General features: G+C 34.0%; 1 protein-coding gene across 1 annotated transcript; it reads left to right on the plus strand.

Annotated features, from left to right (window-relative positions):
• Positions 1–1717: 1717 nt before the first annotated feature.
• Positions 1718–55735, plus strand: LOC129220525 (uncharacterized). Its single transcript, XM_054854953.1, has 9 exons — positions 1718–1930; positions 7085–7242; positions 10961–11126; positions 13858–13977; positions 30212–30422; positions 34769–35016; positions 36229–36413; positions 48715–48898; positions 55530–55735. The coding sequence occupies exons 1-9, from the start codon at positions 1876–1878 to the stop codon at positions 55598–55600; spliced, it is 1398 nt and encodes a 465-aa protein (XP_054710928.1). The 5' UTR covers positions 1718–1875; the 3' UTR covers positions 55601–55735.
• The last annotated feature ends 7542 nt before the right edge of the window (positions 55736–63277 follow it).

A 63277-nucleotide genomic window follows, 5' to 3' on the forward strand; every position in this document is an offset into this window, starting at 1 on the left:
CTATCCCAGACAATGTTCCATGTAGCATGGATCACTCTGAGTCTTGGAAAAGGCTCCCTTGAGTAGTTGCTCATTCATAATAGTTATGTTTTTAATATCCTTAAGGTGTCCATTTAATTTTCCTCTTAAGACGGGGCAATTAACAATTTCAGGCAACTAAATGTATATTATGGGGGCGGGGATTAAGACGTTTGTAGGTTTTTTTTTATAGTTTATGCTACTTCTGAAATGATCATACATGAACTCTCAAAAAAGAGGAATTGATATAGCATAATCTTATGTAATTAAAAGCTGAGTGTATGTACCTATGTATGTATGTCAAAGTTTCTTCTCCCGAACGACAGTGAACTGACCATCGAACCAGGTATCGATGGATTCGTTATCGTCCCCTCTTTATGTTTGGCTATTTAACATAATCCTCCGATTATAATTAGCGGAGACATAAATTAAAAACTATTAATTGGGACACTTAGATTTCGACATAAAATCTCGATTTTTCGAAGGGTTTCCTCCATTCAAATTATTATTCAGTGCTTCATCTCAACTTTCCGTAACAATGCTTTTATTATAATCTATAGCGGTGGAGAAAACCATTCAGACGAAAGATCTGTTGCCTTTTTTTTTTTCTCGAATATGACCAAGTAAAATTCTTGCGTTTGTTATTAAGGCTTTTCCTGTAATCGGGGGAATTAAAATGTTTACTTTTTGGTTATTTTTCCACAATCTGCCGCAAAAATTTACTGATTTTTTTTTGTTCAAGCCTGAGTGTTGAACACGCGTCACTTTTATTTTCGAGGTAGACCGAGCAAAGCCGGGAGACGCAGCTAGTATTTTTTAATAAACGACCTTGGTTCAGTACATTTGATGCCATTTTAAAAACAAATATGAAGTTCTGAGAGAGTGGAATTTCTCGCAACATACTTTTACAATGAACATTTCTTCAAAAACTCTGATTCGCAACTCTGTGCTATTCCTCAAATTATTCATAAGCGAAAATTCCCTATTGCCTCTGCATCAATACCGGGTGAACATAAAATATAATCCATAACACCATAACCATGCGATTGCTTCTATGATGAAAATTGTTGGTACAAAAGCATATTAAAAAATCCACTAAAGAACGTGCGGTCGGAACATTTCCATGGCACCATTCGTTTTCTCACTTTAAAAAAAGGAGAATTTCAATATCCTGCAACTATATGATTAAAACGGGACATGATGCCTGAGAAAACCGGACTTTTCCGTTTAAAAAGATACCTACGGTCAAGTCACAGATATTCTGCTTGCTCTCTGGACTCTGATTTACAACGGAAACTTTAAATCAACATTTTTAAGTAACTTTCAAAACATAAATCAACATTGACAGTTAATCAGGAAACCCATTTTATAGATGAAACAATAGAACTGCTACTACTAAAATGATTTTGAAAAAATGTGTTCTTGAAAGGTCTTGAAAGTTTTGTTATTCACAAAAAGTTTCTTTTGACAAGTGTATTTCAACAAAAGAAAAAAAAACACGATAGGAGATCTGACACTTCCATTTACCTTTTGCTGATCTGAAGGTTTAAGCACTTCAAAACGGCATCATCCTTTCAATTTCAATAAAAAAAACGTTTTATCTGACACTCTTTTAAAATAGTTCCTGATAATTTTTGAGGCTATCAAAGTTTACGACATATGTAAGTTGATCAGTGACAAATCTTAAAGGCAACCGGGCTAAAAGTGGTACATACTACACATTATCTCCCCCAGAAGAGCCTATATTGTAGTCGTTGAAGGTCAGGTAAATCTTATCTTGTTTTTAGTAAAGCTGAGATCAGTTGGGGAAATGAACAGTTCTTAACGTGTTCCCACCGGCGAACCACCTGTCAGAAAATGCATTTTTTCAAGTTTGTGATATTTATATTGGGAATATTGAGCATAGAAAATAGTAAGTATTATATTTTAATCTAACTAATACAAGCTTTACAGAATACTATTAAATAGTTAAAGCATAGCTCTCATTCGAGTTTCTACAGAAATGATTTTTCAAGATATTTGAAGAAGCGCGTTTTAATTTTCAAACTGCTCCGTTTTAAGCGTGAAGATAACATAATGATATGCAGAAAATCTACTAACACAAAAATGCATTAAAAATATAAAATATTTAGAATATAACTTAGCGATTAGAAAACAGATCAGATAAAAAAAGATAAATGCATTGAAGTATGTTCTGGATAAGCAATATTAATATTACTTAAAAGATAGTATTTAAAAACAAATTTAAGTAGTATTTACATAAAGCATATGAAAAAAAAAGGGATGAAGTATCTCTTTCATTACTCCTTCATTATCTTTACTAATAATAAAGCTGAAAGTCTCTCTGTCTGGATGTCAGGAGGATGTCTGGTTGTCAGGAGGATGTCTGGATGTCAGAAGGATGTTTGGATGTCCGGAGGATGTCTGGATGTCTGGATCTCTGTGACGCGCATAGCGCCTAGACCGTTCGGCCGATTTTCATAAAATTTGGCACAAAGTTAGTTTGTAGCATGGGGGTGTGCACCTCGAAGCGAGTTTTCGAAAATTCGATGTGGTTCTTTTTCTATTCCAATTTTAAGAACAAAAATATCAAAAGATGGACGAGTAAATTACGAAATTATCATAAAGTGGAACCGTAACATGGGCACAAGCCAATTGGCGAGAAACGATATTATCATAACGTGGAACCGTAATGTGGGTGCAAGCCAATTGGCGAGAAAATTCACCATACATAATTTGTAAATATACAGGCGAACCAAAAGACATTTAAATTTTTCTATTACGGGCAAAGCCATGATATATTCCTAATTTGCGTTGAAACAAAATAAAATAAATAGATGTATTTCTTGATGGAAGATGCTTATCAATATTTTAAAAAACCAAACATGTCGAAGATATTAGTCAAAAAAAAAAAAAAAAAAAAAAAAAACGCATTTTAAATCATTTTACAGGCAAAATGACCGTCCTGGCCGTTCTAGTGCTTTATGTGGCTTTTTGTCATTTTTTCCCCCATTGCTTGTTATGAGTGGATAACAATGAGTTCTCTCCAACAATTCAGATATACATGGATTCAGATATACAACGATATCCAACAATTGATAGATAAGCATAGATATAGATGGATATCGAGATATACATGGATATAGAGAGAGAGATAGGGTAGGTAGATGCAGAGATAAATCGAAACGATTTGTAGAAATAGATCTACAATGATACAGATATTAAGTGAAATAATTTTATTCGTCTTTAAAATTTCCCTACGCAACCGCCGAAGGCGGCAATATTGGAGTAAAGTACTGAATGGCATAAAAAGTGAGTTGCGTAAAAGGTGAATCATGTAGCCGTCGAAAGTGGCAAATTAGTGGATAAAAATGGTCAAATAGAGTTGATAATGGACGCTAAACCTCTTTGAATTCAGTGGGAAGTTGTTCTCCACTCTGTTATGAAGAAATTACAAACACACTAGTTTTTGGTATTATTAAATTCTAAAGTTCTTGTGATTAACATTTGAAGTATTAATTGAGACTTTCTAATATTAGGTGTAACATTTATTCGGTTAATATTAAGCACATTTGCATTTTAATTATTTTTTGCATTTAGACAAGTACATGCGGGGCAGACTGGAAGGGGCAAAGTGAAATACTTATTTCGTTTAATTATTCAATCATTTATTAAATCTCTTGCGCATTTTTTATTAATTACTTTATAAACACCTTTATTTAGTAATTCACTTATATTAATTCATTCATTCACTTATATTTTCTTATTCGTTCACTCTTATTCTCACTAGTATGTTTGTCCTCATATATTAATTAGTTTATTCATTTCATTATTCGTTTACGGTTTCATTATCTTTTCATTTATTCATTTAACCACTTAATTTACTGATTCATTTCATCAAAAATATTTTTTATAATCAAATATAAATTTATTTTCCGAAAATATTTCATTTTTCACTTTGCCCAATACAAAAATAAAGTGAAAATTTTCCCCCTTTTTTTAAAGCAAAAATTTACCGCCAAAAATAAAAAATACTATCGCAATGAAAGTTTTACTGAAAAATATTATGTTCTTTCTTTGTGTACTGTAATTTTCAAAACAAATATTCTAACTTGTTTATTTTGGAAAAGCTCAGTCATCTATCTCAGTTAACGGGAAGTATGTGTTGCTAACATATTATGTGATTCCTATGGAAGATAGCGTGATGCAGCACCTGGATGTGCAGTTTATGACGTTATCCCATTATGCGAAAAACGATTTGAAGTTAAAATAGATTGGCGACAAAAAACTCGTAAAGAGATTGCAACCAAAAGAGGTGCCAAGCAGTAGAACTAGATGTTGTATAGAGCTTGTCTACCGAATTTCAACTTATAGGAAGGTAAAAGTTTTTGAGTTTTGCAAGATAGGTATTGAGTTATTCAAACAAGTATTCATATAGACGCCACAGAAAAACTCGGTAAAACAGACTCAGGGATTGTCAAAACGAATCAGTTGCTAATACGCGACAGTAAGATATCCTACGGTTGCTTTGAGGCGACGATGCACAGAGAGGTATTTCAGCCAAAAAGCTGGCCAAAAGTCGAAATGTCAACTTTGCTCATTGGTATTGGCCTTAAGTCTCAAAACAGGTGGATAAACCTACCATTATGTGGAAGTGTTCTTTTTTCATTGAAACTATTCATAAAAAGTTGCCAGCTGTCGGAGCTTAGCATTTTGATGATTCTGTTGTCTTTGTTTGCGACATTCGAGTTTTTCAATAAACCTTCAACGTCTTATTTTTCGCGTTAAAATTATATTAGAAGAAAAATTTATTATGGATGGGCTAAGGGAAGGTTTGTGTTCTGTTATTTATCAGTTTTTACTTTTTCAGACTGTAAGTATTTTTTTAACTGCAATTCTTGGAGTCCCACAAAAATATCATCATTTTTTTGAATTTTTTCGTGTAAATGAATGTTTTTAAACACTGTATACTCATTTGTACTACTTCTAAATTATACCCTATGTTATTTTAGAATGTCTACTTTGATAATCTGCAGCAAAAGCTTGCCCGAGTTTGCCCGAAAAGTAATAAAGCTATAAATAGAGCACATTATTATTTTCATAATTTTGAGCTTTTCCAATTATTTTTAGATTCTATGATTTCAGTCATGAGTACGACTCAAAATACTATAAAAGTACATAAAGGCTATTTGATGTAAAGTTCAGGCAAATAGAAATGGAACTAGCTGAAGTTAGGGATTTCTCTTGAAAATATCGAAATTGAAAAATATCACACTGTTTTATATCTGGGTCTGACTTTGAAGTCAGTCAGTAGCATCAAATTGTCATTCTATAGTCTAATTTATAATATCATGTACTTGTTTTCAACTTATGCGCCAAACTGAAACTTGTAAACCAAAAAATTTCCAAAAAAAAAAAAAAAATGAAATTAATAGTTTATTCTATTAATAGCTTTATTATTTTTCTGTGCAAACTTTTGGTACAGATTGTCAAAATAGACAGTATTATAGGAAAACTTGGTAGTACAAATGAGGGCAGAATATTTAAAAACATTGTCTTACAAGAAAAAAAAAAGAGTGGAATGTGTTTTTTTGAGTCTTGAAGAAAGGCATTAAAAGAAAAAATAAAAATACATGCATATAAGTTGATGAATAATAGAGTACAAACCTTACTCGAGCCCTTCCATAATAAATGTTTCGTCTAATATCTCTTTAACATGAAAAATAAAACAATGAAGGTTTGTTGAAAAACTTGAATGTCCCAAACAAAAGAAAAGGACAACTGAATCATAAAAAAGAAAAGTTCAGACTGCTGGTAAATTTTTATGGTTTGTTTCAATGAAACGAGCTGATGTGTGCATCACATGACTTCCTTTTACTCCAATTTAATGTCATTTCCCCATTATTCGCTATTTTAATGTGATTCAATATTTATTCTCTAAATATCACCAACAATGGCCAAATTGAAACCAAAAAAAAAAAAACTCCGCCAAATTTGTCGCCAAGTTGGCGACAAAACTTGGCGACCAAACGACTGGCGATATATCGCCAAGTGTCCGACAAATTATAACGCCACTTGAGTTTACATCGAAATTAACAATGATTTCCCCAAAAAAAGGTGCAAAAGACCCCCTTAGGAACATCCGAAAGCAACCAAAAGGGGAGGTGCACAACTAGACCCCACTACGAGTCTATGTACCAAATTTCAACTTTCTAGGACATACCATTTTTGAGTTATGCGAGATACATACGCACATACGCACATACGCACATACGCACATACACACATACGCACATACATACAGACGTCACGAGAAAAGTCGTTGTAATTACCTCGGTGATGGTCAAAATGGATATTTCGCGTGTCTATACATTCTTAGGCACTTTTCCGCATGTGGTCGAATCGAAAAAAAAACTCAACATTCATTTGGGGGTGAGCAAAATGGAAATTAAGGGCGATTTTTGAGTGAAAATTTTTTCGCGAATACAATACTTCCTTTTTTGTAAAAGGAAGTAAAAAGAACGCTTTCACATACTGCCATGTTTATTTACCTGTTTTGATACTCAGGACCGACAATAACCAGTAAAGTTGACTATTTCGATTTTTGACCAGCTTTTTGGCTAAAATACCCGTCTGTGCGATGTGTGTACAAATGTACGTATGGACGTGACGAAATAAGTTCCAATAGTCAGTAAATTTAGGCCCAAAAATAATTGGATAAAAGTGAAGCCAGCTTGGCAATATCTCGTCAATTTCTCAGGAATTCACAATTGAAAATTTCAATACTTCAAAATAATAATAATTATAATATGCGGATCGCAAAATGTGAAATAACAAAAGCCTAGCAGGGATTGAATGGGGGGCATCATGTGACTTCATTCCTTGAAACGCTTCCGCCTGCAACAGTTACAGTTAACAATTTTTTAATATTAAGTTCCCACAGTGATATATTTGTAAGATTTTTATGTTCATTATCTATTAGAAAATCTTTAAGTTCAACTAACTTCATTTTGTTCATGGAATTTCAGCATGCGTTGTGATTCGCTCTTTCTCTTTTTATTTTCAGCTTTTGCCCAATCATGCGAGCCAAGGTACGATGTTGGTCGTATTAATGATACACAGTCACTTCGTCGATTGAATGCCTATACCAGGTGTTGGGAAATAAAAGTGCCAGCAGAGAGAAATGCCATCGTTGAAGTTACAAAATTCACACTTAACAAAGCGGTAAATGCATTATTATTTCAACGACAAAAAAAAAAAAAAAAAAAAAAAAAAAAAAAAGAGAGAGAGAGAGAGAGAGAGAGAAAATCATTATTTCAGTTTGATTTTACCCTTTGTTACACAGTAGCTTCATTTGAGCCCAACTAATAGTTTTTTTTTTTTTGAGCAATCACGATTATTGCTTATTGTTCTCACTTGACTGTTTTGATGTGCTATCATTTTATTTTTCATTCACCCTTTGCAGCATGACCGTCGACCGCTTCTCACGATGCTGCTCCTATAGCGAAAGCAGTCTCCAGGTTGCATACATATACTACACACACGCGCATACATACACAACTACACACACACACACGCGCACGCACAAAAATACATACACCTACACACATACACACTCGTGATTGCGAAAAACATAATTTGAATTCAAGAGGTCAAAATTATTATTATTATTTTTTTTTTTTTTTAAATATATTCAACAGTCGACACAGTAGCATAAACAGTTGGCTGAGGAAAAAGGAGGGTTAGGCGGCCTTAACCGAAGCTACTATGTCTCAAAGGGCTAAGTGGTTGTCAAATCGGCTTGTCATTCTGGGAGTCATTGGTAAAGTACAGTACAATAATGATGAATATCTTATATAATTAAAAACTGAGCGTATGTATTCTATGTATGTACCTATGCATCTATGTAGTCATCTATGTATCTATGTCCAAGTTTCTTATCCAGAACGAGAGTAAACTGACCTTCGAAGCAGGTATCGATGGATTCGTAATCTCCCTGTCTTTATGTTTGGCTATTTAACATAATCCTCCGATAGTAGTTAGCGGATATATCAATTAATAACTATTAATTATGACACTTAGATTTCGACATGAAATTCCTATTTTTTGAAGGTCATTCAAATTATTATTCAGTACTTTATCTCAACTTGCCGCAACAATGCTTTTATTAAAATTTATAGCGTGAAGAAAATCATTGAGACGAAAGATCTGTTGCCATTTTTTTTCTCGAATATGAGCAAGTGAAAGTCTGGATTTTGTTTTAAAGGGTTTTCCTGTAATCGAGGGATTTAAAATGTTAACTTTTCCGCAATCTGCCATAAAATTTTACTGATTTTTTTTAATTTTTAGAATTATTATTATTTATTTTTTTTGTTCAAGCCTGCGATTGTTGAACACGCGTCCCTTGACATAACTTTTATTTCCGAGGAAGACCGTGCAAAGCCGGGCAAAGCAGCTAGTAAGAAAATAAATGTAGTGGACAACTTTCGGATTTGAAACAAATTAGTCAAGGGAAGCTCAGCTCTTATTAAATGCCCCCTATAACCTTACGAACGGCTACTTGTTATTTTACATTCAAAAGGTTCAGTTAGGCTACCTAACCTTTTATTTCTGTTCAACAACTGACACTAGCTTAAACAGTTGACAGAAAAAAAGAAAAGGACTGGGTGGCCTTAACCGAAGCTACTGTGTCTCAACGGGCTGCCAAATTGGCTTGTCATATTGGAAATCATTGCTAAAATACGATACAATAATGATGACGATACGAAAGCAAATGAAGTAGACAACTTTATGATTTCAAACAAATTATTTTGAGGAAATTCAACTCCTAGCAACTGCCCTCTATACTACCGTGTGCAGGTAAACGGCAGTATCTGCAGAAATGAGTTTTTGAAATATTTGAAGAAATGCGTGATAAATTCAATGCTAACAATAGGAAGACGTTGTAATTAGACGTTTTTTCCCCGTCTTTTTTTCATGGGAAACCAAATAAGCGAGCTTGTACGATAAAGAAAACGTACAATAGATGACAAAAATGCAAAAAAATGAAAAATTTGCAGTTGGTGCCCTTTACCTGCACACGACAATATAACCTTTAAAACGGCTTCTGGAGCTCTTATATTCAAGAAACTCACGCCTGTCATTTCTATGACAGGCAAGATTCACTTTGCCTATCATACAGTTGTGAAAAGTGCTTAAAACTATGCAGTTGCAGCCCTTTTTACCTGCACACGACAGTATAATCTTTAAAACGGCTTCTGGAGCTTTTACATTCAAGAAACTCACTTTCTCTCGCCTGTCACTTCTATGACAGCATGCTATGACGCATACGCGAGTTGTGGCAAATGGAATACCACGTATTGTAATCAAACGAACGGGTAGTATTTTTTGTTTTCCAGGCGAAGCAAAATTCGGGTTAAGTATCCTGAACGGTAGATTTTAAGAGGTGGTCAGAAGTTATGCTGTCTCTATCAAACATTCATATTCACACGACTACAGTCTGCATGGTTTTGTCGAAGCAGGAAACGGTTCGATCACCTGTGCAAAATCTTGCAGCGAGAGCCGAGATGTTGAGCTCAAATAACTCAATGCTTTGAAAGTGAAAAATTCTGATTTTTTAACGCAAAAGCATTATTTAAATATCATTTAACGTTTTTCATACATGTTTTCCACCGAAGTTTGCTGCGGCCTTAGGCTTGGCGAATCCTCAAGGGGGCCTTTGACTACAACTTGGGAAGCCCTGCACTAGGTACTCCATTGAATTACTAAGGGACTGAATATTTTCTGCATTAAATTGCATCCGATCATCTAAAAATATTTAAGGCTGGACACGTAACATATGCCATTTGATTCAAAGCAAAATATGTGTGAACTTTTCATAAATTTTTTCTGAACAAACATTTACTACTTGACGAAACACAATTAAATGGATCATCAATAAAAAATGTAGTAAAGTAGTGATCCTGAACCCTAGAACTACAAATCCATTTTTTTATCTGTTAACTAAAAACCGGAGTAAATAGTACTCGTATCAACCCCATAGGTTTTTTTGCTCGTAAAATCGTTCTGTAAATTGTAATCTAGCTTATAAGTTCATGAATTTTTATGTTTTTGTCTCTTGACAAAGAGAACAGTGAAGGACAAATTCAGTTTTATCAAAATTTTTTAGTGAAAATACGATTTGAGTAGTTAAAGTGCTGAAAATCTGGTTAAAAATGCTGAAAACCCAGTATACTTCGAGTAAACATTTACTCCGGTTTGTAGTTATAGGGATAAAACTGATTTGTAAAAAAATCCTGAGTGTCGGACTTACAGGTTAAAAGTTCTGAAAATACAGTATATCAAGAGCAATTACCTACCCGTTTGTAGTTCTAGGGTTAAAATTGATTTGTACAAAAATCCCGAGGGTCGGACTTACTGGTTAAAAGTGCTGAAAATCCAGTATAACTAGAGTAGATTTCTACCCCGATTTGTAGTTCTAGTTTAGTTGGTGAAAATACGATTTGAGTAGCTAAAAGTGCTGAAAACCTGGTTAAAAGTGTTGAAAACCCAGTATCCCTGGAGTAGATATCTACCCCAGTTTGTAGTTCTAGGGTTAAAATTGATTTGTAAAAAAAATCCTGAGTGTCGGACTTACAGGTTAAAAGTGCTGAAAATACAGTATATCAAGAGTAGATATCTACCCGGTTTGTAGTTCTAGAGTTAAAATTGATTTGCAAAAAAATCTCGAGGATCGGTCTTACTGGTTGAAAGTGCTGAAAATACAGTATATCAAGAGTAGATATCTACCCGGTTTGTACTTCAAGGGTTAAAATTGATTTATAAAAAAACCCTGAATGTCGGACTTGAACTATTTCCTCGATAATGACCTTTACCCGAAATGACTGTATTTCAAAATGTTTTTAAACTCTCTTTCAGTGTTTCAAAATAATTTCATTTTCAGCCATATACAGATGTGTATTTGAGAATAGGGGCTCGCACTTTGAGGCCTCCACAGCCAATAAAAGTTCAAATTCGTTTGATGAAGGATGAGATTGTCACCTTTCATGCTGAAAATCTCCGCAACGCCTATTTGATAACAGCCAGTTTCGAACTCACCTACAAAGTGCGTAAGTAAATATTCACTGTTATAAAGCATTCATGAATTTGAGACGCAAACATTTTGTAACGATTGAAGAGATTATATTTCAAGTTTTTTTTTTACTGCCAAAATAATCAAATCTGTAATTCTGATGCAAATATGATCATTTTTGTTGAAGTAATTGTGGTTAAAATGAAGCGACATTCATTAGACAATTCGACCCTCAGTCGACAGCCAAATCGCCAATCAAAGCCTTTTTCAACTAATAATAAGGTATGCAGTATACCGAAAGCCCGGCTATGATATTTAGAGACTGCAGTTTCGTCCTTGTTAAGAGCTCATCAGTCTGGAATAGTCAATAACTGACTTCGAGGCAGATGTCATCTCATTGAAGCTGAGAGCGCCAGCAAACTAGTAGGTAAACTAAGTTTTGCCCACCAATGAGAATTTGTCCCAACGGTGACGTTTAACTCATCGATTGAAGGCAAAGCTTGGGTATTAGCAGTAAGTTACCACCCCTAAGCCAAGCTAACACAGAACTACATGCAATATACCGACAGCTCAGTTTTGACATTATGTATGGTACTCTCAGCTATGTGGCACACTCAGCTTCATACTCAAGTGTCAAAATATTCTTTGTACTGCGGAGTCGGTAGAAAAATGACCGACTCCAATCCCGACTCCGAGATTTTGAAACGCCCGACTCCGACTCCTGATTTTAAAATTTTTTTTTAAATTGTACTTTTTTAATTCCCTCTCTCCCTTCAGGGAAAGGGGGAAAACCTCTAAACGGAGATTGAAACATTAATTCTTTTTTATGAAAATTTCGCATTTTGTTTTTTATTGCAAACCCAAGACATACACAACGTTAGAAATTCAATTTAAAAACCAAATTTTCCAATAGTTACAAGTTTAAAAGTGAAATGACTTAAAAATCCCTTTAAAAAATTTAAAAGGATTAGCTTTAATTTGTCCCCCCTCCCTTTAATATTCAACAAATAGATATTGATCAAATCGTGTGCTTTCAATTTTTGAAAGCTGTAACTTCAGAGGAAAAAAGTTTTTTTTTTTAAGTTCAAGTTCTTGAGTGGGGGTGGTTTGGCCCGGGTGATACCAATCTGGTAGGGGACACACAAAGTTAATCTCAGAGTTTATAAAAAATATAAATATTTTAACTCTGAAAATTTTCCCGAATATATTTTAAATTATATTTCATCAATAAAATTTCAACAAAAATGAGGCACATATACGTCAGGAGCTAACTTGACACAAAATGCGGCGGTATACAAATTCGTACGAATAGCTTTTACTATACCTATATTTCTTCTTCGCTAAATTTTTAATTTAAATTTTATTGGCTGCTTTAGAATTAACCTTAATATGAAGATTTTAAGATTAACTGCAATTATTGAGTGTTGTAATTTGTAATCAAAAAATTATTTACACTTATTTTGTTCCATACTTTTTAGTGAGAACCAAGCTTATAGAAATAGTCTTAATTAAAAAAAAAAAAACAGATTATTTCATCGGATTTTTTGGATTCGTGCTTTCGGGCCAGACCTTATTTGAATTTGCCGATCACCCTCGAAAGTTTCCACCTGAGCTACGGGCCTCGACTTACTAAATTGTTACGTTCCTTTTACTATTTTATAACTGAGATCGAACAAAACATTATATTTCTATTTTTATTTGAAAGTGATTACTTGAAAATGTTAAGCAACAAAACCGTTTGCTGACAGTTGCTATTAGTTAATTAAGGGACGGCTACAGAAAGTTCGGTAAGCACTCAAGCTAGCTGATTGCCATAATGGCAGTTATTTTCTCATTAGTAGCTTTTTATACGTTTTGTTGCCTAACATTTCAACTGGTAGACAGTTTTTAAAATGCAAGGAGAGTCAGTGAATATGAAAGAAAAAAAGAAGCCCGGAGTCGGAGTCGCATGCTTTCTAACGACTCCGACTCCTTTACCTCAAAATCAGTCCGACTCCACAGCCCTGCTCATAAGTTTTCTTTTGTCTATCTAGTGATCAGAACATATTGAGAAACTTTAAAATTTGACAGTGAGTAATATATTTGGGAAAATTATACTGTTAATGAATTTCTGTACAATTTAAACTGACCCAGTATAGGTTGCAAACCTTTCAAAGTACTAGGTATTTACGTATATTTTTGATATTAAAGAATCTGCTTTGAAATATGATACTTGTCCTGCATTTATTACTCGTTTTCATATGTAATGTGCTTCAGGTTTGTTTGCATCTGCCCCCTATAGGGGAGATTTAAGACATTTTACAAAATATCATAAAGTAAAGAAATAATTGTTTGAAAAATCTAAAAAAAATTCATGTCGCAAAGAAAAGAGAAAAGACTATTCGATCATGTAGACCTTTTCGCACTGAGAAATTGATGACATTTTTTGAAAAATTGCGAAACGAAAAAAATTCATTTCACATGTGCCCCCCTTTCCCTAACATTTAAATGGCTGACCGGATTAAGTAAAATCTGGTTTACTAGCGGCCGGATAAATGAAGGATACTGTATTTTCGACCCTGCAACGCTGTATGATTCCGAATCGTACCCGTATCCCCTCCTAAAAGTTCTTAAATATTTAGCTAAAATACCCTGTGTATAATCTCTGCAATACAATTTATTTTAACATAAACTTTAAAAAAATATATCTGAAATTTGAAATTTTTTTACCATGTTTATTCTTTTTTTTAACACTCCACTCACTCCATCCAACCTTTGGTGCATTCCAGAGAGTCTTGCTTGTGACCAACCGAACCCTTTCAAATGCAACGAAACCGAATGTATTCCTCAGTCCCAAAGATGCAACGGTGTCAGCGAGTGTACGAATGGTGCTGATGAGGTCAACTGCGGTGAGATTTTTTGACTAAAGTTTCTTTTAATGATTAAGTAGTTATGAATGTGGTAATGGTTTTCTGTTATGCAAAGCTTCTGTAACACAAAGCAGTTGATCAGCCACTTCGCTGCTGAACTTACAAACGAAAAAGTAAATGAACATTTTTTTTTGCTCTAGGACGTGTCATTTGTAATGAAATTTGATGTTCAAATCTCAACGGTCAACTGCGTATTCTTGGAGAGGACAAAAATGCCTTGTTTGTTGCTTGCAATGGGGTATAAATTCAGTACAATATGTTGCTTTTTACTTCCTTTTACAAAAAAGGGAGTATTGTATTCGCGAAAAAATTTTCACCCAAAAATCGGCCTTAATTTCCATTTTGGTCACTCCCAAATGAATGTTGAGTTTTTTTTTTCAACTTGACCACACGTGGATATGTGCCTAGGATCGTAGACACCCGAAATATCCATTGTGACGATCCCCGAGTTAATTACAACGAGTTTTCTCGTGACGTCTGTATGTACGTATGCATATGCGTATGTGTGTATGTGTGTATGTATGTCGCATAACTCAAGAACGGAATGTCCTAGAAAGTTGAAATTTGGTACGTAGACTCCTAGTGAGGTCTAGTTGTGCACCTTCATTTTTGGTTGCATTCAGATGTTCCAAACGGGGTCTTTTTCACCTTTTTGGGTGGAAATCATTGTTAAATTTCGATGTAAACCTCAAGTGGTGCTATAATTTGGCCGACACTTGGCGATATATCGCCAATCTTTTGATCGCCAAGTTTTGTCGCCAACTTGGCGACAAATTTGGCGATTTTTCAAAAAAAATCTGGTCTCAATTTGGCCGCTGTTGGTGATATTTAGAGAGTAAACAATTGAATCATATTAAAACTGCCAATAATGAGAAAATGACATTAAATTGGAGTAAAAGGAAGTCATGTGATGCACACATCAGCTCACATTATTTTCCAAATGAGAACTTTCAATCGTTTCATGTTTGGATAATAAGCGAAAACGAATCACATTTCATTGCATCTTGATCCCCTCCCTTATCTTCCAATATTTATACTAAAACAGCACATTGCTTCTCTCACCGTTCACATTCTAGAATGAAAAGACGAGGTGAACATGTGTCAACCTACATCATCACTAGAGTATATCGTTTTGTACTTTTTTCCCGGAGTGCTGCAATGCCTGTAAATTTCAAAACTTAGAGCAGTGGTTCTCAATCTTTTCACCAAACTGAGGACCACTTGTACCTTTCAGAATCCTTGGCGAACCACATAGATATTATTAATATAAACGAGCTGATGTGTGCATCACATGACTTCCTTTTACTCCAATTTAATGTCATTTCCCCATTATTGGCAATTTTAATGTGATTTAATTGTTTACTCTCTAAATATGACCAATATCACTAACAATGGCCAAATTGAAACCAAATTAAAAAAAAAATAAAATAAAAAATCGCCAAATTTGTCGCCAAGTTGGCGATAAAACTTGTCGACCAAAAGACTGGTGATATATAGCCATGTGTCCAACAAACTATAACACCACTTGAGTTTAAATCGAAATCAAGAATGATTTCCCCCTGAAAAGGGGCAAAAGACCCCCTTAGGAACATCCGAATGCAACCAAAAGGGAAGGTGCACAACTAGGCCCCACTAGGAGTCTTCGTACCGAATTTCAACTTTCTAGGACATACCGTTTTTGAGTTATGCGAGATACACATACAAACGTACATACAGACGTCACGAGAAAATTCGTGGTAATTAACTCAGGGGTCATCAAAATGGATATTTCGGGTGTCTGTAAGTTCCTAGGCATATATCCACGTGTGATCGGGTCGAAAAAAAAAGCTCACCATTCATTCGGGGGTGAGAAAAATGGAAATTAAGGCCGATTTTTGAGTGAAAATATTTTTGCGAATACAATACTTCCTTTTTTGTAAAAGAAAGTAAAAACAAAATAAAAAGACAGATAGCGCCAAATTAAACACGTTAATGACTCCCTTGGTCTTGCTTCTCACTTGAAAGTTTCTCAATATTTGGCTCGAAAGAAGTTAACGCCAGTCTCAGAGGAGCATTCAAATTTAGCAACCTATTTCTGTGTTTATTCTCGAGGACACATAATGGCAATCCAACACATAAATACAAATGCTATGTAGTCGGGACTGTACTTACGGTTAGCAGTCTTTCTTTTAGGACCACTTTTAGTTAATATTGTGCTATCCCTGGCAATATTACTGGTAGAACATCCTGCTTTAGCGTTCTCACTATTCGTCTTCTTAAAAACACCCGAAAGTTTCATCTGTTTGCTCATTTTAGTAAACTACAATCACCAAGCAAAAAACACGCACGCTCGTCACTTGACAGTTGAGCCAGCACTGAGTCAATGGGCAGTGGCGCGATCAAAGGCGCCAGTTGTCGCCAGGTTCAGGCGTGTTTGGTCGTTTGGTCAACACAATACTGCAAACGTTTTGAGTTAAAAAAATTCGGCAGACGCATTAATTTAAGTCTCAAGAGCCAAGATTTAAATTTATTATTTTATGACTGTTCACTTCGCGGACCACATGAAAACAGTCTGCGGACCACAGGTTGAGAATCACTGACTTAGAGGGAAAACACAAAGGGTGCATTCGGAAACAAGGATCGGTCGCTTCGGTGCAACCACAAGCGTTCGGAAACGCTTGCGGTGGAACCGATGACGTCACTTAACCGCGTTCGGAAACGCTGCGGTCATTTTCTGGCGGTCGACTTGGTAGTAACCTGTCGCACCGCTGTTTGGAAGCGGTTAGCGAGATCACAAACGTCACAAAAACTGTGTTGGCCAATCCGGTCGTGTTTCATGTTTTGATCATAACGCACGTGACTTTCCTATCACGAAAGTTACGCTTTGATTGGAGTGTCTTTTGCTGCTGAACTAGAATTACCGCGGTTTATCACGAGCGTTCGGAAATACAGCTGTTCTACCGCAATTCCTAGAGAAATTCCAAATACGTCATAACCACATAGGGCTAACCACGCGGTGTAACCGGTGGATCATTTCCGAACGCAGCCAAAATGTTCACTAATCATAGCTACAGCAAAAGGTTCATGCTTTTGGCTTTAGGAGATGCCAACTGTAATGAAACTTGCTGATCAAACCTCAAAAGGTCAGTTCAGTCATGCGTCATCAACTTAACTGATCTTGACTACACTTCTAATCCAAATATGAAAATCCCAAAAAATCTGTTTGTTGTGCTGAAATTGTATGGAGGTAATGTATTTCGAGAATACTTAACTGACCGTCTGAGGTTTGAACCATAGAGCAGGATTTAGTAAATGGAGAGAGCACGTCCAATCATTGGCTAAGCAAAAGTTTGGGCAAAGACCTCAAGTCGCATGACTCAACGACGACCAATGGTTGACACATTTTGCTTGAAACTAGCGAAAAAAACCTGATTTCTTCCATTGCTTTTCTTTAAAGTAGATCACTTGACTTGGGGTACTTCCTTCACGAATGAAAGTCTTCTCACCATCCATTTCATCTCTTCTCAATGGTTGGAACATAAAATCTCATCACAGTTACATCTTCTAATGCAAAAATGCGACATCAAAACTGAAAATTATGAACATTTTAGTGTTTGTTCTCGAAGTTTTGAAATTTTAAGACAGTACTTCGCACAGAACACTTTTGGCAGTTATTCCATTGCGGGAAAAAAGTACAAAACGAAGCACTTTGCTGCGTGTAGATTCATATATTCCCTTCTCGTCTTTTCTTTCCAGATTTTGGGGGCGAGAGAAGCAATCGGCTCTTTTAACTTAGATATTGAAAGATAGAGGGGACAAAGCTACTGTGAAATTTGACCCTCTTACACTCATAATAAGAACATGAAACGAATAAAAATTCTTACCTCGAAGATCTAAAAAATCAGCTTTTGTTACTGAATTTAATCTCTCTTTGTTACTGAATTTAATCTCCCTTTGTTACTGAATTTAATCTTCCTTTGTTATTGAATTTAATCTCCCTTTGTTACTGAATTTAATCTCCCTTTGTTATTGAATTTAATCTCCCTTTCAAGCACCAAAAGGGGCATTTTTTTCTCTCTCCAAGAATAAGGGAGAGTGTTGTCCTTTGGGACACTTTTCATATTTAAATTTTTGACGTCAATTATTTGAATCAAATTTGAAATCTAAAAGTCTAATTAAAATTCCTCAACCTCTTTCTATGCCATATATTTTTTCTAAATTCAGACAGTTTGAAAATAAAATATTGACAACGATTTAAATTGAAAGTTCCAAGCTGTCGCAAGATACAACATCCTATTGTCCCTTGGGACACATTCTGTTGTACTATGGGAAAGTCTTCATGATTCAGGAAACAGCCATACTTGAACCAATTGTACACCAAAAAGCAAAAAAAATATATTTTTTTCATGGTAGTGAATTAAATCATGAATAATGAAAAATGAATTATGAATTACCATCTAACATTAAATGTGTTTAAAAGACAACATAAGATTAGAACGTTGTTCCATGTTCCTAAACATATCTTAATTATTAAGAACCATGCATATGTTGTACCTTGAAACGTGTCCTAAGGTACAATCACCAAGTGGTTTTGAAAAACCAAAATGGTGGTCAATCTAGATGCACTATCATTATTTTCGCACGACCAAAATATTTAAAGTACTTCTCTTTGACAACAAAATAAAATTCAGATGATTAGTTTTACAAATACAAAGACAGAAAATGAAATAAAAATGAAGAAAATATTTACATTGGAGTCATGAAATTTTCCTTCTCTCACAAAACCGTCAATTTTACTCATTTGATGCTGATTTTTAGTATGGCAGCATTTAGTGGTGAAGGTTACTATCAGAGATTACAAAACATGGCTGCTAAAAATAGATTCTTAGAAATTAGCAGTCTCCCAAATAACAACACTTCCCACTACTTAACAGATCTTTTGAGATTTGAACATCAAAGTTGATCACAGTAGACATCTCCTGATATAAAAATATGACATTTTTACTGTAGAGACGGAGTAAAAAAAGAATGAATAAATGAAAATTAGTGACCATTTTAGTGTTTTTGCTCGAAATTTTAAGGCTTTACTTCTCGCAGAAGATAATATTTTATCAGAAAAAAATTGATATCCGTAATGTTCATGTAGATTGACCACTTTTGTCAGAAATTTCGCTCCGGAAAAAAAAAAATTGGAAAGCAAAGCCTCCTATTGCAAACTTCCCTTATCCGTTGAAAGAAATTTCTCAATTTTCTTATCTTTTGAACCAAACTACACATTTCTCTTTTCTCAATTACTGATAATTTTCTTTAATCTCACGAAGAAAATTCAGTACACCAGTCTTCTTAGTGCACACATAACTAAGTCTCTCATCCCTTAAAATTTTAAATTTGCCCACATTTTCACTGCCAATTTTTCAAACGCAAAAGAATACCCACCTGTTTTTGATTTGGATTTAGTCTTTCTTCTGTTTTTCCTCCGATCTAAACATGTGCAGAAGTATTTTGCTTACATTATTTTGTGTAACTGCAGATTTTTCTTCTAAAATTATTTATCGAAGCGGTCGAAACTTCTTTGTAATTCATATCCTTTCTTTTTCCTCACATTGAAAGTTTTCTTACGGGATTTATTTACACTGCTCAAAACAATCAGGGGAGCAATGGATCAATCACACAATTTGAAGAAACCGTTGTGAGATAGCCTTGCGAAGGAATAAAATGGAGTACACACGTGTATTAATATGTAATACAGCAAAAAAGAAGCAGAAAACATTTGACTGAGAACTTGACTCCCCTGAAGCACTAAAACGAAATTAAATTATGCCTCTCCAACATTGACTGCTACAGTTCTTTGTGTTTTCCCGGTTTCTTGTCCTCCGGTAAAACGGCAAGCCATGGAACCCGGTAAATTACGGTGACGTGGCATTTTCCAATAATAATAAAAAAAAAATTAAAAAAAAATTAATTTGAATTTTGACATCTTGAATTCAAATTATGTTCTTCGCAATCACGAGTGTGTGTATGTAGGCGTGTGTGTTTGTGTGTGGGGGGTATGTGTGTGTAGGCATGTGTGTTTGTGTCTGTGTGCAGGCATAAGTGTGTGAGTAGTTGTGTGTATCAATGTGTGTATATGTGGGGGGGGGGGTTATGTGTATGTGTGTGTAGGCATATGTGTTTATGTCTGTGTGCAGGCATGAATGTGTGGGTAGTTGTTTGTATGAATGTGTGGTAGTTGTGTATGTGTTTGTGTGCGTGTGTAGGTGTCTGTATGTATTTGTGTGTGTATGTGTTTGTGTATGTGTGTGTAGGTGTATGTGTGCATGTGTTTGTGTGTATATGTGTGTGCATGCGTGTGTGTGTGTGTAGTTGTGTATGTATGCGCGTGTGTGTAGGACATGGATGCAACCGGAGACGGCTTTCGCTATAGGAGCAGCATCGGGAGGAGACGGTCGACGGTGATGGTGCAGAGGGTGGCGGTGGGAAAATAAAATCAAAGGACATCAAAACAGTCAAGTGAGAACAGTAAGCAATCGTGATTGCTCAAAAAAAAAAGAAAAAAATGAACGGTTGAATTTTACCGCTCAGACAGTGAAAAATGGCCTTCTGTTAAATCGCGATTTTCGCACTTGTATCCCTTTTCTGCTTTTCGACGACAGGAATATCGATTTGCTTCCAAAGTTAACGTTTCATTCTCATGTTTCCTGAAAACATGGAGGCTTTATTGGAAATTAGTTTCCGGAATAATGTTTTTCTCAAATTTGTTAAAACCATGTGCTCCCCTAATTTTTTTGAGCAGTGTATTTCCAAAACCTCATGCGATTTTTACAGCGTTGTTTTTGTTTTTACAGCGTTGTGATTTTAATCTGTCATACATCTTTCTTTCTAGTTCATAGTTCTGGTTCAGCCCTTTCGCTCGCAGCCTTTCAAAACTAATTCTTTTCAATAGCATACACTATGCTCTTCCTTGTTTCTTCACTTGCTTTGCAATATTCATCTTCAAAAAATTGTTTCATTATTTTTTTAACATTCTACTTTAGAACCAGACGTAATCTTTTGCATAAATGTTAAAATAACACGAATCATCTATTGTTGACCTGCAAAAATACATTTTTTTCTGGAAACATCTTTAATTTGTTATTTTTTGCTCTAATCAATTGTTTCTCGAATCAAAATTATTCATAGCTTCAATCAAAACTTCATACCCAGTATCCTGGATACATACGTCAACAAATTTCAATATAAAAAATCAAACTTAATAACGACGTTCTCATGGGTGCGAACCTAGGGGAAAGGACTTAGACTGTGCCATTAAAATTTTTAGGGTTTTTTTTTGAGGGGGGTCTTTATAATATTGGAGGGCCCTCACTTTTGGGGGAATGGGCACCCTTGATTCTACTAATGAAATCAAAGTAGTTATGCTTGTAAAATATATACTCATTAAAAACGCAAGCTTTTATTCACTTTGAATCACGCTAAAGTATCTTAAAGTTAAAATATGTACATGAACAAATATTTATTAATGTATGTATACTTTATCAATATTTTTTTCTATAACCAGCATTTATTAATGTATTTCCGAGAACTTACTCTCTGGACCAGATGAATAACAACCTGCAATTTCGACTCCTCCGCTTTAAACGAATCTGTATCACAAAGTCAGACTAACCCAAGTCCAAACGCTGCGATTTTCAAGCTATTATTTCATCATCCTATGTGGAATTTTATTCCGAATTGAGCTATAACAAAATTATTCTGGAAAAAACGTGATTATTTTTGACAATGTTATAAGAGCACGAGTCACAATATTTCTAAATTCCGGACAAACGTTTATACGCTCTCCTGCGTACTGATAATGTGGCTTGTGTTGGTCTGGCTTTGAGGTACAGAAATAAAGGCTGCTTTGAATCTTATCTGGTTACTGAAGTTTATGTATTATAGTTTCTCAAATTACCTGTCATAGACTAAAGCATGCATATGTCTTAGTCCTTTAGAGCTCTAGTGCGATTAAATCTGCACTGTTGGATAAAATTAAGAGATGGAAGGTATTTTCACACGTTTCTCGGAAAATATCACATGAAACCTGGACAGTTGGTTGCCATATGATACCCAATGGCGCTGGTGTCGCCGAGATGAGTTTATGTATTCTTGTGGCCATTGCTAAGGCAGCAGGATGTATGAAAGTCTGCAGCTAGATGCTCAGCTCATTCCACTCTACAACAAGTATCGATTTGAATCGTGTTTTTTGAATAATCTTGTTGTTTTTTGTTGATTTTTAGATGAAATGCGTGAACATCATCGTTTACACGAAGATATGAGGTGGATAATTGAGGCGGAACAGCCCCAAGCTCAGGTTGCCTAGGGTGCTTGGGAATTGTGTGTAACTCTAACCGTTGTTTCGAATTTGTGGAGTCAGTTTAAAAACAGTGAGACAGTGTCCACAGAAGAACAGGACAAGGTCATCCGAAAACACCAACACCCAATAAAGACCAGTATTTGTTACTTACAGCCAAGCGCCAGAGGACGTCTACAGCGACACAGCTGTCTAAAAACCTCGCTGTTGCCACAGGAACATTAGTTCCAAGGAAGACAGTGGCCAGGAGGTTCGCTGAAAGAAGGTTATATGCCAGGAAGCTCGCCATTTGCATCCCACTCACTCCCTCCCACAAAGGAGAGCGTTTACAATGGTGCAGACAGCACCAACACTGGATGCAGCTCCAATGGGCTAATGTTCTTTTCCCAGATAAGTCCAGATCCAGTCTACAACCTTAATCTTGGCGAATATTCATATAAAAGGAACCTGGGACCCGATACCATCCCAATCACATCATGGAAAGGGACCATTATGCTGGTGGAGGAGTCATTATTTGGACAGGGATCATGCAAGATACCGCTCACCACTCCATGTCTTTGATACTGGTTCCGTAAATGCCCAGAGGTATAAGCACTCGATCCTTCAACCCTATGTGCGTCTTTTCGGGGGTGCTGTTGGCCCTGAATTCGTCTTTATGGACGACCATGCCGACCACATAGGGCTCTCCTGGTTAAGGAGTATCTGGAAAGTGAAAATATTCATCGAATAGATTGGCCTGCCAAATATCCTGACCGTATTCCCATTGATCATGCTTGGGACGCTCTTGGGAGGGCTATTGCGATACGTCACCCTTACGAAAATTGTTGACAGAGCTTTATGGAATTCTATAGAAATTTATATAGAAGTCTATAAGAAAGTTCCTATAGAAGTTATTTCTATGTAATTCTATAGATATCCATATAGAACTTGATATGGAGATATCTATAGAGAGATATCTATAGAGAATTTCTATAGAGAATTTCTTGTATAAAGTTCTATAGAAACTGCTATAGAATCTGATCATAAGGTTTCTATCGATAATTAATTCTATAAAATTCTATAGAATTTGATCAGAAAACTTCCCTTACTGTAGAATTTTGTAAAAAGTTGAGAATTCGTTCATTTTGTTTACAATTATAGTTTTCATTAGTGTTTATATAATACTTCTAGTTTGGAAAGGCTAAAAAGCCCTAATTAATTAAGAAGTTTAATCCCTAAAATGAAATGGTTTAATTCCTAATTAATCTATTTAATGTTAAGAATAATTAGTTTAACACAATTAATTATTTGTTAAGGTCATATTTTTTATATTACAATGGCGGATTGTAGTATGGTCTTTAATAATAATACTGCTGTATTTTGTCATAGTTCGATGAAAAAAAATCACAAACTTAATTAAATAAAAAAATATACTCATAAAAAATAAAAATTATTTATTATTTACAATGTTTAAGTTATTTTATAGTAAAAATAAAATTTCTAAACATTGAAGTTAATTCTAAGTGTGTGAGAAATTGTATAAAACTTTGTCATTGTTTAATAAATAAAATAATCAAAATTCCAAGATGCAACTCCGTATTTTGTCGCGAGAGTTTGCCAGCAATATTTCTCTCAATCTCTTTGCGCATGCGCCAGTCTGTTTTCCCTTTTCTGCCCCGAACGGCGATAATCGTCCATCTTGCACGTGCGATCGTCTATGCGTTTGCCCCGCTGAAATGGCTGAACCTTGCCGAATTCGTTAGAAAGTATGTGTTATTTTTCTGTTGTTTTGTTATATTTATATTTTTATCGTTTTTTAAACAAATTGGGAATGAAAAAACTTATAAATAGTAGTTATAAAACAAAACTTGAATTTTAAATCCGGAATGAACTTCCTTATGCATCGGAAATAGCATTTGATTTTACTAAATAAAGCTCATGACTGAGTAATGACATTAATTTACTAGTGAGTTTTGCATTAAAAATGTATATGTAAGTAACAAACCGAAAGTTTGGACGTGTTAACATTGTTTTTTATACTGATAGGGGTTTAAATATTTAATTAGCACTCCCAAATGGTACCACTGTCCAGTGTTATGAAGTGTCTTTATCTAACTATAATGTGTAATCGTTGTAATAAATTGCTGCACCTAATATTTTTAGGCATAATTTGGTTTTGTCAAACGTGCGAGACAACAACAAAATTAACAATTAACAATTAATTAACAATTAACAAATTAAAACAAAATTAAGTGCTACACTTAGGTCATGGAAATAAGCGTATGAGATATCATTTACAGGGTTCATACACAATCAGGCAGAAAATGTTATGGATCTGGGTGTCTTTATAAATCAGGACTTCAAGTTTAGTCAACAGTGCAGTATCGCTAGTAACAAAGCCAACAGAATGCTTGGGTTCATCAAGAGATCTATTTCAAACAAATCTAAGAAAGTTCTTCTGCCTTTTATATAGGAGTTTAGTAAGACCTCATTTGGAGTATGCTGTTCAGTTTTGGTCGCCTTATCTGAAGAAAGGTATTTTCGTATTGGAAAGGGTTCAAAGAAGGGTAACTAAATTAGTAAGGGGACTCTCAGATTTAGATTATGATACCAGACTTAATAGGCTTAACATGTATAGCCTGGAGCAAAGGAGAGTCAGAGGGGACATGATTCAGGTATTTAAATTTATCAAAATGAAAGATGTAAATGGATTAAATTTTTGCGGGGAAAGCAGGACAAGGGGTCATTGTTTTAAGCTATTTAAATCTCAGGCTAACTTGGAAATCAGGAAAAACTACTACTTTAGCAGGGTCGTGGGCACTTGGAATAGCTTACCGGAAGAGGCGGTAATGAGCAAGGGAGTGGATAGCTTTAAGAGGGCCATTGATCTTCATTGGGGACTAATTAATTGACTAGGACCAGCCTAGCTGGGCCCAGAGCCTGTTGCTGGTCGTCACATTTGTATTTGTATTGTATTTGTATTTGTATATTAATTATGTAAAGCATTGTCATTGTGTTTTATGAGACTCTTAATAGGATCTAGAGGCTGTATAGGAAGATCTATAGAGGCTCTATAAGAAATACCTGTGTAGAGTTTTATAGAATTATGGCCCAATTTTCTATAGGGCATTTCTATAGGATTCTGTAAAAATAACTCTATAGAATTCTAAAAGAAGTATATAGAACTCTATAGAACTAATTTTATAGAAACCTATAGAATTTTTTTCTATAGAGAACGGCTTATAGAATATTGGGCCATAAATCTATAAGACTCTATATAGGTATTTCTAAAGAATTTTTTAATAGAATTCTATAGACCATTTTCATAAGGGCAACCCCCACCCAGAACAATTTCCGAGTTTAAAACTGCTACGGTGGAAGAGTGGAAGGACCTTCCCCCAAGCACTCCTTAACTCTCGTATTAACAGCATGCATACTCGTTGTGCATGCTGTCTATCTGTCAGAGGTGACCACACATCACACTTGAGGCGGCCACACACCATACAAGCCTCACTTTCATTGCCATCTTTCATCGTAAAGTTCAGTCTGCATTGGAATGTTGCCAATAACTCTTGCCAATGAATGACAATTTAATTTTTGCTTTGCACACATTATTGTCATACTATAAGTTATATCTGCACCAAATTTCAACAATTTTTATCCAGTATTTCTCAAGATATTTGGGAAAATGCTTTCCATCGCCAAATGTTGTCCACCAGTGTAATTAAACCAACCATCAAATAGATTTTATTTAAAAATATAGCAATTTTTCCTTTAAGTTTCCAAACTCATTTCTGAGCACTTTTTGATTTGTACTGTAAAAGAAAAAATTTCGTTTGCTACTCTTTCTGTAATTTTTATCATGGGTTAATGTTTGAGTAGAAAAAGTATGAAGCAGTATCTCGATATCGTTGAAATTAAAGGCGAACATCCGGTGTATAGGCTGAAATGAAGAACGTATCTAGGAGTTTGCAACAATGACAGTATGCCGTTATAGATGTGCGATTGTTCATGCAAGTCCCAGCTATTTTATTCTGTTTTGAAAATGCAGTGTTTTCGAAATTGATTTGCAGCCCCGAGTGAAATGAAATGTTTTATTTTCTTATAGTTGTTCCCTTAGAATTTTTGTTTGTTTCAAACATTTTTGTTTTGATGTGTGCATTCAATACACTCTTTTCCTCTCCTCCCTGCTAGACACAAACAAATAGAATCGCTTTCACTGGTCGCTTATAAATTTCCACCTCTAGCGTAAACAGACAGTACCAAATACAGTGAAACCTGTGTAAGTTGACCACCTGCGGTGCACTGCTTTAGTGGTCAACTTAAGCAGGTGGTCAACTTACAGAGGTTGATTTACAGTGACTCCCAAAAGTCTTCGTACACCTACGACTTTCAACGAAATAGTCCCCAATCCATTGGTTAGAATTAATATTTCGGAATAGGTATTTAATTATAAGATCTATGATCATTTTTTAACAAAACTACATGAAAAGTTTTTAAAAAATATTAAAACTTAATTTTTTAAAAATCAAAAACCAAAAAGTGTCGGAAATTTTATCTCACAAAAGTCTTCGTACACTTTATAAAATGTCTATAGATTATTGAATAATCTAACTCTTAATTAAGTTATTAATTAGTAGAATATCATACAGTATTCATAATACCTTTTAAACGTCTGGGAATAGATTTCATTATTTTTCTTTCTTTTTTTTTCCGTAATTTCTGAGTAAGTGTTCAACCACACTTCTAGTCTTACTCTTTCTAGCTCTATTTTCGTTTTAAAGCCCTATTTTCGTAGTCTAGCCTTCAGATATCTCTAAATTCGTTACATTAGGTTAAAATCTGGAGATTGAGGGGGTATTTTCTAAAATTTAAGACAAATTTCGAGGCACTAGACGCAAACGTTGAAAACCTTGTGCTTCTTATCGTTATCTTGATAAAAAATAAAGTTGATTCCAATAACCAAATTTTTGGTTAAGAGTTCAAAATTGGTTTTTAAAATATTTAAAGGAACAGCAAGATTCATTATTTCATCAAAAAATTACAAACTATCAAGTCCTGATGCTGATATGCACCCTCACACTAGAACACCTCCACCGTCCTGATTAACTGATCCAAATAAGTTCTTAAGATGAAGTTCCTAATTTTTTTTTTCTACTTACAGTTATGCAACAATTTAACTAAAAATGTTGAATTAATATTTATCTGTAAGTTAGACGTGATTCTAAAACATTTTTAGCTTATTTATCATTGATTTTGCAACGAAAAGCGTAAGCTTTCTGTTTTTCGCACGACCAAGAAAATTTCGGCGGGAAGAGGTCCCATTTAATCCAGCTAATCAGAGAATTTGGCAAACAATTTTAGGGGAAAATTAAATATAAAATGTTTCATTTTACTCTGCAGAAACTTTTACAGCACTCAAATGTGTATTTTTCATAAATTTTTTAACTTTAAATCTCCGATCACGTTTTGTCAACTTTGCCGGTTGACCTTTTCTTACCTTGTTTTCGGCCCGATTCCTTTCTTCAAAGCATTTTATCAAGCACTTTACAATACAAACAAATCAATTAACTAATTTAGAGACATTTCAAACCAGTTTACCACTACTGTGGGAAAAAAATTCAAATTTTGAATGGTGTTTGCGGTTTTTTACGAATACCAGCCATTTTAGAGAAATAAGCACAATATTAAGGAATAAATAAACGAAAAATTAAAGCCAAATGACTCTTAAGGGTCAACACAATGCGAAAATATTAAGAAAACGGTATATGACAATTTGAATCATCAATTTATTCGAAAATATTTGAGTGTACGATGACTTTTGTGGCGTGTTATTTCTGTGTCTCTTCGTTTTCTGACCCATTTCAAAAAGAAGATCCATCAATATTTTGAAAAAACCAATGTGTTGTATTTAGAATGACATAGAAATGATGTGAAAAAATATTGGACTTCATATTCGAATTCAGTTTCGAGTTATTTTGGTTTTACTAAAAAATTTCAAAGTGTACGAACACTTTTGGGAGCCACTGTATATGATAAGAGGTAATTCCGTGCATGAAAAAAGCGTTCAACTTAGACAAGTGGTCAACTTACAAGGGTGGTCAACTTTACAGGTTTTACTGTATCCAGGGTTGCCAGAACTAAGAACAGTAAATACGGGACAGGCTTCTAGGAGTAAAAAAAGGAAGGGGGGATATTTTTGAGACGTCTATTCATGATAAATCTGAAAAATTCAATCGTAACGAAGCATTAAACCTCACAAAATGTCGCCTATCAAAGAATAAAAACCGTTTTCATTGCGATAGACGACGCATGTGCAGAGATATATTTCCAACATAAGAAGAAACAATCATTTGGTTCCTCATAGTCTGCCGCCAAAACAAAAACATACCAACCAAATCAAAAGAAAAATAATTTTTGCGTTTGCTGCCACATAGTTTTCTTTATTGCTTTTTATTTCACATTTTTTGTTTTACTTAGGTTTTTTTGCCTTAAAATAATGTTTCGTTCTGTAAAATATTGTTATCAGCCAGAATAAGGGACAGGGTTGGCAAAAACCCGGGTTTTTTTTTAAAAAGCCCATGGACCCAGGGTTTTTTGGGTTTTTTTAAATAAAACCCAAAAAAACCCAACTAAAGCTGGGTTTTTTTTAAAAGAAATGTGGGTTTTTTTGTCTTTTTTTAGGGAAAATGTAGGGTACTTGTAGCATATTGTAGCGTAAGTATATGAACAATGCACAAGAATTGTCTTGGGGTAAAAAAAGCTGGAAAACTAGTTAAAATTCAGCGTTTTCTGAAGAAGAATATGAAAGACGACGAAACCCAAGAATGGTGAAGTTTCAGATTTTTTAGTTTACATGATTACCAACAGTTAAGGCAAAATTACTTCTTGAGTGATAAAATCTATTGTTCGTTTTTAATTACTACTATTTTTTTTTGCATTTTACTTTATTGTATTTCATTTTTTTATGCAAAACTACTGTAGAACCTCAAGTAGTTTAAATCCCTATTTACTGAATTCCAGCTTAATCAAGACATTTCTTTGAATTTTATGTTGCCTGTTTTTCTATTTCTGTGTACAGATTAAGAAATATTAAACTTTTTTGTAAGATAATGAAAATACTGTACATCCTATTCTGTTTTCTGTCCGACCATTTGTAAATCCTGTTAATTTCTTTAAAAAAATGTAACTTGTTAATTCGAAATTCGAGACGTGTCGGGTTGCAGAAAATAATTCACATGAAAGCCTTTTAGCTAGAGTAGTTTCCTCTGTACAATCTACAAATATTGAGAAAACCAGACGTGACAGGACTTAGTCAAGATAATTTGAGTTATTTATTGACCAGTTAAAAATAAAAGTTAAGTATATATTTTTTAAATCTTTGAAGTATTTTTAATGCCGTTAAGAGTTAAGAAATACTATTAAAGTTCAAAATTCATTTTTTATGTCCATTGTCTGTGGTGAAGAACAAATAAAATAGAAGTTTAAATTGTAAAAGTATTTAAATTAATTACTTTTTTAAAAAACTTCTCAAAAAATTTAAAAAAACCCAAAAGTGGGCTAAATAATGGGTTTTTTTAAATGGGTTTTTTCAAAAAAACCCATTGGGTCCAACCTAATTGGGTCCAATCCGGCCAACCCTGATACGGGACTTTAGCCGTCCCGTATGGAAGTTCCCCGGGACGCGGGACAATTTTTCAAAATACGGGACTTGTCCTTTGAAATCCGGGACGTCTGGCACAACCCTGACTGTATCCCTCATTCTAAATGTCCCTGAAAAATGTCGATATTCTTTCAGGCTTTGAGGAAAGAAAAAGGAAAAAAAATCTATGTAAAATGGCGGTTTTTTTTCTGTTTGTTTTTGTCTTTTTCGTTTTCTTTTCTCTTATTGGTCTCCTTTTTCTACAGGCGATGAAGTTGTCGTAACTGGTGACTTGAGTGCAAGCCGTGAAAAAGCTCTGAAGTTGCTAAACGAGAAGCAGAATATGGCTGGTGGTTGGGAAGAAAACACACCAGAAGCTGTTACTGCTGTACACCTAGCAAAGGGCTCAAATTTTAATGCAAATTGCGAAGAAAAGCTGATGGCGAAAGCTCTAGAGCTTCAAATTGTTACCAAAGAGTAATATAGAGTTCAATAATCTGATTTTTTTTTTTTTACTTTTGCATCTAATAGTTAGTTACACAAGGATCAAATAAATTCTTCTTCAACGTAAAATAAAATATTGAACCTAGAGGGTAAAGGAAACTGGGGCTAATGGGTCGTTTCCGAAATTTTATAAGTATTTTTTTCTTGAAGAGCATGTTTAAAAACATAGGATCTGACCATTTTAAAAATAATTTGACTAAGTTTAATATTTTTTCATTATTACTTAAATCGGTGCGCGCTTTCATCGTTTACCCTTCTGCCTATGACATCACAAATGATGAAATGTGATTCACTGACGCCATTCACAGAGCAAATATTTAATTCACATCTTTACTCACGTGTACTAGCAACGATATGGTTAGAGCGCGATATTAATTTCGCTTCTTGAATACCATAGCGTGAAAACGTGGTAGACAGATGCGGCAAACTGCATTTGTGACGTCATAAAGGCCACTCTTTATTTTCAAAATAGGACATTAAAAAAAATTATTTACAAATTCAGCGTTGGGAAAATGAAAGTTTTTTTTTTTTTTCTCCCTCCATATTTTTTTTTTTTTTTTTGCTTATTTTATCAACTTCAGTGCATTGAGAAGGAATACTAATGGAGGGAGCCATAGCAAATGTCTCAGTGATATAAGCTTGGGACTCAATGTTTCCCAGGTCAGGTGACTTTTTTGGCTGGGAAGTTGTCGCGTTTTGGCACGCAATCGCTCTTTTGGCATTAAATATTTTTCAGACGACGCGACGGCGCTTATTATGAAGTCGTGGCTACAAATCAGAGCAACTCTGGCTCCAACTCCTTTACCGCATAATAATAAATAAATAAATAAATAACGGATACAAATACAGACCTATCATTCAAACTCCCTCTCCCCACTTCTTTCCGGATTTTAAAATATAATGTTATTGCATTTCTCATGTATTTTGATGTTTATTCTCTAAAACGACGGGCATGTACAAATAGTTTAAAGTGTTCTGTTATAGGCTGAAAATTTATGGATTCATATGTATTGTAATCAATGTTTTGAAATGATTTCATACGCAGGCGCATACTAGTATTTAAATTGAAGCATAAAAATAGCAAATCTTTATTCTTGCGCATCTGCTGTTCCCAGGAGCTTGGCGAGAAGATACTCGCCAACAAAGCATATGTACACAAAATGCTTAAGAGCCGTTAAAATAATTACTAGTTAAGCAAAAAGCGTTTTTATGGAACTAAAATGGTTTTTGCACTCAAGATATACAATGTTTTATAACTTTTATAGGTAAAATAAGTAAAAAAATTTAAAAATTATAGGCAACTGTGGAATATGTACTCGTTGAATGCATATAAATGTTATTTTTTCTTTATTTAGAAGTAAAAAACATTCGTACATGCTAGAGAAAAGTTACTGGACCTCCTGGTGTGGTTTTTTCCTCTGAGTTTACAATGCTAGAATACTGCACTATTACTATAAATCTAATTTTTCCCTTCTACAGTTAAAGGTTGTTATCATGCGTGGCTTCAGCTAAAGAAAACTTCTTCAGCGGTTACGGTCAACTCGAAATTGCTCCCCAGGTCACATGGTACTGTTGCCGTATCGGGATAGTAGGGTTGCACTCTCTCCATCAATTCCTTCTCAATGCTTCAGTGACTAAAAAAAGTACATTTGACTGAAGGAAACAACCCTATTGTGAGTGCAGGGGAGACTGGGGCTAATTGTGGCAGCGCTTTGATTTTTACAGCGACGACTGTGGCTAAAAAATAAAAGCGACAGTAAAGTTGATAATGGACAAATGGTTATGTTCCCAACAGACATCACGTAGCACGCACCAATGAAGTTGGTAATTTCTTTTAGAGAAGTTAGAGAAGGGAACCGTCAAAATGACGTGTTTGTAAATATTTCATTGTTTAGTAATATTATGGTGTACCAAATCTATATAAATAAAACAGAGAATATATGTTCATACATATATGTGTGCGTATATAGTATATGTGTGTGTGTATATCAGTGGCGTCACTACGGGGGGCGAGGGGGACGATTGCCCCTGGTGACATCCATCTGGAGGGTGACACTCAAAGTGGAATTGCTAGTTTTTGAAAAATATGAAGCTAAAATGCATTTTAAGACTACAACTTTGAAAAATTTCCGAGGGAAAATCCCCGGACTCCACACTGTTACTTGTTTTATGTTGATTAGCTCACTTAAAATTTCGTTGTATCACAAATGCAGTTGTTTCTGAAAATAACATAAATTTCATGTTTCCATTAAAAAAAAATCTTTTGCGCTTGTAGGGGGGGGGACACCCAAAAGTTACCGCCCCGAGTGCCACCTATGATAGGTACGCCACGGTATATGTATGTGTGTGTAAGTATGTTTTCTACGCAAATCCACAGTTTACGGTCAAATTTGGCAAATAAGTACTTGGGCATCCGAGAAGGAACAAGGGGGGGGGGGGGGGTCAAACGCCAAAAAAGAACCGATCCGTTTGAATTTTTAATATTATGACTCTAAAATGGCATTTTTATAATATGAGGGCAAAGAAATGCTCGCAAAATTTAGAATAAAATATCCATAGAAATCCCTGATTTTTCTGCTTCAGATAAAATTCGTTCCAGTAATCCAAGATAATTAGAACGTGAATTATAACTGTTTTTAACTAATTTCATGCTAAAATGTAGGTAAGCCTTCAATCATTGTTGAACAATGCATTTATTAAAATTTGTAGCGTGAAGAAAATCATTGAGAAGAAAGAAATGTCGCCATTTTTTTCTCGAATATGAACGAATAAAATTCTGGCTTTTGCTTTGAGGCTTTTCCCGTAATCGGGGACTTAAAATGCTTCTTTTTTGGTTATTTTCCCGAAATCTGTATGGAAATTTCGAGGTAGATCTTGCAAAGTGTTTTAGTAAAATCAAAACTGTGCCAGTGTTTAATAAAATCGAAACTGAGTGCTTATCTAGCATCTATACCCTAGCACTGTCGTTTTGTGACGCGTTTTCTTTTATCCAGTGCTCTCGGTGGGTTCTTCATATATTTCAGATCATTGGAACAAAAACTCACACACTGAAGACTTTTTTTTCGAATTCGGATACTGGACACTGGAACACTTAGGAACACTGTTTCTTTAGATCTATATGGATGATTCTTTAATAAAGGAATGCTAACTCTTTTCTGGTCCCAGTGGTGCTTTTTTCACGTTTTAAAGTTTACAAAGAAGAGATAAAAAGCTTTAGGGGCTGGGCATGTTAACCTATTATGCCCAGCTCCTAAAGCTGGGCATGTTAATTTAGTTTACTAAGTTTTAATCAACCTGACATTGGTTATGAAGGGTACCATTAGACACTTGGAGGCACTGTTAAATTACCCCTTCGGTCTCTATGGTTACAAAATCTAATTTGAATATAAACAGGTATATACAGGGTGTTCCGTTTTAACCTGCAATACCTTTATTTTCTCAACCTTTAGTCCTAGATGTTATACTTCCAATTGCAAAAATATTCAAAATCAGATGCAGGGTTAAGGCGTTGAAAGTTTGAAGCAAAAATAAGTCAAAAAATACAAAATTTTAGCTTTTTATACGGGCCCCGGGTCCCCTAACTTATATTTAGAGAAATAATCTCCATTGAAAAATTATTCCAACACAAAAAGTTTGAAATTAGTACGACCAATATTCACCGTGATATGAAACGCAGCGTTTTGCGACTTACACCACTTTCCACTCGCTGTCAATAACACCTTTTGGGGGAAAATACAGCTGTTAACAAGTGTTTAAAATTATATGTGTGCATAGAATGTGGATTGGCAAATTGTTCGAGGTTTTGTAGTGTGTTTTTGCGTATCACGACAAAACATTTGTATTTATTTTTGAACAGGAATGAAAAATATTTTATTGAAAAAACCTTGTTTTTCTTACTTTAACGACCTGTCATTCTTCTGATAGGGCGATAAGTACTAATTTCATCTCCTGTGCGGTCCCTTAAAACTTTGAACTGAAATATCTCCTTGAGTTTTGGTCGCATGAATGTCAAGTTTTTTTGCGTCAATAATAGTTTTCAATGGAGATTATTTCTCTAAATATTAGTTAGGGGACATAGGGCCCGTATAAAAAGTTATTATTTTTATTTTTTGACACACTTATTTTTGCTTCAAACTTTCAATATCTTAACTCTGCATCTTATTTTGAACATTTTTGCAATTGGAAGTATACATCTAGTACTAACGGTCTCGAAAATAAAGGTCTTGCAGGTTAGAACGGAACACCCTGTATAAAACCGAAACAATACATAATAGAAAAAAAAAACATTTCATGTAGTTTATCAATTGGTTTCGTTTCAGCAAACCTACACCCCCAGAGGTTGCAAATTTTATCAATGCTCTACGTGCTATTTGCGCAGACCCAGAAGATTTCTACGGAAAAACATTTGTCTCTGATCTGGAGGCCATTGCATTTCCTGCCACAGCTCCTACAGAGGCTCCTGACCTCGGAAAAGGCTTAGTTCACCTGGCTTTGTGCAATGCAGAATCAAGCAAACTGCAGGAGAATATTGCAAAAGTGCAAGAGCTGCTAGCAGCGACGGATAACGGTGAGTATAACCAGTAACAGTTTTAGTATATCTCTACATAGAAAAATGAAGTCTCCAAAAACCGTCTGTTTGTTTGAACGCACAAAACCCGAGAACTGCCCGGCCGATTTTGCTGAAATTTTCACAGTATCTTTCTTTTAGCACCGGAAAGGTTTGCAGACCAGTTCGAAAAAAAATCGACAAGTAATTTTTTTTTGATTTCAAATTAGGCCCAATTATCACATAAATTCTCGAACATGGGGCTGAAAAATTACTTGCATGTATTAGTATTACATATTGTTGGAAAGGGTAGAATTTTCCGCGTTCTACACAATATTTTTCATTGCTCTAACTTAATTACGTTGGGAGTTATTTGCGATTTTAGCTTGATTTTTTTAAGGTTTAACTGAAATTTAGGCACTACTTTCTTCATTAAATCTATCAATAAAAAGGGAAAGAATTGCCCCACAGTTTTCTTTTTGACACCATTGGAAAAAGCGAGATATTTTACTCCAGATCTATCTCGACCTCTGGTCGAAAAACTAAGCTTCTATATCGAAAGGAAAAAAAAAAGTTACAAGCCTTTTTAAAACAAGTTCGAAAATCTCCTGTCCATTCAAATTTCTTTTAACCATTTTCTTTTGCACATAAATTCCTAAAACCAATTTTATTCTGTGTTTCCATTGTTACGCTTTTTAAATCCATCTTTCTCGATTTAATGTCTTAAAAGTATTTTAATATCTGTCGTCATTGTTTGGAAGAGAAATTTTCATAATGTTTTTTTATTTTTTATTTTATTTACCTAAGCCTGATTGTTGAATATACGGCACTTGACACAATTTTTATTTTCAAGAACTTTAAATAGAGCATTACATTTTTTTTTTTTTTTTTTTTTTTTGTACGTGTGTGATATTTTGTATGAATGAAAAATCTGAAAAGGTATAGTGAAATGTAAAACATTGTTAGAGAGAAGTTTTGCTCATCAAATTGCCCCTTATGCCTAGCTAAATAACTCAGCATTTCTTCAAAAAATAATGTACAAAATTTAGAAAAATCTTGACATTGTTTTACTTTTTGCTGTCTTTCTGCAAATAGCCTTATTTGCTATTAATAAAAAATCATTAGAAATTAATTTTCTTGTATGTTGCTTCTGAAATGTCTATATCAAATTTTTCGTTGTTTATTCTTGTATTGCACGTTTCATTGAATATTCTTCACTCAATTTCATTGTAGACATGAAGTATTATGGTATTTTGACGATTGCTTGTTTAAAGCGCCAACAACTTACTGAGGAGCAGAACAAAACTTTGCAAACTGCTGATAAGGAGGCCAGAACGGCCATGAATGCGTTAATCAAAGGACAGAAAATGGATGGAAGCTTTTCTAATAATGTAGAGCTTACTGCCAAGATTGCTCAGGTAAATCATTTATTAAAAAAATAAAACAATTAGGCGCGTGCGTGTTCTATGTAAAAGAATTTCTTAATACGTGAAAATTTGTCGACATTTGAAATTTTTGAATAATTCGGTTTTTTTTTTTTTTTTTTTTTTTGTGTTTACAAGGTGAGTCCGAACCAATACTAACTTCCATAGATATGACCCGAGCAACGGCGAGGCTTCTACGAGACTTCGTATCCGCACGTACCACACCCCCATTACAGTTGAGTTGTACCGCCCCCTACCGGCTATTCCGGTAAATTCCAGGCCGTGAAACTAAAACCAAGACTAACTTTTTTAAAATGAATTTTGATTTAAACATTTGTACCTTTTAAATTAGTAAATTATGCAATAAATTTATTTTAATACAACAACTCATAAAATATAATAGTGTATTTTATCAACAGAGTAACATAACTTTAAAATTAAACGAGCTGATGTGTGCATCACATGACTTCCTTTTACTCCAATTTAATGTCATTTCCCCATTATTCGCTATTTTAATGTGATTCAATATTTATTCTCTAAATATCACCAACAATGGCCAAATTGAAACCAAAAAAAAAAAAAAAAAAACTCCGCCAAATTTGTCGCCAAGTTGGCGACAAAACTTGGCGACCAAAAGACTGGCGATATATCGCCAAGTGTCCGACAAATTATAACGCCACTTGAGTTTACATCGAAATTAACAATGATTTCCCCCCAAAAAGGTGCAAAAGACCCCCTTAGGAACATCCGAAAGCAACCAAAAGGGGAGGTGCACAACTAGACCCCACTACGAGTCTATGTACCAAATTTCAACTTTCTAGGACATACCATTTTTGAGTTATGCGAGATACATACGCACATACGCACATACACACATACGCACATACATACAGACGTCACGAGAAAAGTCGTTGTAATTACCTCGGTGATGGTCAAAATGGATATTTCGCGTGTCTATACATTCTTAGGCACTTTTCCGCATGTGGTCGAATCGAAAAAAAAACTCAACATTCATTTGGGGGTGAGCAAAATGGAAATTAAGGGCGATTTTTGAGTGAAATTTTTTTCGCGAATACAATACTTCCTTTTTTGTAAAAGGAAGTAAAAATAATATAATTTCAGTATTTGTACTTAAAAAATAATTTGTTTATTAAGTTGTCATAGAATGCAAAACAATTTGAATTTGAAACAAAAATGTTTAAGCAGTTGCAAAAAGATGCACTTAAAAATGTGTAAACAAACGCTGATTAAACTGCCGATTTCATATTGATCTACCTATAGATCTGAATGCGAAATGATGCAAGATTTGAACATTTAAATGATCACCGAAGATTTAAATCGCTAAAACCCTGAACAGAGCGTCAATGAACTACTAAAACTGAAAATTACTGCAGATACAACAGCAAAAAAACATTAAGCAAAGACGCTTGTGAGCTAATATAGTCATTAAATGCACCAGATAGGAATACCAAAATTATGGTCTTGCTTTGTATAATTTAAAAACCGGTAACATTTAAAGACTAATTTTACAATATAACAAACGAATGCATCAGAAAATGTTCTAAGCTTTAAAAATATTTAATAAAACACAACCGATTTTGAAGTTGTTCAGAGTGTGAATTTTATAAGATGATTTGAAACGGGTGACATCATTAAAATACTACGAACTACTTCGTCCAAATATACCCACATAGATTTTAGACTTAGATTAAAAGACCGGTAACATTTAAAGACTAATTTTACACTATAACAAGCAAATGCATCAGAAAATTCTCTAAGCTTTATGGCTATTTAATAAAACACAACCGATTTTGAAACTGTTCAGAGTGTGAATTTTATAAGATGATTTGAAACGGATAACATCATTAAAATACTACGAGCTACTTCGTCCAAATATACCCACATAGATTTTAGACGTAGATTAAAAGACCGGTAACATTTAAAGACTAATTTTACAATATAACAAGCGGATGCATCAAAAAATGTTCTAAGCTTTATGGATATTTAATAAAACACAACCGATTTTGAAATTGTTCAGACTGTGAATTTCATAAGATGATTTGAAACGGGTAACATCATTAAAATACTACGAACTACTTCGTTCAAATATACCCACATAGACTTTAGACGTAGATTAGGGTACATAGCATTGAAAACTACAATTTTATGAAGCAATTTAATAAATACTTACTCTGTCTCGATACGTTGCTAATCCATATTGTTCTACGTGAGCTATCACATGGGAATACATGAAATGAAATCCCAAGCTCTTTAGAGCTTGAATTTCTTTCGGAACTACAGCATGGCACACAACAGTACACCATTTTGTGATTTTAAGTCAAAAATTGATGAATAAAAATCAATAGAATTATAAATAACGATTTTAAAACTCAGATTTTAACACACAAACAGCGCGCCAACTGACGAAAGTGCAGTTGAATAGCAGTGACACCTATCGGTATTTTCCAAATTTGCGCGGTCATGGAAAATAGCTCATTGGATAGGTAATACAGTAGAACCTCTCAATAAGGGACACTAATGGGACCAGACATTATGTCCCTTTAATAGAGGTGTCCCTTCTTTGGAGGTATTATAGTTTATGCATGCAGCGTGTTAACTCAGTGTAATTGTTTTATGAACTTATTATATTATTATTAACCATCATTATTTTAGATTAAATACTTTTTTTTTTCATTCACAACTAAATAAAATTCGCTTAATCATTTATTTTTAAGTTTTTATTATTTCTTTAATTACAATTAAGTCAAAAATTTGGTATGTCCAAAGTTTTGCAGCATAAAACAATTATTTTGAAGTAATTCAAGCATGAATTTGCTTCATGTCATATAATTTACATTTACAATGCAAGACATTGTGAATTACAATTAGTGTTCTTATTTCAATTTGTATATAAAATGCTAGTTAGTTTTTGTGCCATTTCGTTTGGTGCTGAGCTCACTTGAATAAATATCTGGGTGGGCATATCATGTATGTAACTTTCAGCAAGACTTTTCTAATATATACTTGTTTCTTTAACATATGTCAATGTTAAACTCTCCTAAATGAATTTTTAGAGGAAAAGTGAAACTTGAATCATAGTTAATTCACTCTTTCTTATGCACTTGTAAATAGTTTTTTTTCTCTCTGTGACTGACCTTTAAATAGAGTGTCCCTTAATTAGAGGCAAATGTATGGAGGTCCCTATTTAAAGGGACTGGAACCAGAAAAAATGTCCCTTAAATAGAGGTGTCCCTTAAGACAGGTTCTACTGTATCTATGTAAGTTGGTCTTGGTCCGAACAAGATAGAAAAGCTTTACCCAGTGATCGAAAACATCTAAATAAGCAAGAATACATTGGAAAATATGGTCGCAAACGCAATGCTGACGTTCTACATGCACACAAAGTCAGGAGACAGGTACAAAACAGATCACAAATTTATAACCCAAAGACGATTTTAAGCAACATTTTGCAGTTTAGAAAGGGTTAAAGAATTCTTTTTTCAGTTGCACATCGCAAATAAATTGTTTTAAATCTTTCTTAGAAACTAAAGTATTGCGTGAAATCATTTTTATGTAATAAATTTATGGTCTGTTTCGCATACGTCAGTTTCAGTGTTTGTATATATTAGCTCGTGAGCATTGCTTTTGCGACCATATATTAATGTATGTATCTTGCGTGTTTAGATGTTTTCAAGAAAAAAAGTAAAAGTTTGACTTCTTGTTTAGACGCACCCTGTATATTAGACACAGAAGAAACTAAAAATAACGCATAATACTAAAATCGTAGCATAAATGTTTCAAATCATGTTTTTTGACTTCATTTCTCAAATATTGCCAGCTTTCGTCAATAGTCTTATGCTTATGCATTGGATAAGATAATGGAGATGATCTCTTCAATGAATGTAAATTACTACTATTGTATTACTACAATTCATGTATAGTACTACTACTTATGTAACACAAACCGTATTTTCCTGCGTATAATACGCGGATTATCTGTGTAGAAAGGCAAAGTTTATGAGGTGCGGATTATACGCTGCCGTGGATTATCTGTGATTTTTTTTCCTTAACACCAACGCTTCGATTCATCTATAGAGACCGAACGCCGACTAAATGTTGTGTATTTTACATTGTTTGCATGTTCCTTTTCGCTGCCTGCCTGTATGTTGGTTATTTTACTCTGCTTGGATGCTTTTCGTACGTGATTCAGGCTATGTAAAATAATCAACATTAGAGTGAATTAGGAAGCCATTTGCCGTTTGCTCCTTTGTCTTGACTCTGTTTTTCAAGTAATTAGCGTACTATAATTCCTGATTTCATTATATATAGATTATATTTCAGATTCATTTTAATTATGCCTTCAAAGTAATTACCTTTCACGTTTTCAGTTTAGATGCTCAAATGGTAGGGTCTGGTGGGGTAAAGTGGTCATAAAATCGTAGGTTTTCAACTTAGGTGGATAATAAATGCAATAAATTCTTTAAACACTTCAACTTTTTTTGTTGTTATTTTACATTGCATTATTAAAGAACACGGTACATAGAATTTCAGGGGAAAAAATATTATTTCAAGTAGTTTTATAACACTTTCATTTCCCTATGTATTTATGACCATTTATCCTATGGAGTGGGGGAAAGTGGTCACAGTTTAAAATAAATGCAAAACCGTTATAAATAACCGAAATATTTGTATATTTCGATTATAGTCGATTGCTGTTACAAGTATATGCACGAGTATATGCGGGTATACATAAGCATTTATAAATGATTACCTACAGTATACGTGTCTAAACGAATACATACGTGTCACGTGTATATACAAGTATATACGCGTATAAACGAACATCATATGCGTGTATGCACTTCTTTCTCGAGTATATACATGCATACCTGAGTATATGCGTGTATAGTAGACATATATACGCATATATAGGTATACATACATACATTTACGGGTATACACGAGTTATTTCGTGGATATATCCAGTGCGTGTTTGTACATGTCTACTCACGTACATATATATGGAAGCAACAAGTATATACGTATGTTTACGTGCAAACACGATTATGTACCAGTATAGACGTATATACGTACATTTACGTTTATATCAGTACATGTATGTATACACAGGTATATCCCCAAAAATTCAGAAAATCAATGTTTTTTGATACATTAGTTTTTAAAATTCTTGGTTTATTAATTTGTTTAGAAAAGTGTATGAAATCTTTTTTCGAGGTGTAAACTCTGCAAAAAAACAAGATATGTACAGGATGTGTAAATAAAAACGTAATTATTTATTGAAATAATGACAGCATCTTAAAAATTATATTACTTATACCTTTTGGCAGCTGAAAAAAATAAGAAATTTATGTAAAAATACTAAAATAACATTTATTGTCGTAAGTTTTATGTTTATTCATCATAACAAACACCATCTTCTTCTGAGTTATTTAAGTGTAAATCTTGATCTCCATGTGTTGTCCTTAATGTCCTGTAAAAATCGTGTTTAATTGAAGGTATATACTTTAATAAACATATGATGTCTTTTTTTATTTCTCTTGAAATTATTCTGCCATTAGGATATAATATAGGTTGAGTTATATTTTTTAAATTTACTGGCCTACATATTTTTATTATTATTATTTTTTTAATATCAATTCCATGAAAGGTATCATCCTCGTCAAAATTATGTTTGAAGTTTAAGTATCTGCGTCTGGGATTACGACTTCTTTTACTATGAGTTTCTTGTTTTTCGGTGTTGCCAACAAATATCCTGAAAGAAGAAGAAGAATTTAATCTTTATTTCAAAGTTTATGTAAAAAAATATTGATAAAAGGTGGACTTATTCACAATGGCTTCTGAAATTATTATACAATATATTCAGAAGCTATTAAAAAAGGGGCTGTCTCACCTAGAAAAAAGTAACCAACGAGTAAATCCTTTAATAACAAAGAAGATTATTATTTATTTCATCAAAATTTCCAAAAATCAGAAAATATCAAAATATGGACTTAACCGCATTGGCTTCTGAGTGGCTCATATATGCTTACAGAGTGAATCCAAGGTCTGGGGCAAAAACCAAAGGGGTGTTTGAGAGGAGAGGATACGAAGCAAGGAATCATAAAGAAATTATGGTCGCTGACGCGCTACATGCACACTGAGCCAGAAACTGATGGATGCAAAACAGGCCACAAATTCGTTACACAAACATGATTTACCTGACCGGTTGGTGGCGTGATGGTTAGGCGCTCGCCTTGCAGGTCTGTGGACCCGGGTTCTGAACTGGGGATGCCGGTCGGTGGATTTTCGACATGAAGAAAATCATCAGCACACATGTCGTATGATTATGCGGCATGTAAAAGATCCCTAGGGCTTAGAACTTTTGGACGTTTGACTTAGAACTCCGTAGGAAAAAATTAAATTCCTAGTGCAATTTCGCATCAAAGAGAGCCCAGGTGCCTCCACCTGGTGGAAACTGGGCGTCAAAAAACTACTGTGTCATATGCATCAACGTCTTAATGGTGACACATAAAAAACTGATGCATTGTAGGGGAGCGCACTAGGTCTGGTTATGGCCCAGACGCCTCTTCAGGTGGGTCTCTTGTACAACCCAATTGGAATAAAAAAGAAAAAAAAAGATGATTTTAACCAACATTTTAGTTTTCAAGACATATTTAGAGCAGATGTTAAAGTTATGGCCTGTAGTAGCTCTAATCCACGCATCGCAACAAAGGCACAGCGACTGATAAAAGTTTTTCAAAAGTCTCATTATTGAAACAGAGACTGCTTTGTGATTACGACGCATGTATTACAGCAACCGGCCACAAAGTTCATCAATCACTTTAACACTTTCTTAAGATCTAAATTGTTGTGTAAAATTGTCTTTGTGTAATAAATTTGTGACCTGTTTTGCATCCCTCAGTTTCTGGCTTTGCGTGCATGTAGCGCGTCAGCGTTTTGTTTGTGACCATATGTTTCTTATGATTCTTGTTTCTTAACCTCCTCTCTAACTCCTTAATGATTTGCCCATGAATTTAATCTTACCCTGTATACGTGTATATGATATGCTTGTGTGTAAGTGTCTACTCGAGTTACGAGTACGTACGCATGTATACGTGTCTACCTGAGAAAATGAGTGTTCGTATATATACGAGTATAAGCGGGTATATACGTGTATAGTCGAACGTATACCTTTATAGACAAAAAATACTTACAGATATCCATATAATACTCGTTTATTGGTGCATTTCTGTGAATGCGTACGTATACGTGCCTACACGAGTATATGCACATGCATACGCATATACTCGTATATTTAACCAAAACAATACATATTAAGTTAAATTAATATTTCATTTGTGTCTGCCTCATACTTAAAGATTACGTGACGTTAGAAGGACAATATTCGTTAAGCCTAATATTATGACCACTTTACCCCATCTTACTTAAATTGTTCCGAAAAATTAACCAAAATAGATTCAGTTAACTGCTGGGTCATTCCATACAGATTCAACGGATGAGTGCACTTGACCATTTTTAATTTTTTTGAAACTCATATCCCAAAAAGATGCATATGAATGATGTTTAAAACCACTTTTATTTTTTCTCTAACCTTAACCCGTGATTTTTTAGGGGTCATCAAAAGTTATTTTCGCTGTCAAAAATGGGACTTTTAGACCTTTGCATTTTGGCCAAAATATATTTGAATTACATTTATGGCAGTTAATTTTACGCTTTGATGTTAAAGTGCATAAGATGATAGTCTTACATGCTGAGTTACGTGGGTGTAACTTAATAATTAAAATAATGGCAACAGGTTAAAGTTCAAGGTCAAATGTAAAATTTTTGCTCATTTTAAAGAGGGATAATTCGCGTAGGGGACGGAAACACAAAATGAAACACGGCAAAAACTAATCACTGGAACCATACTAACAAGAATATGTAACTGTTGCTGTGTGTTTGCTTACCCTTTATTGGTTACAGCCCCTCAAAGATCAGAAACATGAAAAAAATTACATTTTTAGACCCCTGTAAACCAAAAGGGGATGGAATTAAAAATAAAATTTCTTGGCCAATTGAATATTCCATTCAAGTACTATACATGTTATATATATTGTTTTGTGTATTAGGTTTGTAAAAAAGATACAGGTCTTTGAAATTGAGAAATTTTGCTAGTTAATTTACGCACTAAAACAGAAATAAAAAGTGTGAAAACTTCATTGCACTTTCTTAAATGGCCTATATAATATATTATACTGAAAAAACATATTTTAAGTATAAAAAAAACTTTTAATTTGATAACTCAAAAATATTTGGACATGAATGAGTAGTTCATATTTGATTGACAGCTCAAGTAGTTAATTTATAGACTATCTACACACACAAATTTTCAATACACACAAACATATGCTCTGTATATTAACGTATCTAAATTGCCTTAAACATATGCAAAAACATTATATATACAAAATTTAAATTTTAAAAAGTACGTTTTTTATTTCCTGTTTGAGTGTAGTTTTGAAAAAAAAAAAAAGAACTCACCTAGTAGTCCTATAGTTGTAATGGTGACTCAAGTATATGGCGTTTTGGAATGCTTTACCAAGGCACATTCATAATTTGATATTTTGAAAATGTACTAGGAGCAAGACAATGACAGGGGTTCTAAATTTAGTGATCAACACAAGATATGTAATAACTTTTTTGACAATTATGGGCATTTTCCTTTGATAGTCTTTTTAGTAACACACTATTCTTCATACCTATTGCTAGGGGACAATGATTTTACAGAGATAATATTTAAATACGGTGGCATAAAGCAGTGATTAAATGTTGTATTGGGAATTTTATTTGCAGAGTCAAACCTTTCTTGCAGCATTTTTTCAGCTAGTTTAATATACTGAATGCTCACAAGGATACATGCAATGGTTAGTAGCAAAAATGCAGAAGGTATTACATTTCTGTAGGAATTAAAATGTGATTTCTAATAGTTCTTTGCAAGCTAGTCTTAGTAGTATCAATTCTTTTTACGGTTCTTCTGATTCTGTTACAATGTCCATTACCGTGTGATATTGCAGAGAAATGCCATTCAGCTCTCAAGTTGACATCCGTTTCGTGATTACGTAAATTAAGAAAGTTCTTTCTAGTTTTGTTGTCTATTTGAGTAAAGTATTTCAGTACGCCACATGCTGTGTCACCACCAGAACTATAGTACTACTGTGTGAGTTCATTTTCTTAAAACTACACTAAAGCAAGAAATGAAAAACGCACCTTTTTATTCCTTTTAACTATGTAGATAATGCTTTTGCACGTGTTTAGGCAAGTTACATAAGTTAATGTACAGAGCGTATGTTTGTATGTATTGAAAATGTGTGTGTGTAGATAGTCTATAAATGAACTACTTAAGTTGTCAATCATGGATGAACTACTCATTTATGTCCAAATATTTCTAAGTTATGAAATTAAAATAATTATTTTTATACTTAAAATATCTTTTCCCAGTATAATATATTACATAGAGCACACTATACGTAATTTAAGAAAGTGCAATGAAGTTTTCAAACTTTTCACTTCTGTTTTAGTGTATGAATTAACTAGCAAAATTGCTCAATTTCAAAGACCTGTATCTTTTTTAAACACCAAATACACAAAACAATATATATAACATGTATAATACTTGAATGGAATACTCAATTGGCTAAGAAATTTCATTTTTAATTCCATCCCCTTTTGGTTTACAGGTGTCTAAAAATGTCATTTTTCTCAATTTTCTGATCTTTGAGGAGCTGTATTTTTTAAAGGGTAAACAAACACACAATTACAGCTATATTTTCTCATTAGTGTGACTCCAGTGACTAGTTTTTGCCATATTTCACTTTGTGTTTTTATCCCCTAAGCGAGTTATGACCCTTTGAAATGAGTAAAAATTTTACATTTGACCTTGAACTTTTGCCTGCTGCCATTATTTTAATTATTAAGTTACAACTACATAACTCAGTGTGTGAGACTACTACCTTATATACTTTAAGATTAAAATGTAAAATGTCCTGCCATGATATTTATTCAGTTAGATTTGGGCCAAAATGCAAAGGTCTAAAAGTCCCATTTATGACTACGAAAATGACTTTTGATGACCCCTAAAAAATCAAGGGTTAAGGTTAGAGAAAAAATAAAAGTGGTTTTAAACATCATTCATATGCATCTTTTTGGGATATGAGTTTCAAAAAAATTAAAAATGGTTGAGTGCACTCATCCGTTGAATCTGTATGGAATGACTCTGCTAATAAGTTAGAGTTCTTGAGACATGTAGGAAGCTTCCTGTGCAGTCAATCTGTTCATAATTCTAACAAACAAAATTTTCCAAGAAAGTTAAAAGAGGTGTTCAGATTTTGAAATTTTTCATATTCACACAAAGTATTTTATTTTACCAAATAATATTTTGCCAGATGTGAAATTTTGTATTCAAAATGTAGTTTCTAACTGCCCTATCCTAAAATAAAATTTTCACGTTCATTCGAACATTTATTTCCAAGCTATAGCCATTTACCTGACGAATGACCACTTTACCCCATTCGCCACTTTCCCCCACCAGACCGTATGTTAAATTCAAACTTTATTTTTTTACATCGTATAAATCCGCGGATTATACGAAGCTTTTTTTTTCTTCAGGCCGATTTTAGGACCTGCGGATTATAGGCCGCCCGCGGATAATACGCAGAAAAATACTAACTATTACTACTATTATTACTTAAGTAGTAGTTTGCATTACTCTACAACAATTACATAAGGAGTAATATGCTATTATCTCTGTATAAATCTACTAATGTATATAAATACTATTTAGTACTACTACGTGTATACTGGTATACTAATACTCTTGTGTATACTTATTATTGTTATTATTATTATTATCATCTCCCGTATAAATACACAAACCCATAGACATTGAATAGTTAAAAGCACTTTCGTAATTCCTGGAGGGCTTCCATGGAGTTGATTTAAGCAATTTAGTCATATCGATTGCTTTAAGCTCGGCATTGATGACCAAACAATCCTTGGGGTTCATATAGCTAATGCCCTGAATCCAGTTGTCAAATTCTGTAACTGCTCCACTACCAGAATTTCCATCAATATTCCGAGACCAATCTGTATAGACCTTAATGTATTTAAGACCAAAACAATTAATATTTACTAGAACGAGAAATCTTAAGAGACATGGGATTTCATCTTGAAATTTTAATGGTGGAGATCGTAACGATAACGCCTTCCTTACATGACTCGGAGGGAATACTGTAGAAGTAGATGAAATATATCGACAGCCTGGTCATCCCATCCAGAGTGCAGTTTCGTCCCTGTTTGGACTCATCAGTCTCGAATAGGGAATAATCGAGCAGGAGGCAGATGTTATTTCATTGAAGCTGAGAGTGCCAACAAAGTGGTAGTTAAAGAAAATATATCTCACTAGCGAGAGTCCGCAGACATCGTGCGGTAAAAAATCCAGCTGAGAAAATTTACCTCAATTCAGTCCTGAATAGCTTTGATAAAAACTTTTACCTCCATATCCTGTCAAACATATTGCTAAAATCAATAAAAGCAGCGATAGTTAAGAAGTTTGTTGCTACACGTGGAGTTAGCGAAATTCCTATAATATATCGCCTTTCTTGCTTTTTTTACTTTCTTTTACAAAAAAGGAAGTATTATATTCGCGAAAACATTTTTACTCAAAAATCGACCTTAACTTCTATTTTGCTCACCCCCAAAAGAAAGTTGAATTTTTTTTTCGGCCCGACCACACGTGGATAAATGCCTAAGAACGTATATACACCCGACATATCCATTTTGACGATCCCTGAGTTAATTACAACGAGTTTTCTCTTGACGTCCGTATGTACGTATGTGCGTATGTATGTCGCATAACTCAAGAACAGTATGTCCTAGAAAGTTGAAATTTGGTACGTAGACTCCTAGTGGGGTCTAGTTATGCACCTCCCTTTTTGGTTGCATTTGGATGTCCCAAAAGGGGTCTTTTACAACTTTTTAGGGGGAAATCATTGTTAATTTAGATGCAAACTGAAGTGGTGTTATAATTTGTCGGACCCTTGGCGATACATTGCCAGTCTTTTGGTCACCAAGTTTTGTCGCCAATTTGGCGGCAAATTTGGCGATTTTATTTTGAAAACTGGTTTTAATTTTGCCATTGTTGGTGATATTTAGAGAGCTAACTATTGAATCACATTAAAATTGCCAATATTGCTGTTGTATATTGTATACTATTACTAATGTGCTTTTGTCTTATCAGGCATGGAAGGCAATTAATATGACTGGCCGCGGTCAGGTTCTTCAGAATTATCAAAAAGCCATCAAATATTTACAGAGCGAAATCGAAAATTCTCCCAGAGATTACCCTTCACTACTATCCACTCTTCCAGTCTTTGGAGGTCGATCCCTTGCAGACATCAAGTGCAATAGTATGGACAGTTCAGGTAATGAATGCCTCAAAGATTTTTAATGAAAGATTTTTTTTTTAAATAAGTTTCGACAACAACTTGCAGGTATCAAATGTTTGTTATTAAAATTACAATGGCTGGCTGTGATATGCAGTCGACTAATTAAGAGATTGTTCGATGTCTGTAAAGTTAGAAGTCGTTGTCGTAAAGTGTTAATGAAGCACAATTTTTTAAAAATAAGTTTCGACAACAACTTGTAGGTATCAAATGTTTGTTATTAAAATTACAATGGCTGGCTGTGATATGCAGTCGACTAATTAAGAGATTGTTCAATGTCTGTAAAGTTAGAAGTTGACGCTGTCGCAAAGGGTTAATGAAGCTCTCAAAACTAGATTAAGTTAATAGTTACGTAGGAACGGTTCAATTTAAAACCATAGAAAGTCCAATGTGGGGTGGTGCACTATTTTGTTTGAGTATTGTCGAAAAACGACAGCTTTGCTGCCGCTGTAAACTACCTTCGTGGTGATTTTTGGTATTATTCTTCTTTTGTTAGAAATCGAAAGTCAATGGTGGTTATATTGAACTTCCTTTTTAAGCAACAACCATGTGCAGATTGATAAACTTGATATTTGCTGTCTAGTTTGGCATTTAATTTTTCAGTTTTCATAGTAATGCACTTTTGCCGTGTCAAAGTTCTTTCTGGTGATAACTTTTGGCACTTTTTGTAGGAACTTAAATCCCATGGGCTACTGCCCATGTACGTATGACTTGTCTACGTACAATGTACGCCCATGTACAAGTAATGTTTTAATATTTATTGATCTTTAAGTGAAAAACTATCGTTTTAAATAGGAATAACCAGTAGGAAGCCCTTTTTGAGTACTACAGCAAGCCATCTTATTTGAAAAACGCTATTTATTATTTTTCACATTCGTTAGTTTAGCATGGGGCTGACGATACTGTTATCAAATGCACGCAAAATGTACGAATATATCGTCGGCACCACGCTAAACTAACGAATGGAAAATTGGCACTTTTCATGAAAGCCTAAACACTGAATATATTTTTTTTCCATTTAATGTTTTAATTTTAATAGATAACTTTAAGAGTTAAAAAACTATAAGTTGAAGTAGTTATAACCAGTAGCCCTTTTTGAGTACTACGGCAAACATAAAATTTGAAAAACCCGATTTTTCATTCATTAATTTAGCATGGTGCCGACGATATTTATAGGGTTACTAGCAAAAATACCCGGCGTTGCCTGGGTCAGTAATAATTATGAGAAACAATCGTTACTTGCTCTTGTTTTCTGTTTTAGGAGAAAGAATTTAAAGCAAACCTTTTTGACGTGATTAAAAATCAAGCTTCTTCCTTACTCATTAAACTAAAATAGCAATAAGTATAAAGAACAAAATAGTATTCAATTAGAAACGAAAGCACGACATTTAAGCATATACAAATTTGAAGAATTTCCGAAATATGAAATTAAACTTTACATGTTTAAAAAGATTTATCTGTTAGTACTTTTTTTTTTTAAATCTAAAACCTTCTCTGTACGGCTATTGATGTACGAACTAATTTAAAAAATGTAGCCGCCCGTGTTCCCCTTACACTTGCTTTCGTTATTTTGGGAAATTTCAATTTTTGTGGGCACTTGGTGCGGTTTAAAATCTTACCAAATTTGCGAGAATCATTTTGGGACACTTTCGATAATACTCCCCCTCCTTACTAATTTTTATTATAGAAATCTTGTTCCTATATGCTGAGACACTTTTGGTCAAAATAAAATGGCGCTAAACGGTTTCATCCGAAATGTTTCCAAAATAAGTAGTAAAATTTGAAGATTGTTTGAAATCGTGCAAAAAGAAAAATTAATGGAAGTTTTTGTGCGGTTTATGGATTTGCCTAATTTAGTTGTTGACTTATTTTACACAGTATTTTTTTTTTTTTTTTTAAGTATCTTTGATTGGCGATATTTTGTTTATATGGTGAAAGCTGAGAAACATTATTACGTAGTCTTTGGGCTCAAAAACAGCGACAGTGGAAAAAAACTGCCAAATGCATCAGCTACTGAAATCTTTCTGAAAAAATTCTGGCAATATTTCTGCTGGTTGGTTGGATATAGTGAGCAAGTGTCCAATCAGCATAAATAATAATAATAAACCGTTAATTACATAAGTTCTGTTTAAAAGTAAAATGATCAGCCAAATCCATTTATCTTTAGCCAATCTTGTGGAAAAACGTTACTTTAAAATTTGACTTGAGAAAAGCCTCAAAAAGTCAGACGAAACGCAAAAATATTCAACAATACAACAATTCTTGGGAGTTGAGATGACACACTAAATAATGACTTGGGTTGATGAAAGCCTTCGAACAGGGAACAAAAAAAGCTCATAACTCGTTTTTTATACAACTTAGAAACTTCGAACAGATGCTATCTTCAGCAGAAAAATTGGCGCTTTCGATGGACATATAATGTTAATATGTGCACGTTTTTTTTTTCACCCCGATATTGGGACATTTATGCAAAAATTGGGACTAAAATTGGAATAAAAAGGGAACTATCAATCGGTTTTTTTTTCGAACTGGTCTATAAACCTTCCCAGTACCAAACTGAACAAACGGTGAAAATTTCAGCCAAATCTGCTGGGTAGTTTCAGAGATCTTAGGGAACAAATTTACCAAACTCCATTTTTATATATATAGATTTTGAAACAGGGGTGGATTTGTAAATTTTACAGTACCGGAACATGAATTGAATCCTGCTCCCAATTGATTTAATGTGAAAGGGAAATTTCTTTTTAAAGAAAATCAGTACCGGACCGGTATTCCGGCCCCAAATCACCTCTGCTTTTGTTTTACATAAAATTTAGATATTTCGGCGAATTGAAATTCAGGCTTCATCCAGTGAAACATAAAATTATGTATATATCAGCTTTTATTTACCTTTTAGCACTCACGACAAAGTTTATGATTTTAACTTTTATCCAGCCCTTTTTATAAAATAATGACATAAAGATTAATTTACTCTCTGAATATTTTGACGCAAAACCTACGCAACGACTTTGGCTAAAAATCCGCATTAAATCTGTCTTTCTTTTAAATTTTTTTAAAAAGAAAATTAATGACTTTCCACAGCTTTCATTAAATAGTAATATTTTAGTTCAATATGAGCTTTAACTCGCGATCGGCATTCTGTACTAACTGGTCCTGTACTTTAAATACTAATATTCATATTCTTTTAAACTCGAATTATTTCCAAAATAATTTTATTTTTTACTAGCGGCACCCGCACGGCTTTGCCCGTAATCGAAAATTAAAAGATCATTTGGTTCGGATGTATATTTACAAATAATTGATGGTGAATTTCTCGCCAATTTGCTTTGTTAATTTGTTCGCCCATGTTACGGTTCCACCTTAAGGCAATTTGGTAATTTACTCGCCCATGTTATGATAATTTGCTCGGTAAAATGTTCATAAAATTGGAATAGAAAAAGAACAAAATTGAATTTTTGAAAAATCGCTTTCCACAGGAGGTGCACATCCCCATGTTACAAACTAATTTTGTGGCAAATTTCATGAAAATCGGTCGAAAGGTATAGGCGCTGTGCGCGTCGCAGAGATCCAGACAGAGAGACTTTCAGCTTTATTATTAGTAGATATTTCACTTCATCCAAGGACTTTCATACAAATGACTACCAATTATGGCAATATCCCTTGAAAAATAATTAGTAAAAAACTCTATTTTCTGCTGTTGATTCAAGAAGTTTTATTTTTATAACTAGTAAGAATGTTTGAAACTTTAACTTCTGACAAATTCAATTACAAAAAATTGTCATAGTCATACGTTCAGGAAAAGTACAATTTGCTTAAAGTGGGAAATGTGGGGCAAAGTGAAGTAGTTAAAATGATTGAGCTTTTTCGAAATAAACCAATCGGAAGTTTGTTTTGAAAATTACAGAACATAAAGAAAGAACATTGTATTCTCTTCTCTACTAATAATAAAGCTGAAAGTCTGTCTGGATTTCTGTCCGGATCTCTGTGACGCTCATAGCGCCTAAACCGTTCGGTCAATTTTCATGAAATTTGGTACGAAGTTAGTTTGTAGCATGGGAGTGTGCATCTCGAAGTGATTTTTTGAAAATTCGATTTTGTTCTCTTTCTATTTCAATTTTAAGAACGTTTTCCGGAGCAAAATTATCATAATATGGACGAGTAAGTTACGAAATTATCAGGACGTGGAACCGTAACATGGGTAACATGGGAAGGACGAATGAACATAGCCAATTGGCGAGAAATTCATCATCCATTATTTGTAAATATACAGGCGAACCAAATGACCTTTTAATTTTCTACTACGGGCAAAGCCGTGCGGGTACCATTAGTTTATAATAAAACTTGCATTGAAACTTTATGTTTTATTTTTGGCAGTAAATTTGCGCCTTCAAAAAAAAAGGGGGGGGGGGATTTCCACTTTTTTACTTTCTTCTATATCTAATATATAGAAGAAAGTATTGGATTCGTGCAAATTTTCGAATTTCGAATTTTGACGGATTCGAACGTTTTGAGGTGTGCTGAGTCCATTTCGACCATTTTTGGAAAATGTCTGTCTGTCTGTATGTGTGTGTGTATGTGTGTGTGTATGTGTGTCACGTCTGTGTGTGACCAGTTTTTTGTGGCCGCTCTACAACAAAAACTACCACATGAAATCGAACAAAATTTGGTACACATATGTGCCCCTATGTGAACTTGTGCCCATTAGTTTTTGGCGCGAATTCCTCCAAGGGGGGTGGAGCAATGGGACGTTTTTCGAGTTACGCGTGCTTGCTATTACTCAGGAAGTAACTGGCGGAATCAAACAAAATTTGGTCCATATGTTGGTATTAACAGGAACAGGTGCTGATTCAATTTTGGTGTCAATAACTCAAACGGGGGTTGAGCTATAGAACGTTTTTTGTCGTCAATTGTGACTGCTGTATCTCAAGAAATAATGAACGGAATGAAAGAAAAATTTATCGGCAAGTAGCCCTTAGTGGGTATAAGAACTGATTTTATTTTTGTGTCAACAGCTAAAAAGGGGGTAGCGCAATCACCCGTTCTTTTTTTCCATTTTGAGTGTCCTATCTCAAGAAGTAATGCTACGTTCTGGTTGAAATTTGGAATATATGTGAATCCATGTGTAAACAGGCTTTGGTTCAATTTTGACGCCGATCGCTCCAAGAGGTGTTGATTTTTTTTTTTTTTTTTGCGAATAAAAATATTTTTATTAATGCAACAATAAGAAAGATAAATCGTAATAGATTGTCTTCTGCGTATTTCTCGTGATTTTAATTGTATGGAAATGATAGGAAATATTATCTCAATGATTTAAAATTTTTAACTGTTGCCATCTTATGTTTGTTAACAAATAAAATATTTGTAATTAATTCAAGCAAGGCTTTTAAAATAACTTTCAATTTTCGCTCTTTGCTTTGCTTTTGCAATAATTCAGACATTGGGATAGTCGTCAAGTTTTTGCATGTGTAATTTTGTTTTTGTTGGGAATATTGCTTCCTCGTCAAGCATGGGGAGGGATCAGAAAAAAAAAAAGAAAAATATAGAAGAAAGTTTCGTGATGGCCACAACATACTAGTTTTTTCATGGAGTAAAGTGAAAAATTAAATATTTTTCTAACGAAATATTTTCTATTCGATTATAACAAATATTGAATAAATTAATCAGCAAATAAAATGTTGAATAAATAAATGAAAAGATAATGAAACAATAAACGAGTAATTAAATAAATTTATTAATTAATACATGATGAAAAATAAATGAGTGAGTGAAGGAGTGAATGAAAAAGAAAATAAATGAATGAATTGATAAATAAGTGAATTACTAAATTAAGGAATGTAAATGAGTTGCTTAATAAATGAATAAATATGATTTAGTAAATGAGTGCTTAATAAATGAATACATATGAGGCAGTGAGAAGCAAAGGGATGTAAGTGGCAAAATTTAAAATTTGGAGATAACCAGTACACATGGTAGGTGAACCTCTCCTCTGTCTTAGGGCAAGAGATGGTACTAGAAGCCCTGGTAGTTGCTGTTATACAGCATGATTTAGAAAAAAAAATCAAGAGGATGTTATCTTTAAACGCGTTTTACTCAAAACTTGAAAATGTCCACTTACATCCCTTTGCTTCTCACTGTCTCATATGTGATTTAGTAAATGATTGTGTAAGTAAACGAAATAATCTATTTCACTTTGCCTCTCATGTAATTGATTAGTTGTACAAAATATTTAAAATATAAATAAACTTATTATTAAATAAATCAATACTGCATCGAATATTAGAAGATCTCAGTTAATATTTAAAAAAAATGTGAGTTACAACAAAAGGTTACAATGTCAGTATCAATTTTTGGAAATTGCCTGTATTATCATATTCTTTAATATTCAGCGGTATTTTTTACCTGTCTGCAATAGATTACATGTGATACGACATAGTTAAAATATTACCAGACAGGTGGTGCTAAATGCAGAGTAAATATTTCACCATTTCACTTTGTCCCGCGATTTCACGTTGCCCCACATTCCCCTATTATTCGTTAATTAAGATTAATTTTTCACTTTCTTCAGCTTTATTGCATTAAATTGTATTATTATTATTATTATTATTTAAAGATTTTAGAACTGGAAGATTCAACTTGACCGATGTTGGTTTCAAGGTACAAGAAATCATAGGACAAAAATAAAGGTGATGCTGCCGAAGAAAAATGAACTCTGAATTGGATACTCATTCAGAACTTTTGTACATAAAATTTGATTGATTTTTGTACATAAAAAACTTGATAACCAATAAAGCAAACTCTTTTTCCATTGCCTTTCTTCCAAACAATTAACGACAATTATTTCTGTTTGTCATGATTTTTTTTCACTTCATTTGTTTCGGGGTCGTTGAATAATGAATCTCATGATCCATGGCCATTTTTTGAATTTTTTACTGAAATATTTATGAATTCTTTAGGAATCCTTTTGCGCGAAACGCTGGAAATTAAGTCTCATCAAGCTGAATTCCTCACTTCATGAGATATTTTCTAACTAACTTTTTTTTTTGCCTTGCTTTGCTCCTAAATGAATTGATTGTAAGCACTATTAATTTCATTAAAAAAAATTTGAGCCCGAAGGCTATAAAGAAAAATATAGATTGTATCACAATTCTTTCCAGGATTTGTAAGGCTCATTAAAGAAAATATCTTTAAAGAAACTGGTAGAAGAAACTGTGCATGTCTTGTTTCCCAAATGTTTGATTTGTGTCGTGGAGCGGCAGAGATTTAGTGTAGTCCCTTGTTTCACTCACTGTAACCGCTAGAGCCGCCATATAGATAGGCAGGCCATCAGCTTAAGATTGGATCGGAGCGCGTGTTTGAGTGGTTGTCTTTTCTGGCGAGTTATCGCGTTTGGTGATTGTTCACTGTGAGCACTTATTATTAAGAACCACATTGAACCCATTAGTGCACTGTGAGCACTAATGAGTTACTTTCCTCCTGTAATATTTCAAAATTGAAATTCCAAAAGAAGGGAATTTTAGACGATTTTTGATCATGTTTGAAGAGGGGTTGGAACATTGTCCTGGAATCACTACGAAATTGAAGTTCTAAAACTCAGTTTTAGACTAACTCTTCTACGGAAAAGGAAAGGAATAGATTCGGAGGAACCTCCTTGGATCAATCTCTATACTTTAGTTGTGTCAGATAAAAGGATGAGGCACCCCCTCCCTCCCCCAAGCATTTGTAAATTAGATACGTAGTAGAGGTAAGCTGAAAAATCAATCACCCCACCCTTAAACAATTTCTGGGTCCGTCCATGGCTCCATCTGGTTGGAAAATGAACGACCATTGATCGTGACATGTCGAGTGAGGAAAACAAGAATCAGACTTGAGACTTGCTGTCTGTCATGACAAAAGGTTCACTCATAGACTAATAATAAGAGTAGACCGAGCATTCCCAGACTTGTTGATGAAAAAATTGGTTTATAGATACGTCATGTGACTGGTAGAAGGCTTGGCGAAAACTTTGGCAGCATGGTTGCTAGATGGCAAGATTATCTATAGTTTGGCACTCAACATGTATTTTAAGACGTAATGTGTTTTTATTATAATTTTCCCCCCAGGTGTAGAGACTGAACTGTTTTTCTTTAAATTAAGCATTATTTTGACATCTATATATATAATTCTCTTACGTGCCGGCAAATGAAGGGGTGAATTTCTAAACCTCTGTTGGCAACACTTCGCCGATAAATCATGTAAACAAACTTCTACGTTGTTTTGAAATCTTGAATCACAGAATACTCAACGAACTTTTTTTTTTTTTGAGATGAGTTTGAGTCGGGCTGTGGCCCATTTCAACCTTAATCAGCAAAGAAAAGCTCAAAGAAGGCAGGAAACCGTTCTTGAATCCAATTTAAGACGAGCCATTTCCAGAGTTGTATTCTCTGATTCGCTGCCGATAATTTTTAGCGGCTGGGGAATTTTCAGTCAGCAGTTCCTTCAACAGATCAGGTGCGTCACACAATGCCGGTAACCGCACCTTTCCGTCATGGCAACATTTAGTATATTTATTTGCAGTATTACGCTCTTTCTGCCAATAAAGAGCACCACAAAATTCGCATTCTTCACACATTGCTCCACAATCATGTTCATCGGCAATGTTGTTTTGAACGCGTAGGCGCTTTGAGCGTCGTCTATTCTCTGCTTCAGTACGACAGTTCAGTTCAAAATGAATAACCGAGAAAGAATTTACTTTATTCCTTTTATTCTCAGCTGAAAGGTTTCGCCAAATTTGTTTAGGGTTATAGTAGTTTTAGTATTGTGCAAGCAAAGTAGCCTTGGCGAGTTTTCGCGTTTTTAGTTAAACCATTTTTTGTTCGTGACGTGGCAAGGATTCAGAATAACAACAAGAAGGACAAACGTTTGAGAAAATATGTTTGGTGCTCTCTGAGCCTGTTTTTAGTCATGGCCAGCTCTATGTGGCATTATCAAGAACAAGATCTTTTGAAGCAGTGTCAGTTGTGGCTCCCAAACGGGACATTTTTAATTGTGTATATGAGGAAGTTTTCTCAGATTAGAATATATAAGAGTGTAAATAATGTAAATACATCCCTCGGGGGAGCCTGTAACCCCTAGAGGGCGCGTCCCCAGGTGGCGGATAGGGGAATGCCTTCATTGGTTTTCCAATGGGTGGTAGAAGGGAAATAAAATACCTTCCGCGGACCAACAGGTAGAAGTGCAATCTCTCCAAAGCAATGACAGACACTTTTTTATCTATAATGGTAAAGTTGTGCACATTGCCAAGGCAGTCATCTTACATACAGCAAAGTTAAACTGTCGAAAATCTGGCTAAAGCAGACAAATTAACATTATGAACGTAATTTTCATATTGGTTAAATGGATGGTGACCTAAATGCAATTACCAACTTTAATTTTTACGGAAAATTTTAGCTAGGCTAATGTATTGGCATACAGCGAGCGAGCGAAGCGAGCATGGATCGCGAAGCGATCCACAGGGAACTGCGTAAGCAGTTCCGGGGGTTGGCGAGCGATAGCGAGCAGGGGGCGATAGCCCCCTAGTTTGTAATTAGTTTTTGATCACAGTTTTCAGTAACTTTTCTTTCATTTGGAACTGCTACGTCAGCGTTCGCGTGAACGTAATGGCGTAAACGTTTTGCGTTAACGCAAAAATGTAATAATCGGTATCTTAAATTGAAATTGTAGGTAAAAATCTTACCGTTTGCCGATTCTTTTTGGGCGTTTGCATCTTTAATTGCTTAGAGAGTTATTGAAATTGATTAAAGAAAATGCACAATACAGTCTAAACGAAAAACTCACTATATTAACAAAATATTTACAACTTAGAATAATAAATTTACAAATTGTTCTCCATAAAAGATCATTCTTCCGTGTTCCATCAATTCTATTTCATTTCTCGGAGGCACTGATCGTCTGCTACGATCAACGCCCGCTGTTGCTAGGATATCCACCAGTTACATGGTTTGGTTTATGAGCAGCAAAAGGGTTGCCATATCTCGGTCTGTTCTTATTATTAGTCTATGGGATCACTTATTGAATGTTTGTAAAGCAAAAAATGTGTGGAGCCTCTTTCTCCAAATAAAGTTAACGTTGTTTCTGTGTTTGTTTTAATAAACCGTTCAAACCCCGTAGTTGTGACATTCCTGTGTATTATGGTAGGAGGGAGATTTACATTTGCTATTTGATTAATATAACTGGACGAAAGGAATTCTATACTTACGGAAGACATTAATGCCATAGAAAAGTGGTGCTCAACCTTTGACTGCCCAAGTGCTGCATATCAAAGGGTAAAAGTGGGAGGGACGCTATACCTTCGGAAATTTTAGTGATTAAGAAAGAGATGGCTTTCTTTCTCACTGTTTTTAGCCTATATTCCGAGTAAAAGTCAGAACAAGAAGAATAAAGCATGAAAGAAAGCTTTACGCATCTCGAAAAAAACGCGAAAAAACAAAAACAAAAAAAAAAAATCGAAAATAAATAAATAAATAAATAAATATAAAAAAATTAACAATAAATGTATTGAGATGGGGGGAAATGTATCGTATCCATTTTCGCTTTTTTTCCGTAAATCTACATGACTAAGCGGACTTATTTTTACATATTTCTGTACGTGATGTGGCAAGGATTAAGAAAATATAACCATATTTCAGTTTTAAAAAAATTTCGATTTTCCCGCCTTTTTAACATTGTAGATATTCTATTTTTTTCCGGGTAAACTAAATTTTTTAGAGGGTTGATTTTGAAATATTTTTATACGCAATGCGGCAAGGATTAAGAACATATAGCCATTTTCAATTTAAAAAATTTTCACAATTCCCGCCTAAAGGAAAACTGCAGTCTCTGGGATGAGATAAGGCATTTTAATCGTATCCATTTTCGCTTTTTTCCGTAAATCTAGATTACTAAGCAGACTTATTTTTACATATTTTTGTACGTGATGTGTCAAGGATTAAGAAAATATAACCATATTTCAGTTTAAAAAAAATTTCGAATTCCCCGCCTTTTTAACATTGTAGATATTCTATTTTTTTCCGGGTAAACTAAATTTCTTAGAGGGTTGATTTTTAAATATTTTTTTACGCAATACGGCAATGGTTAAGAATATATAGCAATTTTCAATTAAAAAAAAATTTCAAAATTCCCGTCTTAAGGAAAACTGCAGTCTCTGGGATGAGATAAGGCATATTAATCGTATCCATTTTCGCATTTTTCCGTAAATCTACATGACTAAGCGGACTTATTTTTACACATTTCTGTACGTGATGTGGCAAGGATTAAGAAAATATAACCATATTTCAGTTTTAAAAAAAATTCGAATTTCCCGCCTTTTTAACATCATAGATAATCTATTTTTTTCCGGGTAAACTAAATTTCTTAGAGGGTTGATTTTGAAATATTTTTTTACGCAATGCGGCAAGGATTAAGAATATATAGCCATTTTCAATTTAAAAAAATTTCAAAATTCCCGCCTAAAGGAAAACTGCAGTCTCTGGGATGAGATAACGCATATTAATCGTATCCATTTTCGCTTTTTCCCCGTAAATCTAGATGACTAAGCGGACCTATTTTTACATATTTTTGTACGTGATGTGGCAAGGATTAAGAAAATATAACCATATTTCAGTTTTAAAAAATTTCGAATTTCCCGCCTTTTTAACATTGTAGATATTCTATTTTTTTCCGGGTAAACTAACTTTCTTAGAGGGTTGATTTTTAAATATTTTTTTACGCAATGCGGCAATGATTAAGAATATATAGCCATTTTCAATTTAAAAAAATTTCAAAATTCCCGCCTTAAGGAAAACTGCAGTCTCTGGGATGAGATAAGGCATATTAATCGTATCCATTTTCGCATTTTTCCGTAAATCTACATAACTAAGCGGACTTATTTTTACATATTTTTGTACGTGATGTGGCAAGGATTAAGAAAATATAACCAGATTTCAGTTTTAAAAAAAATTTCGAATTTCCCGCCTTTTTACATTGTAGATATTCTATTTTTTTCCGGGTAAAATAAATTTCTTAGAGGGTTGATTTTGAAATATTTATTTATGCAATGCGGCAAGGATTAAGAATATATAGCCATTTTCAATTTAAAAAAATTTCAAAATTCCCGCCTTAAGGAAAACTGCAATCTCTGGGATGAGATAAGGCATATTAATCGTATCCATTTTCCCTTTTTTTCCGTAAATCTAGATGACTAAGCGGACTTATTTTTACACATTTCTGTACGTGATGTGGCAAGGATTAAGAAAATGTAACCATATTTCAGTTTTAAAAAAAATTCGAATTTCCCGCCTTTTTAACATTATAGATAATCTATTTTTTTCCGGGTAAACTAAATTTCTTAGAGGGTTGATTTTGAAATATTTTTTACGCAATGCGGCAAGGATTAAGAATATATAGCCATTTTCAATTAAAAAAAATTTCAAAATTCCCGCCTAAAGGAAAACTGCAGTCTCTGGGATGAGATAACGCATATTAATCGTATCCATTTTCGCTTTTTTCCCGTAAATCTAGATGACTAAGCGGACCTATTTTTACATATTTTTGTACGTGATGTGGCAAGAATTAAGAAAATATAACAAGATTTCAGTTTTAAAAAAATTTCGAATTTCCCGCCTTTTTACATTGTAGATATTCTATTTTTTTCCGGGTAAAATAAATTTCTTAGAGGGTTGATTTTGAAATATTTATTTATGCAATGCGGCAAGGATTAAGAATATATAGCCATTTTCAATTTAAAAAAATGTCAAAATTCCCGCCTTAAGGAAAACTGCAGTCTCTGGGATGATGAGATAAGGCATTTTAATCGTATCCATTTTCGCTTTTTTCCGTAAATCTAGATTACTAAGCAGACTTATTTTTACATATTTTTGTACGTGATGTGTCAAGGATTAAGAAAATATAACCATATTTCAGTTTTAGAAAATTTTCGAATTTCCCGCCTTTTTAACATTGTAGATATATTTTTTTTCCGGGTAAACTAAATTTCTTAGAGGGTTGATTTTGAAATATTTTTTTTACGCAATGCGGTAAGGATTAAGAATATATAGCCATTTTCAATTTAAAAAAAATTAAAATTCCCGCCTAAAGGAAAACTGCAGTCTCTGCGATGAGATAACGCATATTAATCGTATCCATTTTCGCTTTTTTTCCCGTAAATCTAGATGACTAAACGGTCTTATTTTTACATATTTTTGTACGTGATGTGGCAAGGATTAAGAAAATATAACCATATTTCAGTTTAAAAAAAATTTCGAATTCCCCGCCTTTTTAACATTGTAGATATTCTATTTTTTTCCGGGTAAACTAAATTTCTTAGAGGGTTGATTTTTAAATATTTTTTTACGCAATGCGGCAATGGTTAAGAATATATAGCAATTTTCAATTTAAAAAAATTTTCAAAATTCCCGTCTTAAGGAAAACTGCAGTCTCTGGGATGAGATAAGGCATATTAATCGTATCCATTTTCGCATTTTTCCGTAAATCTACATGACTAAGCGGACTTATTTTTACACATTTCTGTACGTGATGTGGCAAGGATTAAGAAAATATAACCATATTTCAGTTTTAAAAAAAATTCGAATTTCCCGCCTTTTTAACATCATAGATAATCTATTTTTTTCCGGGTAAACTAAATTTCTTAGAGGGTTGATTTTGAAATATTTTTTTACGCAATGCGGCAAGGATTAAGAATATATAGCCATTTTCAATTTAAAAAAATTTCAAAATTCCCGCCTTAAGGAAAACTGCAATCTCTGGGATGAGATAAGGCATATTAATCGTATCCATTTTCCCTTTTTTTCCGTAAATCTAGATGACTAAGCGGACCTATTTTTACACATTTCTGTACGTGATGTGGCAAGGATTAAGAAAATGTAACCATATTTCAGTTTTAAAAAAAATTCGAATTTCCCGCCTTTTTAACATTATAGATAATCTATTTTTTTCCGGGTAAACTAAATTTCTTAGAGGGTTGATTTTGAAATATTTTTTACGCAATGCGGCAAGGATTAAGAATATATAGCCATTTTCAATTAAAAAAAATTTCAAAATTCCCGCCTAAAGGAAAACTGCAGTCTCTGGGATGAGATAACGCATATTAGTCGTATCCATTTTCGCTTTTTTCCCGTAAATCTAGATGACTAAGCGGACCTATTTTTACATATTTTTGTACGTGATGTGGCAAGAATTAAGAAAATATAACCAGATTTCAGTTTTAAAAAAATTTCGAATTTCCCGCCTTTTTACATTGTAGATATTCTATTTTTTTCCGGGTAAAATAAAGTTCTTAGAGGGTTGATTTTGAAATATTTATTTATGCAATGCGGCAAGGATTAA

This window comes from Uloborus diversus, chromosome 4 (assembly GCF_026930045.1).
Source record: "Uloborus diversus isolate 005 chromosome 4, Udiv.v.3.1, whole genome shotgun sequence".
NCBI classification, from domain to species: domain Eukaryota; kingdom Metazoa; phylum Arthropoda; class Arachnida; order Araneae; family Uloboridae; genus Uloborus; species Uloborus diversus.

What these genes read in the sequence shown, in the direction of transcription:
- LOC129220525 (XM_054854953.1), top strand. Translation starts at nt 1,876, where the DNA reads ATGCATTTTTTCAAGTTTGTGATATTTATATTGGGAATATTGAGCATA. An exon ending in CGAACTCACCTACAAAGTGC is followed by an intron (nt 11,127 to 13,857) that starts GTAAGTAAATAT and finishes GGTGCATTCCAG; the next exon opens with AGAGTCTTGCTTGTGACCAA. An exon ending in CTTCAAATTGTTACCAAAGA is followed by an intron (nt 30,423 to 34,768) that starts GTAATATAGAGT and finishes GTTTCGTTTCAG; the next exon opens with CAAACCTACACCCCCAGAGG.